General features: G+C 32.1%; 2 protein-coding genes and 1 long non-coding RNA gene across 3 annotated transcripts; 2 read left to right on the forward strand and 1 right to left on the reverse strand.

The window, feature by feature from the left end:
- Nucleotides 1–21,008: 21,008 nt before the first annotated feature.
- LOC105792035 (ethylene-responsive transcription factor 2) lies at nt 21,009–22,159 on the reverse strand. The gene has a single exon (XM_012620396.2). It carries the CDS (start codon nt 22,012–22,014, stop codon nt 21,187–21,189), a length of 828 nt encoding a protein of 275 aa, XP_012475850.1. The 5' UTR covers nt 22,015–22,159; the 3' UTR covers nt 21,009–21,186.
- A 12,808-nt stretch (nt 22,160–34,967) lies between these two features.
- Nucleotides 34,968–36,441, forward strand: LOC128042876 (uncharacterized). The gene is made up of 3 exons (XR_008198371.1): nt 34,968–35,060; nt 35,250–35,481; nt 35,835–36,441. It is a non-coding gene; the product is annotated as an uncharacterized LOC128042876 (long non-coding RNA).
- Nucleotides 36,442–58,246: 21,805 nt separating this feature from the next.
- LOC105792036 (ethylene-responsive transcription factor 5) lies at nt 58,247–59,497 on the forward strand. The gene has a single exon (XM_012620397.2). The coding sequence runs from the start codon at nt 58,376–58,378 to the stop codon at nt 59,351–59,353; it is 978 nt and encodes a 325-aa protein (XP_012475851.1). The 5' UTR covers nt 58,247–58,375; the 3' UTR covers nt 59,354–59,497.
- The last annotated feature ends 12,592 nt before the right edge of the window (nt 59,498–72,089 follow it).

The raw sequence follows: 72,089 nt of genomic DNA on the forward strand, positions 1-72,089 counted from the left end.
ACTTTATTAACTACCAATAAATACTTCTTACAACAGAAATCTTAAATTAAACAAAAACTTACTATCTCCAATTTCAAACTCTAAGGAAACTATTTAATTACAATATATTTGACCTTGAGGCGTAGCCTATGGAGGTACCTCATTCGATGTGCATGACACCTTACTGATGAAATTCCTTGGTTCCACACGGTCTGGCTTGGTCCCTCCTTAAGTTCCTTATCCAACGAATCATGCAATCATAGGCTAAAACTTCTAAAAGTTTAAATGAACTTAGTGAGTTTCCTTGTTACCACATATATGAATATGACTAACCCCTTTCTTGTTGGGGTATTAACTAAAATACTCTAACTCCCTGATTTTCTTGGACATTCACACTTTAACTAGAGTGTCGGACTCTTATCTGACTTCCACATTCCTTTATTGGTGGATTGATCGTTTAGTGATCATTACATGGTCGAGCTTATGACCCTTCAACTAATTTTAATGGGCTCTAGATGATTTATCATCCTTACTAATAAGTGCTAAAGGTAAGAAGCCTTAATCTTATTCTTAATGCATTTTTGGGTGATTATTCGATGTTAATTGTGAATTTTATGCTTCTAATCCTTTAAATTAATGGTTTTATGCTTAATATAGCATTTGAGAGCAAAATGAGAGAAAAACGAGCGAAAAAAAGAAAATCAGAACAAGCTACAAGAACCACACGGGCTGACCCATTCCACATGACTGTGTGTCCACAGGGCTATCACACGGCCATGTGGTAGGCCATGTCGATTTCACGAATTTTTATCCTAAACTGCAAGAAATCAAATTTTTAGGTTTTTCAGGCATTCTAAGACGTATAAGGGAGTTCAATTGGTTAACCGACCGGCTAATCAACCCGAACTATTATTAACCGAATTAACTGACCCTTTTAAACTATTAACCGTTAACCGAACCAAAATTTATAATTCGGTTAATTAACTAATTTCGAACCGAATTAACCATTAACCGAACATCTAAAAAATTATTAACCGACCCTTGACCGAATTAATTCAGTTAATCGACTGATTAATCAAATTCAGTTGTTTAACCGAATTAATTTGGTTTTACCTAAAATTTGCACACCCTTAAAGACGTATATATGAAAAAAAATAAGAAAATAGGAAGGGGTCATCATAGAAGACTCAAGAAAACAACTCGAAAAACACCATTAAAGCCGATTCTGAAGTAAATTTTCATCAAGATTGAAGATTCCCATTTGATTTTCGAGGAGATTATCACGAGTTTCTTTATTTCTTTCGTTATACTATATCTTGGATTTTTTTTTAAAAATTTAATCTTCCATTATGCATTAATTGGGGAAATTTGAGTCAAAATAAAAAATATATATATAACATTTTCTTAAGCAGCTACGAGGCTTCCTAAATCACGCCATTTATCCCTAAATTCATTACATCCTATAAGCGGTGCCTTGGGCAGTCAAATCCTACTCTCTAAATTGATGCCTAGACTTCACATGAATCGAAGCTCATCAATTCAAATCCGAATAAATAAAAGTAAATAAAAATAAAACAAGGGAAAACCTAAAATCAAAAGACCTTTCCCCTTCCCTTCTCATTTATAATTGCATTTGTTGAAGATTTTCTTCTATTTGGGAACTTGGAACCTAGAAGATTTTGTGCTAAAACAATTTTCATTCCCACAATTCCTTTTATTAACTGAGCTCCTCGGAGGCCTAGTTCTTTCTTCTCCGGACTCAGACCCTCAAAATCATCGCCGACTTGCATCCTCATTTTCCCTTTCTTTAGTCATTTGTCCTTCTTTTTTAGTTTTCTAAGTTTGGTGACTATAATTCTCATAAATGAGACATCAGTGCTCTTTTTTTTGCATTTTGTGTCCTCATTCCATACCCCTTTTATCCTTCAAAATGAATGGATCGACCCCCTTCGAAGTTTTTTCCATCCAGAAGGTTGGCAAATCTCTTCCTCTTCCCCACGCTGTCATCGCATATGCGTATCTTGGATGTTTCTATTTTCAAGCATGAACAAATTTTCTAGATACCTAAGGAGATGAACTCTATGATGGATTCTATCGTTTAATTTTTATTTTACACAGTAAATACTTAGATCTAGTTCTCAATTATGTGTGCTTAATTCTTGGTTTAATATTTCTAGATTATTGATCCTTGTTTGATGTGCTTAAATCAAGGGAGCAATAAACCATGTTTAAGAGTAGATCTTGCATAATTGAGTGGAGTTGCATGCAATCTTAGAAATAGGACGACATAAATCTACCAGATTATAGTCAAATCTAATAGGGGAGTCCATAGCACGAGTTAATGCGATAATAGATCTTTTAATTAGAAAAAAAATCTCAATTAATCAATTTAGAGTCAGTTGCTCTTATTCTTGAAAGAGATATTAACATAATTTAGGGATTTTTACGGATCAAGTTACTAAGTAAATAAATTGCATAATTTAGATTCATAATGATAGATGAAATCTAGGTGAATTCTTTCTTGGGTATTATTTCGCTTCTTGGTTATTACTCGATTTTTTTTAATGTTTCGTTTTTGTTGCATTCATAGTCAATTAATTTAGTTAATTTTAGTTTTAATCAATCACTCAAATTTATTAGTTAAATAATAGAAAGTCCGTAATTATTAATACTTTTAGTCTTCGTGGGAACAATATATTTGCTCACTGTAGCAATACTATTAATTGATAGGTGCACTTGCCTTTGTCAAAATTTTAGTTAGTTTCGTGAACATCACTTACAAATTCTCACTTTACCTTGCGCATAACACCTTCTATTTCTTTTTCTTTTCCTTACACTTTCCATCATGAACATCCATTTTACTTTCCTATCTCGGAAACACATCATAAGTCTAGTGTATAACTGACATTCTACTCATAAGGCCTACTAGAAAAGGGTCATGTCACACTAGTAGTCTTAACTTTATTTCATCATTTCTACTTCAACCCTACACTCGGGTTTAAATGTTGTTTGGCTTGCACTCTTGTAAACCATTCTAATTATGATCCATTGCTGTTAAGGCCCATCAAATCCGCATACATTAGACCATTTTGGCTTGCAGTTTACAACAAACTATTAATCGTTCGAGTTCACATTCTTCCTTGTATGATGGTTCCCTGTGAAACAAACTTTATAATGAATACTTTCACATTGGGCTTTCCTCAAAGATGAATAGTTTTGACAGATATATCTATCACTTGGATTAACCTTCTTAGTTCCTCTTCATGTCAATGGGTTCTAATTGACCACTCTTTATTAAATAGACTATCGAGGGTACTTGTGATCGAACCTCTTAGCTTACCAAGTTTCACTGAGCACTTTCTGGCGGTTCTAAATGGCGGATCATCATCTACGATCCTCGGATAAATCTTATTTCATTTGATTATACACCAAGCACTACTGAAACATCATTTCTCATGTTTGATTCTTGTTGGATTAACACTCAGATGTCTTACCAGCTTCCATGCTTACTGTTTTGGCGTGCCATTCCCATTTCTACTACATTTTCCTTGTTCGACGGATTCTTCTGAATCCGCTTGCTAACTATAGCTCGCTAACACTGTCAGTTTCTTCTATCCCTTTTTCCATATTCGTGGTTTTTTATAATTACCGTTTTGGCAGTTTACCATGTGTTAAATATCCCAAAAGACTACAGTCTTACTCATCAGACTTTATTTTTTAATGTTCTGATGGACTTCCTCATGGTTATTGTCTTGGTGGACTATCTTGTTTTTAATGTTTCAATGGACTCTTTATGCTGCAACAGCTGAGTTATGGTCTTAACATATACCCTATGTTTAACATCCTGACGAACTTTCTCGTTTCTAGTGTCTTAGTAGACCCTCTATATTTCCATGGCCAAGTCATGGTCCTACACAATATTCCCTATGTTTAATGTATTGGAGGACTTTATTGGTTGCCATAGCTGAGTTATTTTATTACACCTTAAACCTCTTTAAGGTGTCGCTTCGAAGAACCTTACCGTTGTCGCGGTGTCACCCCATAGAGCATGCTGGTGGTCATCGGGGTATTGCTCTATGGAACCTAATTACTGTTGTCACAGTGTTGCTCTAGAGATCCAATAGATATCATTCTCTTTCTAATTTAACCTTGATGCTCGAACATCGCAATGTCACCGCTACAAGGCCCGGAGCTTCATACATCTCGGTTCGCACTTAACACTATTGTATGACGAAATCTTAATGGAATTTCATTTCTCTATTTATTCGCCCACACCTCTTCCCTTTCTAACATTGGTGCTTGAACACTGCAGTGTCTCATCTGCAAGGCCCAAAACTTTGCATATAATGGTTTGCATCCAGTAATATCATATGATGATGGTAAACGGAACTTCATTTCATAAAACATCCTTCCAATCCTAACTTCATCTATCCCGTCAATATTTTTCCCTTTGTATTCCACAATTTATAAACACACAGGAATAGACATATGATCACATAAACATAATAGCATGGAGCACACCAAACTTAGATATGTATTATTACAACCATTCTATGCATATTGACACACTTGCGGATACTCATTACCTACTCAACCTTGTGCATACATAACATTCTCAAACAACAAAGATTATACATCATCATAGAACTCATCATGGACTCAATATAGTTTCATGTTAGCAACTAGCGTCCGGGAAACAAAGTATAGAAACTTACATGATGGCTCTTGCCTCCCAAGATTAGCTTTTCCAAACGCTAGAGCTTCCATTCTCTTGGCAATTAAGGAGAAACAAGTAGAACTCCTAAAACGGTTTTGAAAATTCTTAACTTCATTTTCTTAATCTTACATACACTGAAGGGCTTATAACCTTACCAGCTGACTAGATTCTCTACTTTTTCGACTCAAACCTCGTGATCTTCGCTCCATGCAAAGCTTCCCACAACTATCTTTTTTTCGGAGCAACCAAGGGAAAAAGATAAAGAAGAGGAGAAAGTGAAACAAATTTGAGAAGAATTCTCCACGGGAAGTCATTTCCTGGTTATTTATAGCCCCTCACGCTCAGTTATCAACCAATAGAAACCATCTGTTTGTAATCATTTTGTCTACCACTAAGGAACTACCTAGTTTTAATCCAACCGAACCAGAATTGGATCTCAACCATGTCCAATTCACTCACTAAATTTTTCTAATTTTTTAGTAGAGACCACCAACTTACAGCTTCTTTCAATTTAACCCCCACTTAATCCTATTTTTCAGGCTTAAATAAAATCGGGTGTGACAAAATCAATTAAACTAGGTAAAAACCATTTAAAAGAAACCATTCGTGGCTACTTATGTTTCTATTATTATTTATTTATATTTATTTTTTATAATTTTTACTTTTTTATTTTTTTATTTTAAATATTATAATGGTTGAACTAGCATTCAAATAATTCAACCAATAATCGGTGGTCTAATCAGTTCAACCACTAGTCTAATTCTTACAACATTAGTTTTAATGCATATTTTCTACAATAATATGCCTAATCCTTTCCAACTAAAGCATCATGAAATGTGGGCATCCAACTGCATATGGCAAGTTTGTGTAGTGTCACATAAAACATGTTGATATGTGAGCTTGAAGCATTAATCCTGTAACACCCCTAACCCTTGTCCATCGTCGGAACAGGGTTACAGAGTATTACCGGACTTTCCAGATCAAAAACGAACATTTCATATCATTTAACATGCATACCATAATATAATCATAAATCACTCATATTTTCCCTTGTATGAGCCCTCGAGACCCAAAAATACACACTAGAAACAAATCGGCACTAAACCGGAAACTCAAATAATTTTTCACAAAATTTATTTTTCCTATGTGCAGGGGACACACCCCCGTGTGGACGAAAATAGGCCATTCCAAGGTCACATTTCTCACCCATTTTGATATCAATCTAAACACAAGATTTTAACACATCAATATATCCCAACAAACAATCAAAACAAGTCAAAATCATGTTTTAAACATAACATAACATCATTTATATATACCCAAATACCTATACTTACCTATTTAATCCATCTAACTAGTCTACTAAAGTTAATCACAAATTGAATACAATAAACCTATATCATTCACATCAATATCACTAATATGTCTCATTTCCAACCCAACATATATATAAGCAAAATTATAATTATTAACATTTACAGAAGACAAACTTTAATTAAATCCATAGAAACCCTATATATGCCATATAAACCATATTGAACGTTTCAAAAACTACCGGAATAAGCTGGAAAGTGTGACTTGATGTGCTGATTCGATCTTCCAACCTCTTAAAAATCTACAAAGACATTAAACAACTCGAGTAAGCTTAATTAAGCTTAGTAAGTTCAATGGGTTAAACATAAATCTTATCTAACCTACAATAACACATCAATTAAATAAATTCATTCAATGTAAACTCCCTGCCAATCACAACTTCAATCGATGAATACAATTATTTCAGATCAATACCAATAACAAGCAATATGTTTTTCAATTTCAATTACATATTCACTTACTAAGTCTTCCCAAATCGATGAACGACTTATGGATAAGAGTACATCATTTTCAAAAGCACGAACACTGAACAGAAGCTCATGAGAGTTAAACAGAAACCCATAAGGGTTGAACGAAAGCTCATAAGAGCTGAACAGAAACCCATAAGGGTTGAACAAAATCTTGTAAGAGCTTAACAGAAACAAATAAAGGTTAAACAGAAGCTCAAAAGAGCTGAACGGAAACTCATATGAGTTAAACAGAAGCTTGTGAGAGCTAAACGGAAAATAAACACTAAAGTTCAAAAAAATGCTGAACCTCGGTTTACTTGGGTAATTTGCCACATTTTCCTCTAATGCTGTCAATTCACCGAGTGCCGAATGTACTCAAATCCTGTGTTCCAATCGTTTCGAACATTCAATTTAAATTCATAACTTTAACAAAATTTGACTTTAAAAAATAGATATGAATAAATACATAATACCATTCATCAATTCAATATATATTTATATATTAAAATTTAACCATACGAACTTACCTGGATTAAATTATAATATTTACAGAAGTTCAAGGACTGTTTCGCTAATTTTCCTTTTCACGAGTATCTACGTGTTCGGATCTAAAACATAAAATTAATCATAAATTAGTATATATTTCAGTTCCAATTCATTTCATAATTAATACCCTTCAATTCTTCAAATTTACACAATTACCCTAAAATTTTAGAACTTTTGCAATTTAATCCCTTAACTAGTTAATCTATCAAATGAACTAGTTTTTCTCAATTAATAATTTATTTAAATATTCTAGGCTATCATACAACCCTTGATAAAATAAAAATTTCATACCTAACCCTAATACTTTAACTTTTCACAATTTAGTCCTAAAATCAACATTTAACAAAATCACTTTATACAATCATCATATAACATAATTAAAGCTCTAAATCCATGTTTATTAATCAAAAAATCCTATATTCATCAATGGTAACTTCTAAATTTTTCAATAAAATAAAAACTAAAGCGGGACCTAATTGTAAAAGTCTTAAAAACATAAAAATTACAAGAAAAGGGAAAGAATTAAAATCACTTGAAGTAAAAATATAAAAACCAGTTTAATGAGCTCTCCTATGGTTTTTTTTGGCTAAGAATTGAAGAAGAATTTGTCTAGAAACCTTTAAAATTTCAATTTGTAGTTTTAATTTTGCTTTACTTACTATTTTGCCATTAAATGGCTATTTTTTATTATTTTTACCACTTATGCAGCCTTCGCCATTCCATTTTGATTATTTACTCTTTGAGTCCTCCTATTTACCATTTAATCCATTTAACCACTATTTCTTTTCATTAGTAAGTTTTGCACATTTTCAATTTAGTCCTTTTAATTAATTAACTATCAAAACATTAAAATTTTCTAACAAAACTTTAATACTACCTTAATGACACTCCATAAATATTTATGACTCAGTTTAAAGAATCGAGATCTCGATACCTCATTTTCTAAACCACTTGACCTAATAAATCCTTATAAAACACAAATTACTAATTCAAAAATCTTTCTAAAACCACATTTGACTCGTAAATACTAAGTATTAAAATTTACGAGCTTAATCATCAGATTTGTTAGTCTTGAACCACTATTTCTAACACCATTGAAAATTAGATTGTTACGAATCCTCTTATTCCAACTCTTTCTTACTTCACCCGTAAGCACTATTGTAGTTTTATTCCATTATAGAATAAATTCATCTTTCCAACTATAAACCTTAAAAAAATCATTAAGGATGGATGGATTAAACCTTCATGTAGTGCTTAAAGCTTAGCTCAATAATGTCCCTCCTTAAAAAAGTATCAAACTCTATCATAACAGCTATAAGATATGGTTCCCCAAATTTGGTAGTCTTGAGGAGTCTTATCTTCTATAAGGCTTGAACAACACTATCCTTAATATTCTTCTCTTAAATAAGATGTGACTGTTATAGCACAATCTGTTTCTGCAAGTTTTATTAAGGAACATTAGTGCTTTTTTTTTTTCAAAAATCATCTTTTTTTCATAACTTTTGTAGGTGGTGGTGGTGACTTGGCATGCCTTTTACCCTTGTTCGTTGTAGTAGTAGTCTTTTCCATAAGATTAGAGAATTGCATAATGTCTCCAAGATCATCTTCAAGCTCTGAATGGGAAGGCTAGTGGTATGCTCATTTCTTTGTGTTTGGCTTTGTAGTCACAACTGGTGGTGTTGGAAAAAATCCGGTTCGAAATCAATTTTCTTGAATAGCGAAAACATAAAAAAAAATTAAAAACCAATTTGGTTTGTGATATTTATAGCACAAAACTTTTTCCTGAAATAATACTTGTGCTTTGAGCGAGAAGGATGTTGGATGTTCTCGACTTTTAACCGAATGACCTCCCCTATTCTCATACAATAAATTGCTCCGAGTGTGAGCTTGAATAGTTTCAAATCAAACAAAAAATGAGAAATAATTTTCTTTACTTTCAGTAGGAATGTAAATCTCTCTTTCAATAGAAATCGTTAGAATTATTATTCTTAGAAAATAGAACTTATTCTTAGGAAAAAAATTTCCACTACTTTCTGGCAGAGATGTCCATGGAACTAACAAAAAATTTGACTAAGGCAAGTGCACCTATCAAATAATAGTATAGTTATGGTGAGCAAAGATATCGTTCCTATGAGGACTAAAAATACTAGTAATTATTGTCTTTCTATTATTTAACCGAATAATTCGAGTGATTCATTAAAACTAAAAATAACTAAATTAATTAACTAACAAACTCAAAAAAGAACAAATCAAAAAAATAATCGACTAACAACTAAGAAGTGAAACAATACCCAGGAAATAATCTACATAGATTTCATCTGTCACTATCAATCTAAATTACGCAATTTCTTTACTTAGCACCTTGATCCGTAGAAATCTTTAAATTATGCTAATATCTCTTTCAAGCATAAGAGTCTTTCGAGCATTAGAGCAATTGACTCAATGTGGATTAATTGAAATTTCTTTCTGATTAAAACTCATATTATCGCATTAACTCGTGCTATAGATTCCCCTTTTAGATTTGACTCTAATCTGATAGACTTATGTTGTCCTATTTCTAGGATTGCATGCAACACCACTCAATTAAGCAAGATCTACTCTTAAACAGGGTTTGATTTAAGTACATCAAAAATGGATTAATAATCTAGAAATATCAAACCAATAATTAAGCACACATAATTGATAAAAAGAAATTAAGTATTTATTGCATAAAATAAAAATCAAACGACAGAATCTATCATGGGGTTCATCACCTTAGGTATTTAGAAAATTAGTTCATGCTTGAGAATAAATGTAACAACCCGATTTTGACCCTAATCGGAATAGTGGTTTTGAGACTACAAATCTGAGTCAAAAAAATATTTTAATATAATTTTCTGTGTTAATTATGTGTGACTTTGCATGTGTGAAATTTTCGTGAATTAATTTTATTGTTTGTGTGCTTAATTTCAGAAAATGGCTTAATTGCGTAAAATGAAAATTTGAGGGTTAAATATGAAAGTGCTCAATTTTTATTGTCTTTATAAATTGGAGGTTTTATGTGGCAATTAAGCCATTTTCCAAGTTAGTGGACGGCATTAGGTATAATATATAGTTTTCTTATATTATTAATATAATATATAAATGTTATAATAAGTATAATATATTAATATGTTATAATAAACATTAAAAGAAAGCCATTATCATTATTATTTTTACTTCATCTTCTTCACGAAACAAAACAAAAGAAAATAAAGAAACAAAGCTAGGGTTCGGCCATTGTTAAGTTTGATTCAAGGTGAGTTCTAGCTCGGTTTTTGATAATCTTTATGTTTTTGAGATCATTGCTTTGTATACTTCAAAACCCATGTCTTAATTTTGTGAATTGTTGATGATTTTGAAATGTGCCATTGATGAATGTTTGAGTTTCATGGTGTTAGTTGATGAAATAAGAAATATATGTGTTAGATTAACATGTTTTGTCTTTGAATTTTTGGTGAATTTGAGTAATTAAGGCTAAATTGAGAAAATAAATTTTTGAGGGACTAAAATGCAAAATAAATTAAATGCATGGACTTTTATGAATACAAGGAAGATTCGGCCTAACTATGTTGTTGTGAGATTTTGTGTATTTTGTGTTTTATGCAATAGGGAATAAATTGTAAAAAGTGTAAAATATTAGGGGTAAAATGTCAATTTGCCTATTTATGTGTTTTTGGATTAAATTGAATGACTTAGTGAATAAAAGGGTTAAATTTAAATATGTTTAGATCGAGAACTGAAGAAAACGGAATTAGATCGAGAGAAGTCGAAAGTAGTCGATTAGTCAATTTAGTCCGTCAAAATCCGAGGTAAGTTGATAAGCATTTAAATTTTGTTAAATTCAAGAATATATAAACGATATGTGGTAAATTGAATTATTTGATTTGGTTTATGCTTTGGTCGAATGTGATTATTGAGATAGGGATTTTGTTTCGAGTTTGATTCGATCGATAATTAATGTCTGAAAGTCTCATACGAACCCTAGGAATAGATAGGATACTTATGTCATGACATAGGATTTTCGATATGTGTTTTCGTGTAAGACCACGTCTGGGACGTTGGCATCGATTTGTGTTTACGTGTAAGACCCTTTCTGGGACAGCGACATCGATCTGAGATTACATGTAAGACCACGTCTGGGACGTTGGCATTGTATGAGCTTTCCGACTATCCGCGTATCCTTTTTAATTCTGAATGGTTCAACGGGCAATGTTAGGTGTGAGACCGAATGTGAAAACGAAATAAAAGTTTCAGGTATGTATTTATACCATGCTATGAAATTTAGGTAAGTATGTTTGTATTACCAAGTGACTTGGCTTATTGAAGTAATTGTGATATAAGAAGATTTGGCTTATTATTATAATTGTAACTTACGAAATGATGAATAAACATGTATATGAGCATTTAGGCATCTAACTTATTAAAGTTAAATGCTTTGTTATAGTTGATTTAGTTGGCTTGGCAAATTGGTTTGAAATTAATGTTAATATGAATAATGTTTGCTTATGACTTACTAAGCTGCGAAAGCTTACTGTGTGTATATTTATTCTTTGTTTTATAGATTTTGGAAGTGGTTACGTGCTCGGGGATCATCAGCAACACTTATCACACTATCGACAGTTTATTTCGGTACTTTACTAAGTTGATTTTGAATATATGGCATATATAGCATAGTTGGAATGTTGATTTTGGAACAAGTGCCTGCAATGTAATTAAAAGCCATGCGAAAATGGCTTATCTTCTTTTGATCAAGTTTAGTGTTTATGCACATAGTTGTAATGGTCATTATAATGAAGTTATATGTATGCACATTTGGTTTTGGTATAGGTCTATGATAGGTAAGTAAGTGTGATGATTATAACTTAAATATATATTGTATTCGGTTAATTGTTTAGTATATGTATAATGGTATGCATAAAGTGATGGATTAACTTAGTTATGAGATGGACTAAGGGTCGAATGTGTGTCTTGATATAATGGCTGATGCTAAGCATAATGTGCCGAAACCACTTTTTGAAAACAAAAATTGTGTCGACTTAAAAAATGAAAATTTGAGTCGCCACCGATCTTTTATTGAGGTGTGATCGGATCACCTTAAAAATGATTTTGGTCTACGAGTTTTAGAAAAAAACGAGTTCGAGAGTCAGTAACGCCCAAAATTGGTACCGAGTTGATTATTTAATGTCTTAAAGTCGAATGTCAAGAATTCGAAGAGATTAAAAATGATTTCCCCTTTTTATTAATGCCATATTTTAAAACAATGCTTGGATAGATTTGAGCGAATGTAAAAGGATTTCTCATCCCGAGGCAACAAAATATCGTATCTCATAAGTTATGATGCAACTTTTGAATTCCCGAGCATAAGCTAACCTTTAAAAATCTTTATTGTGTATTCAAACTAAATATTTGGCCGTTTTAGTTCGAAAAGAAAATCGAAACCCCGTAAGTTAGGGCACGGTTTCTCGAAGTTCCAAAGACGACATATAACTTGCTTTTAATCTTATTAAAAAGAACCATATATTTTGAAAATTAAAAAAATGGTCATTTCGAATTAACAAGAAAATCGAAACCCTGTAAGTTAGGGTACGATTTCTCGAAGCTTCGAAACTTGAAATATGACTTTATTTTAAGAAGATTTCAAATAAGAGTGATTATAAAACCGCCTTAAAATACATTTATTTGGTTTGTTTGAAGAAAAAAGAAGCAACGACTAATATCGATTATCTACATTGGAATTTGATTCATGATACGATAAAATAATGTGAGATGTAAAATTAAATATATTTAAAACAGAATAATGAAAAAAAATTTTAAAAAAATCAAGCATATTAAAGAGGTAAGGATTAAATTAAATTAACAACAAAATTGAAGGAAAAAATGAAAATAAAATAAAGCAAAGGGGCCAAATGTAATGCGCGAATAACTACGGGACCAAGTGGGAAATAATCCCCGTCCCTCAAAAATGCAGCGTTTCTACCTGGGCCGAAATGAAACACAAACAAAATGCAGAGCAAAATTTAAGAAAATGAAAAAAACTGATTTGAACATGCCACAAAAGAGGGAGGACCAAATGCACAAATTAACCCTTGAGACAAAGCACGCGGATCCTTCCCTCGGGTTTGGTCACCGCGCGGATCAATGCCAAAACAACGTCGTTTTGAGGCCACTGAAACAAGCCCCAAACGACGTCATTCAGAGGACATATAAAAGAGAAAAAAAATTTAAACCTTCATTTTTGTTGTTTTGTTTAAAAAAACATAAAAGAGAGGGCTCTTTTCTCTGCTAGGCTTCTTTCTCTGGCCACAGATCCACTAATCGGATGGCCATCGTCCACCGCGAACGACAGCTGTGCGCGACGGTAAAACCCTTCCCAGGTTAGTTTTTCTTCTTTTACTCTATTTTAATGCATATATTAACAATAAAACAAATATCTTTATATATATATATATATAAGCAATTTCGAAGAGGAAAACAGAAAGAAAAATAAGAAAAAGAAAGAAACATTTGCTGATTTGCTCTCTGATTTTTTTTGTATTCTTTTGAATTTTTCGTATCATTTACAGATTTTGTAATTGGCTTTTATAGCTGAAAATGAAAAAAAAATAAAATAAAATCTATTTTTCCTCTCCTATTTTTTGTTATTCTCTTTTGCTGCATGGTTGCTTTTGTTGCTGCTCATTTGTTACATTTGTTTTGCAAGTACAGCCAGCTGGAGGCGGAGATGCACGCGCAGGAAAGCTCGGCACATCACACGCGAATCGTGAATCAGCTAAACCTTAGCTCTGCTACCAACAATTGTAACACCCCCTAACCTCGAACCGTCGTCGGAACAGGGTTACGAGACATTACCGAACATATCATACAACTTACGAATAATTCATAAATAAAATAACATTTGTAATATAATTGAATAACTAAGTCCCTGTAATGAACTTTTGAAGTCTAAAATATGTATTAAAAGTGAAATGGGACTCGTTCAAGTACTCTATTTAAAAAAAAAAATTCAACAGCATTTCTGCTTATTTTCACATAAAACCCCCTGCAATTAAAACCGTATCATTTCCAAACATAACCAATTCAACCAATTCATTTCACCTTCTCTTCTTCTATTCTAAATATCTTCTAATCAAACTCAATCAATATAATATCAATTTAAATTTATCAACGTACTAATTAAATTGAAATGGATAAACTTCTTTCATTATAATTCTTAGACTTATAATACTAACATTTTTAACCATTTATATTCAAAACATAATAATCTTTATACACATCCTATGTACATACCATATTACCAAAAGAAAATATACATCACCAAAATTTTGCTGAAGTCGGGTTTTGCTTTGGATGCTAGTTCAGTACTTGACTTCTACAACCTGCGCACGGAAACAACCGTATGCTGAGTATGCATATACTCAATGGTATCACTATAATTCAATTTTATAATTAAATACATTAAATCACACACATACTTTTACATTACAATTATCATCACTTAATGAACAATTCAATCTTTTTATATTGTTATTTGATTATATGTATACCATTCTTATTTCTTTATTTCAATTCTCACCTTTCACATATGCCATATCATTCAAATTTAGTTTTATCAGTAAATTTATTTCATTTGTCCCTATTAACTTGACTCGGACTCGGCGGATACACAGATTTTAACCCAAACACACCAGTTTGGCACATTGTGCCTAAAACGATACATAGTACCTGATCAGTAATCAGTAATGGTAGCAGTAACAGTAACAATATTCAACACACAATGTGCTGAGTCTGTAACAATAACGGTAACAGTATCCGACACACAAAGTGTCGAATCGGTAACAGTAACAGTAGTCGACACATAAGTGCCTGATTAGTAAGCCGACAAAAACCCATACTCTTCCATATCCTATGGCATGCCAACTATATCCGACTAGCACGACTAGTTAATAGGGTATTAATTCACTTTTCAGTACAATTTTCATCTTAGTTCAGTATCAATTATAATTCCTTATTTCAATCAGTTTCACAGTATTGCAGTAATTCATTACTTCAGTAATTTCATAGTTCAATGCAGTACACATAACAATATTCAGTAACTTCACAATTTAATTAATTGCTCAAAAACAATATTCAGTATTCCATAATTCAGTTCAGTATCAGTCTCATTTTCAATACCCAATCATAAATTTTCATTTTACTAAACACTTACCTTAAAATGCTTACCACACATAATTAGTAAATTAAACACATAATAATAATAAAGTTTGAATTGTAGTGATACAAACCGGAATTATCTTCGAATTTAATCCTCGATGATCTTTTCTTTTCCTTTTTGGGTCGATGCTTCAGGCTCGATATTAGCTTTAAAGCTTTAAAACCTTAAACCCTAGTTTTTCCTTTCTTTCTCTTTTTCTTTTTCTTTCTTTGTTTCTCCCCTGTTTCTTCTCTGTTTCATCCCTTGCCTATTCTGTTTCTTTCTTTTCTTTTGCTTTGTTTTTTATTATTTCTTTACTTTATATTATAATAATATAATTTATTAATAATCATTTAATTAATAAATATCTTTTAATTATAACACAAGTGTATATACATACTTTACTATATTTGTACAACTTTATCATCCTACATTTGGCACCATTTTATTTATTTATTTTATATTTAATTAATTAATATTTATAAATATCTTTATACTTAAATTTTAAGTAATTATATATTTATTTTACAAGTGTATAAATATATGCATGACACATGTATAATTTTTACACCTTACATTTATCTTTTCTTAATTTATTCCATAATATAATAATAATAATAATAATAATAATAATAATAATAATAATAATAATTGCAACAACAATTTAATATAATAATTTAATTAGTAAATATCTTTTACTTAAAATTTAAGAAAATATACAATTATATTACAAATGTACAAATACATATATTACACATGTATTTTATCATATCCATACAATTGGCATATTTTGATTTATTTAATAATATAATATCATTATAATTTAATTATCATAAATTCATTTAATATAAAATATATTTAAATATCATTAATTATATAATTAAAAAGCCTCAACTTTGCTAAATGGCTTAATTACCATTTTAGCCCTTCTTACTTTCTTTTAATCTATAATTAGACTTTCACTCTTTATTCAATTTGATCCTTTTTCCTAATTATTCTTAATTAGACTAAATTCACCTAATTAATATCTAATTAAGCACTCAAATAAACTCATAATTACTTCTAATAATTATTTATGACTCAGTTTACTAAGACGGAGTCCCGATAATGTACTTGTCCGGTGCCCACAGATTTTGGGTCGTTACATTTAAGTTAAATATTAAGCATGCAAATTTGGTTACTTGAATTGTTATATTTTAATTATGTTGTATTAATATATATAAGCATAGTGCATGATTCGTTTTTGGTTTTATCATTTGTTAACTAAAATTAGAAATAAGTTTTTGTTCGGTAATGCCTCGTAACCCCAATCCGGCGACGGGCACGGGTTAGGGGTGTTACAATAAAAACATCCAAAATACAGTATAACCAAAAGAAATACAGAAAACAATGATAACTTCCTAAGAAATCAGTTGCGAATCTTCAATCTTGATGAAAATGTGCTTCCAAGTTAGCTTCAATGGTGTTTTTCAAGTTTTTTTTCTTGAATATTCTATGACAGCTCACTTCTATCTTCTTATTTTTGTCATATATATGTCTTAGAATGTCCGAAAACCCCAAAAATTATGATTTTTTGCAATTTGGTGTGCAATTCCTTGAAATTGACACGATAATATGATCTAGCCGTATAGAATGGTTTAGCCCGTGTGGCTCCTATAGCTTGCTCCAACACTTTGATTTTTACTCATTTTTCACTCATTTTGCTCTCAAGTGCTCTATCAAGCATTAAAACATGAATTTAAAATATTAGGAGTATAAAGTTCACAATTAACATCAAATAATCACCCAAAAATGCATTAAAAATGAAGTTAAAACATGTTACTTTTAGCACTAATCAACAATATTGAAAACTTATGCGAAACTTGTGTTTCTCTTGTTGTGTCCTTAAAGCCCTTCTAGTGCCATCTATTTATAGGGGGAGATGAAATAATCCTAGTTTAGCTAGTAAAATACAAATAATATTTATTTAACAGAAAAACAAGTGTCCTACTACTACTAAGACAAAGGGGCAACAAACCCTAGCTAAAAATACTAAATTTGTTGTCCCCTATACGCATCATGAGGGGATTTGTGCCTCTCATGTATTGCCTCCAATTATTTGTGCTTCCTGGACTTTTAACCCAACATTTTATACTTCAATCAAACTCAATACATGTTTTTCTATTTCCAAAAATAAATATTATTTATTAAATTAATATTTTAATTAAATAATTTTCTCAACTCAATTCTAATTCCGCTAAAATTATGACAATTTTACCATAATATAATCTATAAGAAGATATATTTAATTTTACATTTTAAAGGATTCACAATGATCAATTAATTTAATTCCATTTTCGAACTTCATTAATTCAATAATAATTCAAAAAATTAAATTGATTCTTAGGTCATTTCTATACTTAGTGAGAAACCACATTCATTTTTGAATGTAACACATTTCTCTAATTTTATCATTTCTATCAATTTATGTTCATTTAATTCAACATGCAATTCATTTATGGTTTCAACGAGATAGCAATTGATTGGACATATGTAATTAAGGTTCAAATGAATTATAATTAAGTTCCAGATTTTCGCCTATTAATTAGAAACATATTTAACCATGAAGTCATTCCACTATAGTATCGCGACTGAGCTCTCCCCAATTACATACCATTATGAAAGCTACTCGATTAGTGCTCGTCTAATGACCTTATCATAAGTGTGTTACTCTTATAGGATATCTTTAATCTCTTTGGGATAAATCTATTCTCCCAATATGATCATATTTTATCTCATGGTAACCATTACATCTTTCTTCTTGAAAAGCCGATTACTATCAAATAGTAATTAAGTCATTCATCACAAAGACAAATGACCGGTAGCCATGTTTACTTTTCATTTATCATGTAATGCCAATGAGAAAATATATCATTTACCCATGTCTTGAACTATGTATTCCACTATTGTGAATGATGCTACATATTGCTAAAGTCATAAACCCAACACACCATCTTTTGGTTCCTTATCTATTTGAATTTAGACTTTTATTTACACTAAAGTATAAGAGTCACGCATTCATAGTCTATCATCCACTGAGGATTAAGGTATGCCACACTATAAACGTCGCAAGTGAATAAATACATAAACGAATTCAGGATCTATTCTACTTGGGTCATGTCCGATGTATTGTTAGTCCAGTCAGTCACATCTTGTCAATCCAGTCAGTCACATCTTGTCAATCCAGTCAGTCACATCTATGTCTCTATCTTCTTGGAGTTATCCGTTCCGATGCTCAAGATAAAGCATCTCCCCAATTAGACTTGATAGACGGCATATTAGTCTTTCAATTGGTTTGCTCATTTTCGATTTGTCTAAGGATATGTTTAGGTTCATCTACTAATATAAATTGTCTTTCCGTATTACTATTTAACCACGTAATACCGCTTAGTATTAGTTAAACATTAGATAATTGGTGAGCTAATATTTACTTCTATTTTTCTTTGCATGCAAAAATTATCGAGGATAATATACAAAGGTTATTAATGTAATTCATGAATAATTTTATTAAACCAAACTATTTGAAAAATTATAAATTTACAAACGAAAATACTACACTTAAGACACCAAATCTAACGGGTGGTACCTTAGCTAACTATTTTCTTTTCACTTTACTCAACCTATATATTTTAATTAAGAAAAGTTGGGGAAGAAAGATTCCTTACTTCTAAAGCAAAAAGATTAGAAAACAAATCACTAGTAATTTCGTCTATTAGTTTGTCCAAACCAATATTATTAGGCTCAACGTGTATAGTACCAATATTCTCAAAATTAGTATCTAAATTCTCACGCTCATCCTCATTCCAAGTTTCAAATTCATTAGTCATATTTGTAGTCATGTAATTAAGCAGACCCGAGCTAAATTCGAACACTACTAAGTTCAAACTCAACTCGAAATTCACTTAATTTGAGCTTGATCAAATATCTATAATCAAATTCGAGCTTAATTAAGTTTTTTTATTTATATTTATACTCAAACTCGAAATAAAATCAATATATTCGAACCCAAACTCGTTTGTGCATCAAGCTCGAGCTCGTAGCTCGATTAAAAAAATATTAATTTTAACAAAACAATCACAAAAAAATGTGAAAAGTTGCACGAATGAGAGATGAATAGTTCGACAACACAAATAAATCTAGTAGCGAAAATCATCAATTAGGAAGTTTCAATTTGTCAATAACCCAAAAGATGACAAGCAAATGGAGGTGTAAGCCTAAAACATTTTAACTCGTTAATTTATTCAACGGTATAAATTTGTTACTAAATATTTAAAAAATATTAAAGTTTTGTTCGCATAATAAAAATATATTTGATATACTTTTAATGGAGTTTTTAGATTTCAGCTAAATTAGTTATATATGCCAAAAAATTTATTGGTCAAATAGGTTGATTTTTTGAAAATTTAGGAAAATATGTCATTTTTTGAGAGAAAGTGGGAAAGAGCGCTCAACTGGACACGTTTTTCCTTTAAATTGCATTTTCTAAATTTTTTAATATAATTAGTTTTTATTGGTTAAATAGTTAAATATTAGTAGTTTGGTCCCAAGTTTGATTCCTCTCTCACTCACATTTATATTTTTTATTTCATTTTGTTTTAAGCTTTTTATATTTTTAATTAATGTTTTAATATATTAGTTCTTTTGGTTAAATGGTTAAATAATAATGATTAAATTTTTAAGACCTAGGTTCAATTCCTATTCTAAACACATTTGTAATTTTTATTTCGTGTTGTTTCAAACTTTTTTATTTTTAATTAATAAATATATAGTTTTCAGTTTTTATTTTAATTCATCTTTTTAATTAATAATTATTTTATTTATAAAATCAAATAATTATTAAAAATATGATTATTTTAGTAAATATAATTTTATATGTGTAATATTTATTTTTCAATCCATATCATGACAGTAGTAAATTTTAGTATTATATATTTTTGTATGTGTATTTAAAATATTTCACATATAAACATAATGATATTTGAAATATTTTACATATAAAAATTAATAATTATATTTGAAATAATTATTTCATTTTATATTATTAGAAATCACTATACCCACAATATATGTGGAGAAAATATATATTTGACATATAAAATATTATATATAAAGAAAAATATATCAAAAAATTAGTTGATGTTTATATTATATATAAAGGAGTTATTAATATCAAATATTTTAATATAATGATATATGTAAAATATGTATTTATTATATAGTTACATAATTATTTTTTAATTTTATGAATAAAAGAATTACTAATTAAAAGATGAATTCAAAATAAAAATTGAAAAAAATATATTTATTAAATTAAAAACTTGAAGCACAATGAAATAAAATTACAAATGTGTTTAAAAAAGAGAATTGAATTTGGGTCGTAAAGATAAAAATATTGTATATCAAATATTAATCTGCACATGATTGGGGTGGCTTGTAAAACGAGAACGTAGGTAATGGGTAGGTAGGAGTTTAACCTATTATAGGTTTTGTCCCACCTAATAGTTAAATATTTTTAAACAAAATCTCTCTAAAATTATAAAAAAATAATAATTTCTGCTCTCAAGTTTGAATACCAACTTTGTATTTAATCATGAAGTTGTGTACATTCTTAAATCTAAAATAAACAAATTTTAGCTCAATTGTCCAAATATGCTTATTTTTCTAATTTAAGAAATGGAGAGAAATATTGGTATTAAAATAAAAAAAAAAGTCACATTTTCCATTAAAATGTGCTTACTCCAACCAAAAACAAATAAAAATTTCCATGAAATAATGACAAATTCTTTGTAATGCTCATCATGATTTGAAACCTAAATTGGGGAGTCTACGTAACTTACAGGTGTTTACATTAATCAACCACCACGTCAGCATTAACTGAGTAACACCTGATTGCCATGTGTACACGATCCAATTTCATACTTAATTTCTACTCCTGATCCCATATCTAACCCGGCTTGGGCCACAACCGAAGCCGAGGGAGTCACCTTTCTCCTCCTTTTCGGCGATCCGTTCACTGAGCCGGAGGATGAAGAATTAGACGGCTCAGGTGATGTCCTCTTTGATGTTACCCTCACTGGATCAGGCTCTCCGGAATTGACCCTCAATGGAAAATTCAACAAAGCCTTGGACCCGCGCATCCTATAAGCTGCTTTATCATAAGCCAAAGCCGCATCCTCAGCTGTTTCAAATGTACCTAACCAAACCCGAGCCCCATTTTTAGCCGGGTCCCTTATCTCAGCTGCGAACTTCCCCCACGGCCTTTGCCTAACTCCTCTGTAATGCCTCGCTTTGGCGGGAACCGCCGCCGGAGCAACCGTGTTCACAGCCCTATCTACTTTCCTTACCGGTGCCTCAAATGAGATCTCTTGCGGCTCCGGTTTTATAGGCAGGAAATTCATGGAAGAGTTATCGGAGGGCGCCCATCCCACGGTTAAAGCATCTCGGAGGAACCCGAAAACAAGCATGTCTTCAGAATCGTTTTCTTTAAGAGGGAGGTCACCCCAGGTTTCAGTCAAACATGGGTACAAGCGGTTGAAGCTTGAGCTCCTACAAACCATGGGGGGAGCCGTGGTTGTGGTAGTAGTGGTACAATCAATGGATGCATCGAGTCGGAAGTCTGATGGGTCGCCGAGTAAGTGTCGCCGAATTGAGTCCAACATTGCTAAGTCGGAATCATTGCTACTGAGATACATCTCCATAACGAAACCTGTTAAATCTTGAGTAAGTTTGTGATCGTGGGATTTGGAGTACGTTTTGTTTTGTTTTAGGTAAAAGATTGAATGAAATAAGGGAAAAAAAAATAAAAAAGAGGAAATGTGAGAAATGAGGAGTCTGAATATTCGTACGGCGAGGAAGTGGGTTTATATACGGAAACCAGATGCATGAATTTGGGTTGGCGGATTTTTCCTTTTTGATTTTTGTTATTATTAATTATTATTTTATTACAATAATAATGGGGTTTTATTTCCTTCATTTGATAATGTTGGCTTTTATTATTATTTTTCAAAATTGTTTATTGATACCTTTAAGGGACGTACTTCCTTGAAAGTTCTTTTCATACACGTGATAAATAATTACCATTCATGTAATTAATGTAATTAGTAAATTTTTTTATAGTTACAATATGATTATTTAATTTTTAATTTTTTAAAAATTAGTATAATAGTAATTTTAATACTCAACATTTATAAATTATGTCAATTTAGTTTTAATTTTTTTAAAAACTAATCCTCAACATAACACATTGTGTACTTTTTTTTAGTTTTGTTTTTTATGACATTAAAGGTTATTTTTAAAAGAATGAGAAGAGATAAAATTATTACCTTGTATTTTTTGTTGTTTTATTTTTTGTATATTTTCAATTAAATTTAATTGATAAATTTATTTTTTAATCTTTTAGGTGAAAGTGTTACAAAGAAAAACAAAACTATAAAAAATTAAATTACATAGTGTGTAAATGTTGAGGATTGGATTTTTAAAATTAAGACTAAATTGACACACTATATAAATATTGAGGGTTAAAGTTGAAATGATGTCAATTTTAAAAGTTGCCACCGTTAGTTAATTGGTGACAAAAAAAAAACAAAATTGAATGAATAACTAGGTGATCATTTTACAACTTTTTTATAAACAGATGACCATTAACTAAATGATAAAAAAATTACTAAAAATTAGATGACTATTAACGTAATTTAATTAATAAATTTGAATTTGTTTGCTCACTTCCAAAAATCCATGACGTCATCCTTTTGATAGCAACAATTGTCCGTTGTCCATTGTCGTGCCTAATTGCCCACTTGCTCTTCCCTCTTCAAGTTGATCGGCTGATAATATCCGTGCGTTATAAAAATTAAAAAATATATATATTATTAAATACTAAATTACAAAACAAAAATCAATCAATTTTAATTCTGAAAAAATTTTGAAGATTGGGAAACTTCAAAGATTTTAAACCAAATAACTTACAAAGGATGCTAAAAATTGCACTTGTATTTTTTTTTTTAAAAGAACTAGTAAATGAAACATTGATTTTTATGAATAAATGGAACATAGAAGACAAGATTGAGAACTTAAAAATGACAAGACAAGATTGAGATTTGACTTTCCTTGTCCAAAACGGATACATTGGTGTTAGACAAAACATATGGTAAAATAACAGCAAATAATAATAAGATTGGATAAGTCAATAAGACGATATTAGAAACGGACCCACTATTCCTCAATTTGCACTCCTTCTTATGTTCCTTCTAGGAAGGTGAGTTTATACTGTGGCTACACTTAATTAAGCATTCTCTCTTAATTAATCTCCACTTTAGTTAAAATTTTCATTTTCTTTTTGAGCTACTTTTGATTGCCCATTGGCTGCTGATGTATTGATGATTAATGGGATTAGCATCATGTTATATAGATTTATTGTGCACTAATGGATCTAAAATGTGATTGCCTTTTTACTAATGCCAACTAGTACTACCCAAGAATCTAAGACAACCCCATCTTTTATCCCTTTATGCTTGGCTATGAGTTTAGACAACTCTATTGCTGGTGTGAGTGAGAAGGATCTAAATTACTCATTACCTGCTCAAACTCGAAAATTTATTCAAAAAATAGTAGGATTTAAGAAGAAATATAGACCCAAAAATGAGCTTAAACAAAAATTAAAATCTGTTTTCTAAATGAGTCGGGTTTCGGGTAAGGTTTTTTTAACTTGGACTCGACTCGTCCTGAATCTGCCTAATTTTTTTCCTTGTTAATGTTTGTTGTTGTTTTGTTGTCATTTTGCTATTATATTGCTACTATCTTGTTTTTATTGTTTTATTGTTAATTTTGCTTCTATTTTAGAGGTATGTGTCTACTAACATGTAACTATCTTAGTGTTATTTAAGTATAAAGATTTTTTAAATGTACTTTCAATTTGTTGGGAAACATTTATTTTAATATTTCTAGTGTATTTGATGTATTATATTTTTTTTAAATTTGGTTTTATATAAAAATAATAATAATCTAAAAAAATTTATTACGGGCGAGTTGGGTGGACTCGAGTTTAGCATTTTTTATCTTGGCTGAGCTTAGATAAAATTTTAGGCCCACTTTTCGAGTCCAATCCAGGCTCAAAAAACAAGCTTAAATTTTAACATCGACCTAACCCGACCTATGATAAGATCTAATGTAGACTTCAATCGAATAGAATTTACTCGAATTATGAACTTAAATATAAATACTGATAATGGTTCAAAACATATTCAAGTTTGAAACGTTAGATTCATCTCATATTGCTAAGAAATATACAATATAAAAGAAATTAGATAATAAAATCTTTATAACATAAGATATACTTTAATGTGTTGATATAAGACTTAGATTGGTTTGCGATTACCACATTAGTAATTTTTATGTTGATAATAAAATTTCCATTCCAAATTTGTATTTTTTGGTTAAAATAAATAATTAAAATAGTTGAAGTGAAGTAGAAAGAAGAAAGGGATTTCACTGTATCATTCATTACAAAGTAGTGTAAAGATATTTGTATATGGGAATTGAGGGTTTTTACAAAATTATTATAAAAATAAAAATAACCAAAATATTATAATTTTTTTTATTTACAAAAATATTATAATTTTTTTATTTACCAAAATATACCAAAAAAAATTGTAAAAAGCCTGCACCGAATTGACAGCACCTTGGTCAGGCCAAAGCCATTGGCGGCACCAAAGGTGCCAAAGCCATTGGCGGCACCAATGGTGCCATACTGATTGGCGGCACTACTCGTGTTATAAACACGAGCTCTGTCTAGCTGAAGGGAGAAAAATCAGAAGAAAAAGAAGAAGAAGAAGAAGAAGAAGAGGTGCTGCGTAAAAGAAAAGAAAAAGAGAGAAAGAGAAGAGAAAAAGAAAGTACTTTTTTTTAAAAATAATTGATTATATTGTTGTTATTGTTTTGTATATTTTGTAATATTTTTTGTTTTAGTTTAGTTATTAAGATTAATAAAACTCAAATTGATAGTTTTAGTTAGTATTATTATTATTATTATTATTATTATTATTATTATTATTATTATTATTATTATTGTTCTTTGTTGTTGTTGTTGTTGTTGTTGTTGTTAGTATTAAGATGTTATTAATGTATTAAGATGTAACTTAGTAGTATTATTGTTAGTAAAAAACTAGTATTATTATTATAGTTAGTTAGTTATTATTTTAGTACAACCCTAATTAATAATTTTAGTGTGTATTATTTTGAGTATAAAATTATTAATATTATTATTGTGTTAGTTATTAGGATTAGTGGTTAAACAGTTTTCATGTACAAAATTGCATATTGAAACATTAATTTTTTTAAGTAATTTATTTACCGTTCGAGAATTTTTATGAGATTTTTTTTTGACAGATTAAATATTGAAGATGGATGCTAAGTTTCTTGTATGCGTTTATTTCGATGGAGTCATCTTGACAACAAGTGTTGGATGTGTATTTGAATGTCGGTAACAAATAGCAATGAGATTTAATAGAAATGTATCGTTCGATGAAATGAAGGCAATGATTAATGCAAAAATTCTTAGACGTTGTGGGAGAAGGATATCAAAATTTTTTTACAAGTTTCCAGTTTCGACAAATCCGGTCAAATTCGTCGAAATGGAACTTGTAGACGACGAAGACGTGGAGACAATGGTCGATCTCTACTGTGGGAATGAGAGTGAGAAGAATGCACTGATTCACTTATTTGCTGAGTTAGTTGGTATGGAGCAAAATGAAGATGTTAATGCATCTGATGGAGAAGACGGGGCTAAAGAACCGTGGATGGTGGCTCCAATATCATACGTTGATAGCGAATCAACTATGGGTGGGATTAGTATCGACCTGAATATTACACCCGATGTTGATATGGTTGGTGGTGAAGAAGAAGGTGTTGGCGAAGAAGAAGGTGGTGGCGATCATTGGGATGAAGAAGCCGATAGTGATGGTGATCCCGATGTAGACGATGTACCTGATGATATTGACGATGAAGATGTCAACAACGATGAAAGCATTAACGCTTCTTCGGTCGGGGAGCAGATGCGGGGTATTTTGATACACAATAATCCTGGGCCACACATGTTGCTCATAGACCCCGACGCAGTGTATGTAGCTGAGTTTCCGGAGTACCCTAAAATAGTTCATTCTCATGGGCTAGCCGTAACATCTGATGATGAAGAGTTATTCATAGGCCAGAGATTCAGGTGTAAAGAAGAGTACATATATGTCATTAAACGGTACAGCATGAAGATATCGGTGGATTATAAAGTCTCCGTGTCTACTTCGACAATATATGTTGGGGAGTGTTGGAAGGCAGCGGAAGGCTACAATTGGCGGGTAGGAGCTGCATTCATTAGAAGTTCTTAGATGTGGGAGATACGAAAATTTGTTGGTCCTCATACATGCACATCAACACGTATGACAGAAGATCATGGAAAACTTGATTCAAAAACTATTTGTACGTGTATTATGCCAATGGTGAACGACATGCCGACCATTAAAGTTTTGGTATTGATTGTCGAAATGCAAGCACGATTCTAGTATCGAGTCTCATATCGGAAGGCATGGATAGCTAAACAGATGGCGATGGAGCAACTGTATGGGGATTACGATTCATCATATAACGAGCTTCAAGGTTGGATAGCTAATATGCGGGAGTACGTACCAAGGACTGTGATTGAGTTGCAGACAAGGCCATTTTACGGCTCGGATGAACAGTTACGCCGGTAAAAAGGATTTTCTATCAGATGTTCTGGACGTTCGATCCATGTGTACGGGCATTTCCCCACTGCAAGCCACTTGTGCAGGTGGATGAGACCTGGCTGTATGGAAAATATACACAGATCCTACTTCTTGCAGTTGCTCAAGACGGTAACAGAAACGTGCTCCCGATAACATTTGCATCATCTCCGATAGAGGGAAGGGTTTAATTGTAGCTATTAGGCGTTCTAGTGTGCTGTGGAGATCCGTTTACTGCATTCATCACATTGCGTCTAACTTCCATAAAGATTATAAGAATGCAGACTGGAAGAGACAAGTCGTGGCAATGGGTAAATGATAACCTTATCTTTTCAATATAAATTGTAATGTTTGATGTTATCGACTTACTAGAACTTATTTTTCCTTAATACGTATGCAGCGTACGAGTTAGAGCCACATATTTTCCGGCAAAGAATGATCCGACTTGAGAGTGACATGGAGGGGCAGACAAACACATCTTTCCGACAATGGTTAGGCACAATGGAGCCGTGGCAGTGGGCTCAAAGTTTTGACGAGGGCTTTCGTTATGGCCATATGACCACAAACTTAGTCGAGGGGATCAACGCTGTCTTGTTGAAAACACGTCATCTTCCGATTGCATCGGTATTTTCTGCTACTTTCTACAGGCTGGCTACTTTGATGCCAAGAATGGGTCAGCAGCAAGTCGACTAGATTCAGGCGGGACACGTGTTTGTCGAACATGTCAAGGATGCAATAGTCACAAACCATCGGTTGGCGAGGTCAACGAACATGGAAATATATTCACGACGACTGGAAACATTTCGAGTTACTGAGACCATCAGTCGTCGACCTGGTATACCAACTAGGTCGTACGGAGTTGATCTCTGGAACAGACGGTGCGAGTGCAGGAGGTTCGAAACACATCATTATCCCTGCGCGCATGTCGTGGCAGTGTGTGCTAAAGTCAACCTTGATGTTGAATAATATGTCGATGATGTGTACACGCTGGAGTGCACATTGCGTGTCTGGGAGAATGAGTTCCCCGTCCTGCCTGACCTATCTACGTGGGAGGTGCCGCCAATGACTTTCGAGCTTCTCTCGCATGAGGCTACGGAGGAATTCAAGGGTCGTCCATGATCAAGCGAAATCAGAATGAGATGGAAATTAGGGAGAAATCTGACGGAAAACGTTGTGGAATATGCAGGTTAAGTGGTCATAGTCGGAATAAATGCCCTAACCGAAACTTTAATGTTGGACAGTCATCCGGATCGGGTCGGAATTGACCTAATGCTGTAAAATTTTTATGTATATTGTTATAAAAAGTATAATTCATTTAAAATAATTTTTATTATTTGGCTTATGCTTATGCTTAAATTGTATCCAAATCGTATCCAAATTAAGTTATAAAATACCATGTACGCATTTGGAATTATTAAAATTATATCGACAATAGAGGCATTTATAATTGGATTCACCTTTAATATAATGTAAAAATAGAATAATTAAATATATACAAAAAAATTCAGAAGTAAGCAAATATTAAATTAGATATATTAAATTTATACAAAAAGTATATTAAACCCCTAAAATTGATGGTTCGATGGTGTTGTCCTAGGGGTATACCTATTCGGAGGTCGACGATCACGTTCTGGGCGACGACCAACTTCATCATTCGACGCAGGTGGGGGTGTGCCAAACATAGAGGAAAAATCATGTGGCTCGTTCGCCACCGACGAACTGGATCCGGAATGAGTCCTATGATGCTGCGGATACGGGTCAGATGGGTCGGGCATGCCGTACTGCAACGGGTAGGATCCAAACAATTCAAAGTCGTAGGCGTATTCATCCCCTGCGAAGCTTGGAAAATAGTCACCGCCCACCAAATCTGGACGATAGCTATGTGAATCCACATTTTCCTGTGATTGTTCGGGATCTGGCTGGGGCTCCTACTCGGGCTCTGCTGGTTGCGGACAATAATATGCCACTGGATCCATCGGGCTCGCTGCGTTCGACCCCCCAAGTTGCTGTATGTGCGAGGGGATTACAGTCGACTGGCCTCTAAGTATATATGGCTTCCCGCAACTATAATACCATTGTATATACGATAATGATGGTTGCGGGTCGGTAGCCATAACCATCTGAGGTATTCAACGCAATCGATCGTTCCACAGTGCCACAAATTTTTGGTGCTTAATTTCTCAATCCAATTGAAATCTTCCTCTCTTAGTCATGCCGTGAACTTCCCCCACCAGGCACGGTGGATCCGGGATAGGTTGGATGCAGCGAAACTATCGTAGCACCTGATCTCGGTGATACCACTCGACTACGTTGAAATTGATAATTGGTGCGTTAGTGCACCATATGTGGGAATCAACGTATGCGGACGAGGGTACAACATTCGTAATTTTCGGCCTACGGTATGGCATCCATATAAACTGCATGATTAATAACATTGTAACGAGTTAGAGCCATAACATGTGAGTAAGATATAGAAATAGAATAGATGTCATGAATATTAGAATAGCAGCTTACCCCTTCCCGGGCATGCTGTTCAATCATGAGGCGGTATATCGGGACATCATACGACTTCCCGATGCCTGGACGAACAGTCCACCTACAAAAAATAATATAAGGTTTAGGGTTGGTAACATTAGTCAATATATTATGACTACAAATAATGACAATTTATATTTTATCACCTGAGTGGCAGTGGATACACATACGGTTGGTGACTAACGGATGCCAAAAACGGCAGCCGATAAAGTGCCCAGGACTGCAGCAGTATGAGGCATCCGCCGATGTCGAAAACATTCGGGTTTGTCGCTCGACAAAGCTCCCGGTACAACATTGCTAGAACGGCGGAACCCCAGCTATACGACCTAGCAGTGGACAAATCAGCTAACAGGGGCAAGTACATCAAATGCACATTGTCGCCGTTTGCATCAGGCATCAGTACTGCCCCTACCATATGCATGATGTACGCTCGAGCAACGCACATCAACTCACATTCAGTGGCATTCGCTGATAATTGTCCAATTTTGGCTTTTAACCATGTAAATTTTATGCCGGAAAAATATGACTCACCGTCACTTAACGAGTCTCCTAGGAGCTGATAACAAAGTGCAGTCAGATTGGTAAATGAAAATACTCCCGTTACGGGACTCACGTCAATTGGGAGCCCAAGCTGCAATGCAACATCCTCCAAGGTCACCGTGCACTCCCTGCACGGAAAATGAAAAGTGTGGGTCTCCGGGCGCCACCGCTCCACTAGCGCAGATAATAAATCAAAGCGCAAGTCAGAGGACCGGATCAATGCTACTGACCCAAATCCGGCTAGCTCCAAGCACGACATCAATCGTGCATCCGGAGCTTTCTTTAAAACACTCACACGGCCCCTTAATACTCGGAACGAGTCCTGATAGTGTTAAATTAAAGAAAATATATTACAATAACATAATTTATTTGTATATACTGTGTATATCCTTTTTAAATAAATAGAACTCGTGATTAACAAATAATAAATCATACCGCGTTATTAGCCGCATCAGATATGTGTTCATCGTTTCCAATCAATTGAGCCATTGCGATGCCTGCAAGTTGAAAAAAAGTTAGTAAAAAAATCTTACTTCGGCCATTTATTCGTATTTTTTTCTCCGCATTTTATTCCTTTAAAAAATATCATAATTTCTAATTTTATAATTTTACATTATTTCAGTGCATAATGTTTGAAATTTATTAATTTATTGTGTTATTTAAATTAATTTGGTGTAAGAAAATAACCCTTACCCCTGCCCTTTGCTCGTATTATTTTCTCGATTTTTATTACTTTCAATAAAAATATATTATTTTCGTATTTTATTATTTTATATTATTTCAGACATTTTCTTTGAAATATTTTGTATTAATTATTTCTAAATTTAAAAAAGTTAATAATACACTCTTACTTTCGTCATTTGTTCGTATTTTTTCTCCGCATTTTATTATTTTAAAAAGATCATAAACTTAGTCTTTTATAATTTTACATTATTTCAGTGCATAATGTTTGAAATTTATTAATTTAGTGTGTTGAAGGGAATAAAAGAAAATAATAAATAAGGAGGGCTTAAAAGGTAATTAGCCACATATTGGTGCCGCCTTTTTATTCCCTCCATCACACTCTTTTTTTTTCCTCTATTATTTTGGTAAATAAAAAATTTTAAAATATTTTTTATTTTTTTATTTTTTGTAATATTTTCGTAAAAACCCAAAATACCCTTTTCCCTACCCTTTGCTCGTATTATTATTTTCCGATTTTATTACTTTCAATAAAAATATATTATTTTCGTATTTTATTATTTTATATTATTTCAGTACATTTTGTTTCAATTATTTTTATTAATTATTTCTAAATTTTTAAAAAATTTACTAATACACTCTTATTTCGCCATTTGTTCGTATTTTTTATCTGCATTTTATTATTTTAAAAATATCGTACTTTTTAATTTTATAATTTTACATTATTTCAATGCATTATGTTTGAAATTTATTACATATACAATTTTTTCGCATTTTATTATTTTCGTGAATATACAATTTCTTTTTTCTTTTCGTATTTTATGTTTTCTTAAACATATTTCTTTATCATTTTACTTTTAATGTTATTTTCCTAAAATAACTAATTTCAACTTACTAAGTAAATTTCATAAAAAATCCCTAATCACAAATAATGACAATGTACATATCATGAATTTTTTCATTATAAATATATTTCATAAAATATATATGCTAAATAAAATAATAAAATACGATAATGTACATAACATAAATTTTAACACACAAATATTACAAAAAATTAATTTATAAAAATTACCTTTTTTTTCTTTTCTTTTTTCCTTTCTTCCCTCTTCTTTTTTTTTTCCCTCTTCTCCTTTTCTTTTCTTTCCTTCTTTTTCTTTCGTTTTTCTTCTCCTTTCATCTTCTTCTTCTTTGTTTTTTTTTCTCTTCTCCTTTCATTTTCTTTCCTCTCCTTCCTTTCTTTCTTTCTTTCCCTCTCCTTCTCCCCCCCACCACCGGCTGGTCCCTTATTACACCATTGGTGCCGCCAATGACATTGGCCTGACCAGGGTCTTGTCATTTTCGGTGCAGGCTTTTTGCAGGTTTTTTTTTCTGCTTTTTGTTTTTTTTGGTAAATAAAAAAAATATATTTTGGTAAATAAAAAAAATTATAATATTTTGATATTTTTTATTTTTTTATAATAATTTTGTAAAAAACCCGGGAATTGAGACTTATTACTATTATTCACAGTGGCAACGCCCACCTCGTCTACCAAACTACAAGTATAACCTTTGAAATTGACCAAACTTTGTTCGGTCATAACATTGACCATTGACAACAAGAAAAGTTCGCTTTCCATTATATCTGAACCTTTGAAGCATTGAATGTGGCCACCACGTGCCAGACATCCCCACGTGCGGGTTTCTACATTCCACACCGCAATGTTTGAGTCTACTATTTATGTTATGTCACGACAAAAACAGCATCCTCCTTTGTCTTTGAAATTCGACATTAATAATGGAGTTCTTTTTGCACGCATGCATTCTATTTATTATTTTGAATACAATTCTAATCCATTTTTTATTTATTTAATCATCAAGTTGTCCATCTTCTTTAATTTTTTTTTAAACTAAGTTGCATTTCTTTTTTTCTATTTAGGTTGCATTTTTTGAATAGCAAATGCAGAATGAACTTTTTTTTTATGGATTTTAATTTGATTAAATTATTATAATATAATAAATTTCAGGTGTGAACCATTTAATGAAGCCGTTAATCTTGAAATGAAGTAAAAAAAAAAAAAAAAAGAGGGAGCGATTAACAGCTGCATTACGTTTCTATTAACATGATTAAGGCTTAAAGCAACAACCTGGTAATCCATGCTCTCAAAAATAGCGGCCTAGACTCAACTTTTTGAAAGGATTAAACAACACAGAATCCATGACCAACTAATGCAAAAGATATGTAGTTAAATAAAACTAAAGAATTTGTCTGCTAATTGTTTCATGTCAATCTATTGCTACTTAAATGCACCCGTAAGGAATCTCTCTCTCTTTTTTATTCATTATTTTGACTGTTTTTCAAAACTTCAACTTTCAAACCTTGACGATAATTGATGAGATCTGTACCCACAATTACATAATATCAATACCGAACCCATACGTAAGGCCATTTTTTAAAAACCTTATAACCATTAAAATACAATCTTTTAAAAGAGTAACGGTATTTTTATTCTTTCTTAAGATATATTCAAAAGGCTACGGTAGGGTTGTTACTTATTGAAAGAGAAATTGCAGGTTTTCTTTTTAATATAAAAAAAATTGATATGATAAATGTATTTTCTATATTCGTTTTATGTTAAATGAAAATTAATTTATTCGGGGTTTGTAGTTATATTTTTTAACAATATCATTTTCAGTATTTCAACTTGAATTCTTTTTATGTGAGTGTAATGTGTCTTTATTCTACACGCAATACTTACACCATGTTTAGTTGGTTATAATGGCCTATTACGGCCTACATTGAATCCATTCCTATTCAGGGAAGAGGTTGCATAGCCATTCTCTTCCCTCACCACTGAATAGGCATTGAATATGAGTTTTTTCCCTTTTCAATTTTTGCCCTCACCTCAACACTATAGCCCTTCTCACCTAGCCTCCCTTATTTGCTTCGCCTCCAGCCACTTTCGTTCCTCTGCTCTTTCACGTCAGTCGATTGAAGTTATCATCCTCCGTTCTTTCTTCTTTTTCTTTTCCTCAGTCGATATTACCTTAAAGCCATTAGTTCCTCCTAGACGGTTGGAAATGAAACTGTGGAGGTTGCCAAGACAGTTCTCGAAGTCGCCGACATCGCTTGGAGCACCATGGAATGTTGCACCACTTCCACCACCTTCACAACCTCGACGATAATTCTCCTAAAAATCATGACGCTTTCAATTTTGAAAAAGAATTGATGTAACAACCCATTTTTAGTGGTGTCAGAAATAGTGGTTTCAAGACCACGATTCCGACGAGTGAGTAAGTATTTTAATATTTATTTAAGGTCTATGGGGTTATATTAGAGTCACATTAAAGTTTCATTAAGAAATTTTGAAGTTTAAATAGTTAATTAGGTAAAAAGTACTAAATTGTAATAGAAGCAAAAGTTGAATTCTATTAGTTTTATGGGTTATTTGGCTATGGAAAGGAAAGCTAATGAACTTAGATGGTAATTATACCATAGATGTTGATAGAGGACAATTATGGACATGTTTATGCTAATATTTAAGTTATAACATAAGAGCAAAAGAGTAAATAATTAAATAAGAATGAAATAAATAAAACAAAGCCTATCATCATCTTCTTTTTTCTTGTTCAACCAAAAACACCATTGAAGGGGGGAGAAAAGCTTCGTTTTTTGTTAATTCACTTGCATGGTATGCATTCAAGTCCCGTTTTTAATAATTTTTATGTTTTTGAGCTCGTTTTAGCTTAAACTACTTAGCCCAGGGGTTAAATTGCAAAACTATTTAAGGTTGAGGGATATTCCATGAATGAAATTGATGTGGTTGTGATATTAATTGATAGTTTATTAATTTTGATTGTTAAATGACCATGATTTGTTAAGTGGATTTTTATGAATGTAAGGTTTAGGGATTAAATTGCTTAATTGAAGATTTTTATGTATATTGTATGAAATAATGGAAAATGTAGATTTTGTAAGCTTAGGGAAGAATTGGTTATCATGAGTTTAAGTTAAAATGGTTAAATTTCAAGTTACGAGCTTAAGGACTAACTTGTGAAAAAGTTAAAATTGGAGGGTAATTTTGTAATTTCATGATAATATGAATTATAGATTGAATTGAATACTTTAGGTTATTTGAAGTACTTAATTGAATAAAATTATCTATTTAGATCAAGATAAACAACAATCAGACTTAAATCGGGGAAAAACAAAAGCTTTGGAATAGTCTTCAACTCTACTTTTGGCGACTATAGTTATCGAGGTAAGTTCGTATTAATTATAATCTTATTAATGATAGTTTGATTGATTATCAGTTTTATTGTGTGAGTTATAAATTGACTTGAATATATATATATCGTTGTTTTGAATAATTTACGGTTAAATAATCTTATTTGAACCTTAAGAATTCTTAGGATACGAATGGTATGTCATTAGGGATTTCATGATTCAGGTGCTAGTCTTGAATGTCCTACCGATGACTGAAGTCCTGAATTTTTTGCGGATTCTCCATAGCTCGGGTAAGCAGCATCGTGTAGCTAACATTTCGACCCACAACTCGTGTGGCAGACCCATTTCATAACTCGTGTAATCGCTATTGAAAAGGAAAGGTTACAGCTATATGGAAAGGCACAGTATATGTGAGCATTCCCGAATATCCAATGAAATTCTAGATGGTTCAACGGGTAAGTAAGGGTTAATGGCAAGGTATGTATACAATTGGATAATTGATAATAATATTATAAAAAGGTAAATTTGATGAATGCAAATGATTAGAATGGAACAAAATAAGTATGTGATGAATGATATGTACATGGCGATTCACTTATGATATGGTTGATTTTCTATATGTGTTATGCATGAGCTTACTAACTTGTGAATTTGGTGGTGTATATAGGATTTTATTAAGCTTATGAGTATGGTAATGATGTTATGCATATTTCATTAAATAAGTTTAAGAAGGGTAAGTTTATGTTTGAGTTTATACGAGCTTACTAAGTACTGGTTGCTTACGTAGTTATTTTCCTCTATTTCGTAGATTGTTGGAAGTTTGATCAATTAGAAGCTTGTCGGAGTTCTATCACACTATCCAGCAATCACTTCGGTAGTTTTTGAGTTATTTTGGCTAAGGTTATAAATGGCATGTATGGGATTTTATATAATGATAGCTTTTGAATATGCTAATGATCAATTTGGTATGAATATGACTTTTATGTATACATTTTGTTTGTGTGGACTTATGGTATTTTGGAAAGTTTATGTCCTTTTGTCACTTTTAAATACTTTGTAATATTTGGTGTAGTTGGTTTGTTTATATATTAAAAGCCATATGAATATGGTTATTTTGGTATGTTTTTTATGAAAGGTGACTGGTTTGACAATTGATGTCATTAGGTAGCTAAATTGACTATGTTTTGTGCTTGAGTTGTGGCATTATAGATTTGTTTTCATTGAAGTTGTTTTGGTATAAATGAGGTGCCTTTGAATGGCATATTGGCTAGGAGAATTAGATTAAATGAATTGAGGAGAGTCAAATTGAATGAATTGGTATGTTTATATGTGTTTGAAATGTGTTTAGGTCTGTTGAATGTATGCACAAATGGAGTAGATGGATGGGAAAGTTTTGGACTTAAAATGGTTTGTTTATAGGGTTAAATTATGGAGCACACGGCTTGGAACACGGGCTATCACACAGCTATGTGACACACACGGCTTGGTTACACGACCGTGTGTCACTTTTTATTTCAAGTATAGTTATCACCTGGTTTAAGACATGGCCGTGTGTATCAAGTCAGAGAGTTACACGAGTTATGACACGGTCGTGTGATCTAAGTCAGTGAGTTACACGGTTTAAGACACGAGCTGGGACACGGCCGAGTGTCTCATTGTTTGAACACTACACGGTTTGGGCTATGTCACACGGCCGTGTGACCCCTATTTCCTAAATTTTCAACTTTTCCTTAGATTTTCTAAATTGTTTCAAATTAGTCTCATTTTGATTCTGAACTGTTTATAATGCCTCGAAAGTTTAATTTAAGGCCTAAATGTGTATGTTTGTTGGATTTGTTAAGATTTAAATAAATAATATTAAATAGCATTATTAAACTGTTAAGATGTTAATTGTTATGATTTTTATGGTAATGCTCCGTAACCCTAGATCGACAACAGAAACAGGTTTAGGGTGTTACAATTGAAAACCCTAAAATTTGAAAATCAACATCTCAAGAATCTTCTGGATCAGAACCTTAAACTCTTCAACATCTCTATGAATCTCCTGTTTATTTAGATGATTATCCTCCTAATGTACATAAATTTCATAACCCTTTATTCATGTTTGATTTTCTTTTTCTTTTTAATTTCTAGACCTAATTATTTAATTAATTGCAGCTCTATGCTCAATTGATATCTACCATGGAATCTAAAGGCTTTTTGCTCGACTCAAATCTCTTAATGGATCCAATACTAAAATCAATTTCCATTCAAGGAAGCTATAGGTTCTTATATTATTATTTTTGTATCAATTATTTGCACTTTTGATATCTTATATAACTTTTTCCATGAATGAAAGTAATGCAACAAGAATTTCTTAATTGAACTGATAAATTATCATTGCATCAAGTTGGATTAATAACTCGACAATAATGTTGATGCAATTTTTTGTCCTTTTCCTTTTATTTATTGTTAAAAATGTTGATATTAATTGATTAGTTACCATGGATTTTTTTAATTTGATTTTAAATAAGGGGATAATAAGCATTCTATTGAAATTTTGATTAATGTTAACCGAAATGAATCAAGTTGGTGGGTATGGGTAACTGATGAAATGGTTTCGAGCAATGTTGAAGAGTGGAGTGGAATCGATGATGAGAGTTATACTGTTATTAATGAAGAGCATGTTGTGGATGCGGTTGCTAACTTTATAGCCAAATGCAAGCTCAGGTTTTTGGCTGCCGAATCTGATTTTTATCCTTTAATTTCAAGATATATGACATGTTATATACGACTTTCTCATGTTTGTTTGTGTTCCCAGTGTTTCAGGCTTTGACACCAGAAGAACTGTAGAAAAGTAAGTTTTCTACTTACTTCACCTGCCTTTATGCCTTTACTACGTTAATAAACTTATTTTTTTCCTTGCAAAATGGTTATTGTACTAGATAAATGCTTCATGATAATTGACGGTGAATCATGCAGTTTCATTCTTTTAAGAAATCGTAAATTTATGTTAGAGGATAATTAAATTATTTGTTTTGTTAATGATATTCTAGTATATTAAATATGCATTGCAATTTAAAAATAATAATGTAGGCTATATATTATTTTAATAATAATTATATTAGGAATGTTATTAAATTATATATTTTTATTTTATTAAATTATATTTAATAATAATCCTATTAAAATTTAATAACAACAACAATAATTATCTACCTAAAAATATTTTGCTAAAGGTATTCTAATCATTTCAGTTTTTTTCCTTATGCTATTACAATATCTATTTCATTCAGCCAAATACAAGAATACTATTAATAGTTCTATTCCATTATAAACATATTTGATTCCCCAAAATATATATTTTTGGTCCATTAAAATTACTAAATGTTGGATACAATACACTTGCAAATAAGGAAATTAAACAACTAGGAATAGTCCTACATAAATAAAATATATTATGGGTTGTAATGTCTTTACCTGTTGAAAGATCAGGTTGAGAAATGCTTCCAAGACATGCTAATTAAAGCATCCTTATACTTATTGCCTTATCAGAATACGTTCTTCAATAACCTAGAAGTCATACTATGGAGGAGTATTCAACTATCAATGATCAAAGAAGATAAATGGAGGTTAGAAACCGTATCAATAGTCATAAAATGTATAATGGTTCTATCACTAATTGAGTAATGTTTAGATCCCTAGTCAAATTTAGTCCATTTTTCAGAATAATCTTTTAGGACAGTCCTAACACTTACTCTACCAATGTGTTCTAAAGAGATCCCTCAAATAATTGGATTTGCAAAACAGTCTATTTGCTATTAAAGAGATAGTAATACAAAATTACAGCTAGACAAAATCCATAATGTTGTTACAAAAAACAAAATATGAGTGAAAATCCAATAAATTCCGTTTATCAAATTAATTCTTATATTATTATTTTATTATATCACAATTAAAAAGTTAAAAATTTAAAACTTTTAGGTTAGAAATGATTTCTTTTTTACATGCGGTAGGAAAATAATTTAAAAAATAAAAGATCAAAACATCATGGCAGACGATGGTTCCCCCAAAATGTGACATACCAAAACTCCACCGGGGAAAGTTGCATCTTTTTCTCCCTTTGTCACAACATTTTTTTTTTTTTTTTTTGATTTTCAATGTCACATATAAATAGTTGATCTTTTAGCTTTTGGAAGTGATATATTTTACAAATACATTAAAATTGGTTATATATTTGTAAGTAATCTTTCATCTATATCTATAAAAGGAGTGGGCGTAATAAGATTAACAATATAATCATTTGAAAGTGACAATTTGTATATTTTCATTTCAGAAAGCCATCCATTTAATCCAGAAAAATGTACAAAGAATTGGAAATTATTTCAATTCTTTATTTCTTTAATTTAACAAATAATAATATGAGGGAGACTTAATTTTATATTAATTTTGCCCTTTTCCCACTTCATCTTGATTTCATTGCGATTAAGACTTCTCAACCATTGGCTGACCCTAAAAGGAAATAGACAAATCAACCAACGGCAATCATAAAAATGAAATCCAAATAATTACCAATAAAACATTGATTTAATAGTAAAGACTAATTACGATAGTGTCTTCAATTTTTTATTGTCTAACTTTTAAGTTTATTATACGTATTTACAGGCGGTGATTTTAAGTTTAAATTTTATTTTAGATTTAAGTCGTGTACAATCTATTTAAATTTATTTTGATTATTAAATTATTTTTTGTAATAGTTAGAGTTAATGATTAGTATAACGGCAATATACTTTTTTTTATTTGTTGCTAAATATTTACTTTTAATCTTTTATTATTACTTTACAGGCCCTATTTGTGAAATTTAAAAATATAAAATGTTTTCCTTTGATGTATCATGAAGTGTAATTGTACCTAAAAATGATAAGATTTAGGTTTTAGATATTTATAAATTTTGATTTAAATCTCATCATATATAAATCATATGCCGGTTTTAATCCATTCCTCGATTATAATGATTTTGACATATGTTATGCATGATTAAACTTATAATTATAATTGCACTTACCAATTTTTTATAAAATTAAAATACAAAAATGAAATTAAAGCCACCCATAAGAAAAGCACGTGTTTCTTTTCTATCTAATTTAATGCAGTATTGTTTGGTAAGGAGCTCAAATCATATGAATCATCACCGTATATTTAATGTCCACATTTTAATTTAATAAAAAATAAAATAGAATCAATAGCAGACATCAGGTTTTGCGGTTTAATTAGATGGCGTATTGCTGGAGATTTCATTTAATTATTGAGAAAGGTGTTTGTGATTTAACAACAAATGAAGAGCTTTCTATGTCAAAATCAATTCAACTATCTATATATATATAATGTTTTTTGGTTAATTACCTGGACGTCCCAAATCGTATATAAAATTCTGAATTGTTCAAAACTTTAAAACCTTATAATTAATTGCAATTAAAATTTTGCTTTATAAAATAAAAAATCAATTAAATTTATAATGAAATTTTACTCAATTCAATTCTTAAACTTTATAAGGTTTGATGTAAAAATGGAATGTCGATAATGACAAGAAAAGAGAGAAAAATAGAACACATAGATTTTACGTGGAAACCCTTTTGGAAAAAAACCACAATAGAGAAGAGAAAATTCACTCTATCAAATTCAAATGATTACAATGAGTATAGACTATGTCTATTTATAGGTTTAGAAAACATTATTCTAATCAACATCTAATAGAAGTAATGAAGTAAGGTTGAAACACCTTATTTAAATCAATATCAAACAGAGTAAGTAAATTTCTATACGGACTTTTCTTGTGCAGTCTGTACCATACCTCGTGGATCCCCCTATCTTGCCACTTGTATTTTATTTTAATAAGAATTTGGGTCACAACTCTAACATTTGATCAAGTTTTACTGTTACATTCTGCTAACATGATTAATGGAGGAAATAGATGGTAGCACATGGTGTGATGTGTCACGTGTACATAATGCTACCATGACACTTTGTCACATCAACAAAAGTTTTTTCTTTAAACCTCCATAAATAAATAAAATTTAGAAGTCATGAATGACTTGGACAACCATTTGTTCATGTACATTTTAGGAAGTCCTTTTCTAAATTAGAAAAAATTATTAAGAACCATAATAAATTGTAAAAAAAGTATTTGTTCATGTATGATTAAATAATATTGTAATTAATAGGAATCAAAAAGAACAATTGATTCAATGGACTATTATGTTGTTTATCAAGTCCAATGGGGGAGATGCATTGTTCTAGAGACTAGTATGTTGTTTATAAAGACTTAAGTGTGATTATCTAGGTTGACAATACATCAGGCATGATCCAAGTTGAATTTATCTTGAATTCATAGGGTGACTTACCTCAATCCTAAATAAGTGTCTGACCATGTGTATGTAATTCATATACTTTGATATATTGAAAGCCTATGCTAAGTTGGCATTAGAGTCGAAAACTAGTATATTGAGTATATTACTTGTGTATGGCATGAATCCACCTACAATAATGAAATTCATAGCTCGTTTAAAAATTAAATGGTATCATCTCATCCATATTGCATGAATTATGAAAAAGGAACGTCGACATGAGTCATTCGTGAGAGACAAATGATTGTTATTACTATTTGTTAGTAATAATCTTTTTCATTGTGGAATGTGCAATGGTGATAATGAGATAACATAAGATCATATTGGATGAACCAATTTAAACCAATGAAATTAAGGATATCCTATGAGAATAACACACTAATGACAATGTTATCGGACAAAACATAAATCTAAGCTGCTTTCATAAAGGTATATGATAGGGAGTCTAGTCTAGCACTTTTAGTGAATTGACTCCATAATTAAATAATTTTGTAATTAATAGAAGAAAACTTGGAACTTAATTAAAAATTATTTAAGCCCTAATCATATATGTTTCATTGATCCCTTCGTTAGCTCAAACATCCTTCTATGAATTGCAATTAGAAGCGATACGATAAATGAATTAAAACGACGAGAGAAAATTAAATTGCATGAATTACTATCCGCAATAAATGCAATTTCTAAAAAAAAAGAAGAAAAGAGATGACTTAGAACTTAATTGAATGTAATTAAATAATTGAGTTCAAAGTAGAAATTAAGTTAATTAGTCATCATAGTTTTATTGAATATAATAATAAAATTTGTTTACTCATAGATTCTAATGCATAAAGTCATCATAGTCATCATGACATTGACGAAATTAGAATTAGGTTGAGAAAATAAATTAATTGAAATAATTGATTTTTAATTAATTAATTATTATTTTGGGAATAGAAAATTTGAATATTGGGTTGAATAATTATATGAGCTTATTTTGATTAAAATTGAACTACACATATAATTGTACCTAATATATGAAAGACCCGATGAGCTCATTTAATATAGGGGTGGGTGGAACATTAGGAATCCCAGTGTGTGAGCCGCCCACCACACTGAGTCCTAGAAGGGCTCTGGATTTTCTATTAAAATATTATTTTTCTCTTTTCCTATTCTAATAGAATTCTTATGTTTTTTCTATACAAGTCTATGAGATAATTGAATAAACACACAGTTGATATGTGGATAATTTGTCGAAATTTAGAGAAATTCATTTAGATACAAAATAATTTCTACTGTTCATGAGTACTCATATGAATTTCAGTTTTGATTTCTTATAGAGAAAGTGAACTTTCCTCACTGAAAATTTTTAGTTTTCATTCTATGTTTAGTTCGTGATAAGAGTCCACTCTTTTAGCAAACGAGACTTGAGGATATTGGAGAAGATTGTCTGGTAAAAAGCCAAGATCAAGGAAGTCTTGCTAGTCCAGAAACATAGGTACTAAATTTAGTAAATTTTATTGTCATAGATAAAACAAATAATGTTAAGGTTTTATATTTTTTTTTAAATTCCATTAGGTAATAAAATGCTTTTCATAAATAATTTTTCTGACAAAAATAATATATATCAATTCATAATCAATGCCAATATTTTTTGAAATCCGTTATATTACAAGTTGTGCTTTATATCTTAAAGCTTCATTCTTATTTCATTGTTATAAAAATACTCATTTGTACCCGATTGGCTTAACACCTTTGACTAATGGTCCAAAAACATCACATCTTAGAAGTGAATTAGACTATGCTTGAATTGTGTCTTTCTATTTTGACTAGTTATTTCTAAGCTCCTCTCGTTCATTATTTCAACAATAATAATATACGTAAAATTGTTGTTGGCAGATTTTTTTCATTTCTGTTCTATATTTTCTCGTAGTGACATAACTTATCAAGGTCTATTTATTTTCATTTTTTATTTTTAGGTACCTAAATATATTTTGAAATTTATAATTAGTTATATATGGGTCTCTTTTGGAGCACCCACCTCAACCATATGACCATCTTGATTATTTACAATTTTCCATTTATGTGAATTTTTATCTTTGAAACCAATTGACTTGACATACTCTAGGCATGTCTTACTTTTATTTTCTCTAACAAGTTGCCCTATTAGGACATTTATTCAAATTTAAGCATTTGCAACTGGTATATGAGACAAACTTATTCCTATTAGATCTATAAATACATCTAGCAGTTCATTTCCAATAAAAATGAATTATCATTTGAATTTCTAGTTCACGTTGCTTTCTAACTAGCAATTTACTCATGTTGTTTATTTTCTCTCCCTAATGTTGGGAAATGTTTATTTTCTCTCCCTAATGTTGGGAAAATTATTAGCAATTTTGTGTGTTGTGGTTTAACAATTTTAACAAATATCACAGATCCAAAAATTTTAAAATGTAGAATATTATTAGCTCTTGACCAAAAACTCTTATAATGAGAAGTACTTATTATTATTTATTGGATGATGCGCGCAAGTATTGTTGCATGTAAAATTCATATCTCCATACAAGTGTCATAGGGCTAAAACTTTCGTCTCATAGTCAGTGCGACCTTAGATGATTTTATGGGTTCAAATTCACCTAAGTCAGCCTTACTCTTACAAAGTGAGAATTCTCGATAAAAATTCTCCAATGCATCGAAAATAAAGCAAAAGCAACTCAAAACGAATGAGCAACGAAAGAACAAAAAAACCATAAGAAAGCAAAACACACTAAGTGCTTGATTAAATGCTCTCAAAGTATTTTAATACTCCAAAAAGAATACAAAGAATGAAATGATTACAAATAAGAGGAATGCCCTATTTATAGTTGAGCAGCACCAAAACTAACGGTACAAATTGAGTTACATCGACGATCAAGATTAAAGCCTATCTACAATTGAGATTCTTATGGGATTGACTCAATCCTTTAAGATTACAAAATCAAATTTTATCATATTACCATTTTTTTAAGATTACTTTCCATATTTATCAAGGTAGCCCTAATTTTCCTTAAGTGCTTCACTAGGCCACCAAGACTTCAAGTAGACGAGCTTCTCCACATGTACCACAAATCTTACCAGCTCAAGTCGGTCGAATGAGCCTTATTTAATCGATTGACCTCCATGAGACGCTCTTTGCGCAATCATCATGAGCTTTGATCCGTGACCCGTAACACATGCACAAGAAATTGTATTATTATAAATTCATATTTTTGTACAACCATTTTGTGTATAAACAATAATGTTTACAATAGTTATTTTAACTGAAATACAATACTCATTAAAAATATGAGATAAAACCTCATTAGAAGAACCATGATGAATCTTCTTAATTGCATAATCTAAAAATCTATTTATAATCAACTTATATAATATCTTGTAGATACATCTATCAAAATTATATAATATCAAAATATTCAAAATAGTGAATAAATGAACCTATATTCATTTAAAAATGCAATGCATTCAACCTCAATTTTAGCTAGTGAGGTTAACATAATCATTTTCTTTTAAGGACAACACATGAAAATTAATGAAGAATCATCGATTTTTTAATAAATATACATATAAATTCTCTCTTTTTTCGCATCATTATTTAACCAATCATATCAACTAATTAAAGTACCTGGACTAGTAAACTTTTAGTTTATAATTGCATATGATTCAACTATACTAATATATGCATACAACAAACTAAACGAAAATGTGGATAAAATTTCAATACATAAATCTTAGAACAAAAATTTTCTACCCCTTTTGCTTGCCCTTCCCCTACCCGTGCCTATCCAATGTTATTAGCCTAAATGTACGATTAAATTTTACATTTTGCGTTCTGCTAACATTTAGTTCTTTTTTCTCTAGCTCAAGTTTCATTCTTTTCCCAAACTTTTCAAGTTTTAGTCTTAATAAAGATTGGTAGGCAAGGAGGATAACAATAGTAACAAACAGAATATGACGATTTCATGGTGGGTTATAATAATTATAGTGGAAGTTTAAACATTGTTAAAAGTGAAAGGGTAGTGCCGGTGTGGCGAAGATTACCAAGCGAAAATGTGGTAGGAGCTTGTTAAGTGCTAAGTAGAAAACATAACAAGACTACAGAGTGATACTTCCAATCAATCTTTCTTACTTCCTTTCTTTGAATACATTGGCTATGTTTATACACTCATACCAGAGTGAATATTCTTGATTAACTACATACCAAACTGATTACCAGATTCTATAACAAACTAACAACTATAACAGTCTTTATATTACTGTTAACATTCACCCAACTTCTCAAGAGGTAAAACCCAAAGCAAATTTTGAAACTGAGCAAACAACAAAACAGACAAAAGCCGGGACTTCACCGACAATAAGAGACTCAGCAGCCACATTTTCGCAAATAAAAAACAAATCAAGCTCAGCATGTTTGAATTTAGAGTGTAACACTGGATTAGTTGTAACAACTACAACACTTGAATTGTCACACCAAACTGTTGGAGGATCAGAAGAACTAATTTGTAACTCTTTCAATAAAGAAACTAACTATGTAACATCACTAGACGCTGTAGCAAGACTTCGATATTCAGCCTTTGCTGTAGATCAGGACACAAGTTGTTATTTCTTGGAACACCACAAAACTGGCATATGACCGAAGTATATACAAAACTCTGTAGTAGACCGACGATCATCAAAATCAAGTCCCCAATTGGCATCAGCATATCCAACTAAAGATAATCGATCAGATGGATGAAAAACCAGCCCATGAGTGATGGTACCATGTAAATACCTCAGGATACGTTTCAATGCTACCAGGTGAACCGTAGTAGGTGCATGCATAAACTGACATACACGATTTACAGCATAAGCAATATCGGGCCGAGTCAGAAAAACATATTAAAGTGCACCAGCGATGCTTCTGTATTCAGTAGGATCTACAAGTCGATCACCTTCATCTTTAGACAACGTTCGTGAACTAAATATTGGCATATGAACACTCTTGGCATTAGTCAAAGAACTCTGGTCAAGAAGATCTCGAATGTACTTGCGTTGACATAAGTGCAGACTACCACTGGAAGTCCTATTGACTTCAATTCCTAATAAATAATGAAGCTCACCCATATCCTTTAGAGAAAACTTGAGATGTAGTTGCTGAGCAAAATAACTAATTTCATTAGTCGAACTCCCAGTAATAATAATATCATCCACATATACCAAGATATAAATGGTGGACTTGTTTGAAACTTTAACAAACAAGGAAGCATCAGCTTTAGACATGACAAAACCAAACAAAAGAAGAAACTGTTTCAACTTTTCAAACAACGCACGAGGAGCTTGTCGTAAACCATACTAAGCCTTAGTCAGACGACATTCTAAAGGCTCACCATTTGGTCCACATTGAACATATCTAGGAGGCTACTACATGAATACTTCATCAGTTAGATCTCCATTTAAAAAAAAACATTATTTACATCAACCTGACGAAGGCTCCAACCATTAGACACATCAATAGATAAAATGGTTTGGATTGTCGCAGGTTTGACCACTGGGCTAAATGTTTCTTTGAAGTCACATCTAGGAACTTGAGAACATCCCTTTGCTACCAACCGTGCTTTTTGACGATTAATTGACCCGTCAGGATTCTTTTTGATTTTGAAAAGTCATTTGCACCTAATTACTTTTCGACCAGGAGATAGAGAAACTAGTTCCCATGTAGTGTTTTCCATTAAAGCATAAAATTCAGCTTGAACATCACTTTTCCATTCCGTATGAGCAAAAGCTTTTTCAACAGACTGCAGCTCAAAATCAACAATATCCACTAACAACGCCTTTGGCTTAAAAATTCCTTCCTTAGATCGAGTAAACATAGCATGAGTATTTCATGTAGAAAGAGAAGGGATAATTTGAGATACACTAGATTGATTCTCTGGACGAGCTTCTGTGGATAAGCTTAAAACACACCGTTCCCTGAGACTATTTCCAAATTCAATCGATAATTTTACTGAGACTACTGACGAGGAGGACACAGATCTGGTAACTCAGTCGGAACAGGTTGACCAGACTGATAGTTTGAAGTAGAAGACAAATGAGCAGTCGTTGGTGACCAAGCATTGGTGTGACTGGGTTCTGTAGACGACCGATCAAAAGAAGTGCTAAGAACAGGAACATATGTGGATGAACTGGAAGATGACTGAATAGTAGATGAAGTAGACAAGCGAAACAGAAATCGACATTCATCAAACACAACATTACGAGACATAATAATCTTACCCTCCGGTGTGAGACAATAATAGCCCTTATATTGAGAACTATACCCCAGAAACGTACATGATTGAGAACGAAAATCCAGTTTGTGTGATGAAAAATGACATAGATACAAAAAACAACAACAACCAAACACTCTTAAGTGATCATATGCAGGTTCATGACCATACAGACTCTGATACGGAGACTGACCTTTTAGTACCGAAGTAGGTAGACGACTGATAAGATGAATAGCACTGCAGAATGCATACCCCCAATACTCTATAGGTAGATTAGCTTGAGTTAAAAGTGTAAGATCAGTTCTACAATATGCCTGTGTTTAAGCTCAGTTACCCCATTTTGTTCTGAAGTATGTGGACAGGAAACCCGATGAAGAATCTCATGACTAGCAAGAACTGATGTAAACGCACGAAACTCACCACCCCAGTCACTTTGAAACTTTTTAATTTTTTTTCAAACTGTGAAACAATCATTTTTTCAAACTGAAGAAAACAGTCAAGTGCTTGAGATTTACGTTTAATCAAATAAACTCAGGTAAATCTATTAAACATGTCTACAAACGAGATATAATACAGATTTCCCCCACAAGCAACAGAAGCTGGTCCCCACAAATCGAAAACAACCAATTCAAACAATTCCATATATTCAGTAGTAGAATGCAAAAATAGCAATTTGTGTGCTTTTCCTTTTTGAGAGGCAATACACATATTATCACGACATTTTTTATTTGAAGCAATTCGAAACTTATCAAGAACATGTCTAACAACTGTAGCTGAAGGATGACCAAGTCTGTTATACCACAGAGTAACAACATCATCAGTAGACGAACAGTCTTGAACCCCGATGTTGTGAACAATAGAACTGGAATCAGATGAAGCTGTCGTAGCGGTCGAAAACTGATATAGACCATCACATGCTTGGCCCCGCAACAAAACTTCTCGAGTCTAAATGTCCTTAATGACATTATAAGATGGATGAAATTCAAAAAACACATTTTTGTCTGTAGCAAACTGAGACGCAGACATAATATTCTTCCGTATACTGGGAACACAACACTAGACAGATGAAATAACTTCTTTGTTGTAGGCAAAATTGTATTACCAATAGATGAAATTGTAGTAGGGGCTCAATTCCCCATAATCAGAGAAGAAATACCTGAATATGATGTTGTCGTATTTAATCTCGAGGCATCCTGACAAACATGATGAGTGGCTCCTGAATCTGGATACCAAGACGAGGTCCCTACTGGCACAAAAATATACGAATTAGTGTTATCAAAATTAGAATCATACTGTGTAGCAGGTGAAAAATCAGACGCACGAAATTTAGCAATTCGAGGCAGCCCAACACCCTATAATGAGTCAAAATCAAATACTCGAGCACGAGGTATAATACGCCACTAACCATTATGTTGTCAAGAATTGTCAAAACCCACATAATTAGCATTAGGCTCAGATGAATTTTGTGCAAAATGTCGGCCAACATTAACCTGTCCATCACGTGGCCCATTAGAATTATGTAGCCCAAACGACTGACTTGAAACCGTTTGCCTGAACACCACAGCATTGGGGTCAAACTGCTGCTGACCCAAATTATGCCCAAATTCATGCTGTTCGTCATGCCCAAAATAAGGCCCAAAACCATCCTGGACATTATGCCCAAACACAGACCCAAAACCATGCTCCATATCATGCCCAAAACCACGACCCAATTTGCTCACATAAGCACGCCCACTATACAACTGAACATACGGGCCACCCATCATTTGCGGGTCAGTTGGAGACCAAATAATGATTAGTAGTAAAATAATTAGGGTTTTTCTAATTGGAAACCCTATATCCAACACCCGACAGTACCCATGAAGACGACTCACCTTCTAGACGATGTATCTGATCAGAGTGACCAAAACGGAAACGCGTCGGAGTGAACTCGCTCGGGCCACCATAGTCGCGGTTGAAGCGATAGAAACACCTTTGAGCGAGATGGCCATAGCGACTACAAATTTGGCACTGCACTCGAGAACGAAACCTGCGCCCACTCAAGCCAGAAAATGAACGACCATCACGCCTAGAACGTAGAGCCGACTCAATCACCGCCACGGCCGGAGAGGCTTCAACCACGTTAGCATGCATCGGCGCATCGTGCACAGCTTGCATCTGACGAGTTTCAAACTCGAGCAATACATCAACCAGTTGCTAAAACGGAAGCATTTTCGACGAGAAAGACACAAGATTTAATATCGCATCAATATCAGATGGAAGACCGACAATGATTACTTCTACTTTTTCGGCTTCTGAAACAACAGAACCAGAGGCCTCAAGCAAGGCACAAGTGTTCTGAATTTTGGCAATGAACTCGGTAACAGTCAATGCACCTTTCTTTAGAGAGTGCAGTTCATGCTTGATTTTTGAAATCTTAGCACCGATAAAGGCAGTAAATAACCAATTTGCAGTAATCCAGATATCACATGTCGTTTTAGCGGCAGTAAACAAAGACAATAGAGACACATTAATAGTATATAGTAGCCAAGATGTTAAAAGCTTATCTTGTTGAAGAAATGCAGCCGCATCTGGATTTGGAGTCAACAAGCCATCCGATGAGGCCACGAACTTAGGTGGAACAGGTAAAGTTCCATCTAAAAAACCTTGTAGCTCATACCCTTCTGTAATTAATATGATATGTTGCTGCCACTGCACAATTTTTTTTGCATCTAACTTCACTGTATCATGACGAGGAAACACTTAGATCAAACGTGAATTGGAAAACGATGATGGAGGATGATCAACAGACGTGGAGTTCTGTGAATTGGCCATAAACAACAAAGAAAACAGCAGCAGACATCGACACCTGGAGGAACTAGGCGACTGATACCATGTTAAGTGCTAAGTAGAAAACATAACAAGACTACAGAGTAATACTTTCAATCAATCTTTCTTACTTCTTTTCTTTGAATACATTGGCTATGTTTATACACACATACCAGAGCGACTATTCTTGATTAACTGCATATCAAACTAATTACGAGATTCTATAACAAACTAACAAGTATAACAGTCTTTATATTACTGTTAACAAAGCTCACTGTGTATGGACTTGGAGGAAATGAAGGTGCGTAGGGACCTAGATATTGAGTTAGAACATTAATGTTGGAGATGCCTAGTGCTATTTGTGTTTCACTTCAAGTTCTACTCTTGATTCCACCAACACTGGTGGCAATTCTCCTATCACCAATTGGTGTATCTCAAGCTTTGGTTATTCAAAACATGCCCGCTCCCTTTGGATTACTTTTAATTTGAACCATTTTTTCACTAATTTTGGTAATTGCTTGATTAATATAAAACATCAACATTTTCAAATTTTCAATCCATCGGATAGGACATTCAATATGTAACTTTTTAAAGATTTCAATCTGTAATTTTAAATAACAATCTTAAGGATGTCAAGGCTCGAGCTCAACAAAATATGTAACTTCTTTAAAGATTTCAATCTATAATTTTAGATAACAATCTTAAGGATATCAAGGCTCGAGCTTAACTAAAAGTGCAAGCACGTAAAGGAAAAAGGCGAAATAGGTTGGGTTTAAAATTGAAAGTTGAACCATAATTTTAAATCTCAAGAAACTAACAGTAACATATGAAACTTGAGATGATAAGGGAAGAAATTTTCACCACGTCAGCGTGAAGCCAAAACATGGAATTAATTTTACATGTGGACGAATTAAATTAACGGGGCATAACTAGGGGCAAATAAAAGAGGTGAAGGATTTTTATCCTAAGAATAAATAAATTTTATATAAAAATATAGAAATTATTATTTTTCTTTCATTTACAATTTTAATATTTGAATATCTTTTAAAACTTAATAAATCCTTTGATATTAATTAGAATATAATGCATTAAGTATCACAAGTTTTATTATTTCAAATATTGATACACTAGTAAATATTGGATTTAAAGTGCTCTGCACTCTGTCCTTTAATCGTTTGAGGTTTAATAATGGCAACCAAATTCAATAACTACTAAAACTTATTATGAGCAACTTCGTTGTTATAATAATGTCATTTGCGTCAACAAATATTGCTATCTGTTTTAGCCCTCAAATTATTGTTAAAATAATTGCCTTCTAACACTTCATCTTGAAATAGACATTACAAAATATTAAAATTTTGATATCGAATGTGACCATATCACCCACGAAAGTAATTGAAATTCAGCTGCCATGTTCAAGCACCATAGATTTCTGTAGTGCCCACAACGGACGCTCACAGTCACAAACAGCCTGCTTTCACCACTGAAGGCAGAAAAACACAAGAACAAAGAAGAAAACTGAAGAAGAGAGCAAAAAGAATCGATCTACTTCTTTTATTTCATACACTCTAATATCCCAAAAATAGGGACGAGCCTCGTATTTATACAAGAAGATTAGAGTGTTGCAGCATGATCAGCTAATCTTCTTCAACTGACCTCTAACTGAAAAAACTAATTACAACAGATTATAACAGAAAACTAACAGCACAAACTAATCAGTACACTAACAGTTCTTATAAGTTATAACAGAAAACTACCATTCTTAGCTAACTCAACCACTAGCTATAAAGGACGGTCAAGGATACAAACAGTTCGTTAAACTTCAGGCCCAGTTCAAAAGAAATAACTTTTTTTAAGTAAACAATCATAATTAATTACGAATTAATCTAGTTATTAAAAATCAAAATTTGTCATTTTGTAAATGTTGATGGCTAAATTTATTAATTTTTTTAGAATTTGAACTAAAATAACAAATTTTGTAAACATTGAAGGCTACATTTGTTAATTTTTTTTATATTTAGGATCAAATTGATAGAATATGTAAACATTAGATAGCTAAATTTGTTATTAAACCAATAAAAAGACCCACGTTAGCTTCCCATCACTCGACTAACGGGAAACGGGGAAGGTGAATAAAATATTTAATTTCGAAAAGTTTAGTCACTAAATTAAAAATATAATAATTAAGTGACCAAAATAGAACGAAATCAATAGTCTATTAACCATTTTCATAATTTACCCTAATAAATTTATATCAGCTTATCCATATTCAATATTAATTTGTAGTATGTTTATGCACTTTGAGACAAAATGATCTCTTATAGTGAGTTGAGTAACTGATGCTCAAATCCTTTGTATTGCTTTGTTTTTATCACATACATTACCAAATAAAATTGAAGCATCACACATAATGCAGCATTAGTTATCAATTACTTTACATGCAATCCACACCACTATTCAACAATATTTCAAAACCAATTTGAGTCGACCAACATAACCAATTATCTTGGCCGAATCAATTTTAAAAAAAAAATCGATATATTTTCGATTAAATAAATTGATTCGGTTCACTTTAGTTTTATCGATAATCAAGTGAGTTTTACTTTTTCATTAATGATAAGATCTTCTATTTTAAGAAAAGAAAATCCCACAATAAACTGTGAGATACTGTGACCAAATTTTGTGCCATGATAAGGATTTGTATAAAATCAATGACCTTTGATAGCAACAGCAAAAGATTAGTGTGAGGAGTAAGTAGATAGGAAGCTGATCTTAGGCCTTGCAACTGGGGAGCAATTTTCCTTTTTCAATAGCATCTAACAATTGAAGCTTGTCCTCGGAAGAAAATTGCTCCTACAATCGCAAGGCCCAATCTCAGCCTTCGCATTATGGAGATCTGGACGCACCAAATCATAGTCCATAAGGAAGGTCAGTGGTACTTGTACCATCCTTTTTAAACTGCAATCTTTTTCATTTCTATCGATCTAATTATGCATATTACACAAAGATTGAACGCGAAAACAGACATCATAACTTGAAACCAGGTGGATTTCTGCTTATACAGCTGAAAAATGCCCATGTTATCACTTACTGGAGAAAAATTTGGTATAATTGATATCATAAGCTGCAAATGCCGAGGTTACACATTATAATACGAGAATTTATTATATAAGCTACCATGATGTATATCCAACCCAACGAAAATTATGGTTTAATGTGATGGCAGAAAGGTGGGAAATGGTGATAAGTTGGCGAGGTCGACCTTAGACCTATAATTATGGAGGGACATACTTAACTGCTGGTTCGGCATCGTGCCTCAGTCATGAGCATAATATAGAGAACCATTGACTCGATGAGGCTTTTGTCACCCCCAAGATACTATTGTTTGATTTTATATTTTCTTCATTTTATAGCCTTGGAAATATTGATAGATTTCTAGATGTTCCGATTTTATATGATTAATTTGAAAAAATAAAATTATCATGTTGTCCTTAACTTTTTAATGTAGTTTATTTAAGCTATTTTTTCATTTTTAAAAAACAATCATTTTATTTTAACCACATTTGCATCTAAATATACTTTCTTTTCATCCATCATATCGTAGGAGTTAGAATATTTTTGAGAGGGCTGGAATAAAGTCGTATATTTTTATGATAGCAAAAGTAAAGTTTCATCATTTTAATAACCTATATCTTTATAATTTTAAAAGATTAAATCGATTTTTTTCTCATTTTGAAGTGCCAAAGTGTAATTTTACCATATACTAATTTAATTTTTTTTAAATCATAAAAGGACTAAAGGTGAAATTTTTTATTTTAGGGGAGGGTTGGTAGGGGTGTGCAAATTTCAGGTAAAACCGAATTAATTCAGTTAACTGACCGAATTCGATTAATCGGTCGGTTAACCGAATTAATTCGGTCAATGGTCGGTTAATAATTTTTTGAAAGTTCGGTTAACGGTTAATTCGGTTAGAAATCTGTCAGTTAACCGAATTAACCGAATTTAATAAATAATATTATAATATATAAGTATTCGGTCGGTTCGGTTAATTTTTTGGAAATATAAATTAATCGGTCGATTAAGTCAGTTAATTTTTTTATATGTTTTATACTTGTTTTAACCAAAAATAAAATATATATAAATTTTGGTTAATTCGGTTAACCAACCGAATTAACTGAAAAAGTTCAGTTCGGTTAAATTTTTTTTGAAAAAATTTCAGTTCGGTTAACGATTAAGGGTTTAAAAGGGTCGGTTAATGGTAGTTCAGGTCGGTTAACCGATTGAACACCCCTAAGGGCCGGGCCCCTGCCAGCCCCCTTGGCTCCGCCCCTACATCATATTAAGATAAATATGTTTCCTTTTAAATATTAAAAGAAATTTTTGTATGGAAAAGTTTTCAATGAAAATGAAATGTTTACAAGGATATCATGATAAGTTATACATCTTTATTTTCTTTTATTTTCATTTTTACCACTTCTTTTATTTTTCTTCAAATTTCTATATATCCAAATATTGTTCCACCTTACCCATGGTGTGTTCACTTGACTGCATGAAAAAGTGGTTGGACGAAGAAAAAAAAGTACAAAAGTTGAAAAAGGAAAAAACAAAGTGCTTTGATAGTAAGTACAAATAAAAGCAAAGAAAATAGGAAGGATAGTTATTTAACATCTTGATGTATAAAAATAAATTATATCAAAGTTAGAATAATAGGAAGAGATTTATTTTCATTTTTCAACTTCACCAAGTAATAGATGGTCAGAATTTTTTTTCCCTTTTTTCATCTTTCCTGCCAAGCAAACTAATGAAAAAGAAAAAAAAAATCTGTCTTTTATTTTTCTTCCCCTTCAAATTTTCATTTTCCTAATTTGATTCCCATTTTAACAAAACCTTAAGGACAAACAGCTGCTTCTGAATATCCAAAGTTCAACTATTAATACGAGATCATAAAACTGGAAAAGGTATCTCCTTTTTCTCCAATGATTTGCCTAATTAATAATTTTGATTATGGTTCCGGGAAAGTTTCCATTAGTAAGTAGACCTTTCTAGGGTGGAAAGGAAGCTAATATGAAAAGCTGAGCCATGAGCCCCTTCCTTCTCCAATCTCCATATCCATACAAGACATGGAGATGATGAAGGGGGCTTCTTCCTAATTCCTAATAAAGAATATTAAGGATAAAAGCTTACAATAACCCAGGAAAACTATCACCAAATCTCTCATTTAAGTTGACACTGAGCACAAGCTCATCACAATGCAATGATATATATTTTTTCTTTTCTATCTTTGATTCTTGAACATATTATCATCAACCCTACTTTCTTCAAACAACATCAAAACCGTCCCATTTCTACCTAGATGATTCCAACAGTTCTCTGCAGTCTTGCAGTTCTTATAGCCTACTATCTGCTTCCATTACTTGACCAAAATCCACCTAGTGCTCATTTGTGTGCTCGTCTTATTCATAAATTTCATAGTACTAAATAGGCTAAATTCGCAGAAAATGCTTACACAAGTTGGGTTCAGTTAGCAAAATTAAGCTATTCATGATTTAGTTATACCATTAAGACTAAAGTGGCTCTCTGAATAGTAGTTACTGCAATCATGCTTGATGAAGAATTTAAAGTCTCGAGTATTCATGAACTCTTCACAACCAACTCAGACAAACTTTAACTCAAGTAGGCTATGAATAAATGGAAATTTGAATCCAACACAATAACTCAAGTAGGCTATGAGTAAATGGAAATTTGAATCCAACACAATCACTCAAGTAGGCTATGAGTAAATGGAAATTTGAATCCAACACAATTTGACATTAGCACGTATCAAAGGGGATCTAGAGGAAAGAGATCTAGATTAAGATCTAAGATGTTAAAACAGTGTATGACCTAGTAAAAATTAGGCTTTAAAATCAATGAGTTAACAGAGGAATAATAATGAAAGGAACTTCCCTAAACTAGGTCAAAGAAGGCAGAGAATACACGTTTGATTAGTTTAGATCTTGTCAAAACTTTAAGTAAATTTCCCAGTTAAACAAATAAAATAACTCAAAGCATATCAAATTAAAAGAAGATAATATACCATTGGGTCAGCTGCATGATTGCTAAATCCAATTCTCCATGAACAATTTCCCCATTGTTGTGGTTTTTTTAAGGCTTAATGAACTTGTGCAACTTGATCCTGTTGGATCCTCGTGTTCTTAACGTTTGAAGTTCAAACCTGAGTCCATGCAAAATTACCAACTTTTTTTAGCACCAAAGGGGATAAGAAATGTATAATAATGAACAGTTACATCTAAAATTGATAACATAAAATTAAAAGGAGTATACTTTTATGATTGACAAAAACAAATCCTTGTAAAAAACAATGGAAAAAAAAGCATCTTTCATATATACTTGTCCAACTACGACTCGATAAATACTTCTAGATTTTATGAATCAATGCATTTCCCAAGTCTTTAAGCAATGACTTTATCCATAACGATAATTACAACTCGGTGATTTCGCTACAACTTAAGAATTGGCAATAATACGCTTAGATTCGGTTTAAGCTTTCATCAATCCACTTGGTTAGGTTAGGTTTGAAAATGAGCTCTCAGGCACTTTACATGCATTTATCATATAAAACAATCGGAGTGGTTGAGTTTGAGACCAAGTGGATACTCAAGACATGGAATCAGTAATACAACACCGCAGATTGACCACTTCTCACCTAAACATCTATTCATTGGCCATGCTACTCCATCAAAGCTTTAATTATATCATTCTTCAGAAGAGGTTTCACAACACAAGCATTGATGTATGGATATATATATATATATAGACTTAGCCAAAAGCCCAAAATAAAACTAATAAAAAAAACCAAATAAGGAAATAGAAAATTATTTCATTGCAGACCTAGTAATGATAAAAGAAAGATGAAAGAACAAAGCAAACCCATCTGTCTTTTGTGATTTAATTAATTGTTTATTATTACATCAGTGCTTATGATTGTCTCTATTCTCAATATGTTATTACTCCTAGGGTTGTCCGGCCATCGTATTTGATCCTTGTACACTGCTCCTGGATGAAATTTAATTAAGCTTAGAAAATAGTCCCCCACCCCACCATAGAACTAGGGTTTGAATTTGAACATATCAGCATTTAACATGAGAATAGGTAAATAAACTTAAGTTCACACACCATTTGTATTTACCCAAATGTAAATTGGATTTGTATAACCTGTAAAGCCTTCTTCTTTGCTTGCAAGTTAAATAGTAATAATCAAATAAAACATTCTAGAAAGATTAAAGTTCAATATTGTATTATTAGCTTCCATCTTAATCCATGTTTACCGCTACATCAGTTGACCAAACCATCATCCAAGAAAATTTTGTCTTTTACTTAATAACGCTTTAACGTAATCATTAAAACAGTTGTTTTATGAAACTTTGTCAAATATTTTTATGCAAAGGAGAACCTTTTTTAGAACCAGCCAAGAAATGCAAGCAACAAGAAAGCAACAAAGGAGATACAAACATAAATTATTCTAATAATAATATGGAACTTAGCAAATTAGATTACCTCAAGCACTAGCCGTCTGATCCTCGATTTGACCCACTTTTTCAAGGAATCAGATGGTGAAATATTCAACCTGGTACAAACCCCTTTTGCACAGTGAAAAAAAAACAAAAGTTTGTAGCTTCCTTGAACCTTCATACATCGTCGAAGCCCCGTTGAAAAGTTTGACAAGTCTTCAAATTCAACCTTCCTCATGCGTTATAAATACCTTTCCACTCTCCCCTTCTACTCGCAGGCAAAAAACCTGAAAATCTTTTCTTAATTTAAACCCGCAACAACAATCCTTTGTTTCTTTCCTTTTTCTGTTCTCTAAAATTTCTCAAACTTTTTTCAATTTGTTGGTTATGGAAACAAGCAGTGAAATATCAACCGCGCTTCAATATATCCAACACTATTTACTTGATGAACTTTCTCCTGTGGGATTGGGAAATTTTTCCAATGAAAATCGATGGATAAATGAGGTAAAAGCGGAAGTTTCTACCTCTCAACCTGAATCTCTTTACTCACAAACTTCGAGCTCTGGTTCCTCTCTCACAGAGGCTAACTTTAATTGCCTTGAAAATGATGATTTCTTCAAATTTTCTCCCAATTTCCGTGGATTCCAGCCAAACGGAAGTGATGTTTTCGAATACGAGTCGAAACCTCAAATTATAGATCTCATAACACCTAAGTCCTTCCCATCCAATGCCAGTTCCTTAGAATTTGAAACCAAACCTAAAATCACTGAACTTTCAACGGCAAAGCCTCAAGTTTCCTCGGGTTGTAACTCTAAGATTCGAAAGCCGTCGCTAAAAATCTCGTTACCCCATAAGGTGGAGTGGATTCAATTTGACAAACCGGATTTAACTCGGCCCAAACCGAAGAAATCAAATTCTGAAGACAATAGGCACTATAGAGGAGTCCGACAAAGGCCGTGGGGGAAATTCGCGGCGGAGATCCGAGATCCGACGCGAAGAGGTTCTAGGATATGGTTAGGGACCTTTGACACAGCCATCGAAGCCGCTAAGGCTTACGACCGAGCCGCTTTTAAGCTACGTGGCTCAAAAGCCATCCTTAATTTCCCTCTCGAAGCCGGGAAGCTGGAGTCAGGTGCCAGTGACGGAGAGAGGAAACGGAGCAGAGATAACAGCGAAGGAGAAGAAAAACGGGCAAAGGTGGTGAAGAGAGAAAGCGAAAACGTGACGAAAGCGAGAGACAACGGTGATGCGCCTTTGACGCCGTCAAATTGGACAGCGTTTTGGGATTTGGACAATGAAATTAAGGAGATTTTTAACGTGCCACTATTATCGCCGTTAGGGTTTTCTCATGTTATGGTTGTATGATGATGCTAGTGTTTGAAATGGAGAGCAGTGACGTGGATATTTTATGAAAGACGTGGAATTCTTTTTGGGTTGTATATTTTGGTTGTATACTTGGATTTACTTTCTATTACGTCAATAAATTATTTTTATTATATTTGTTAAAAATATTATTATTTTAATAAAAAATTCATTTTAGATGCATAAAAAATTTACCTCCATTATCATAATATAAAATTATTTGTAAAACCATCATTCTTATAATAGTTTACTTTGTTGTAGAACCAATTTTTATATTTTATTTTTATTCTCTAATACAATAAGAGAAGTTCACTCTTATCTAAACTAATTCCTATAATCTTTTGTCTCCAATTTTAGTAAAATTAGGAATATTCTTGAATGAATTAATCCAATAAATTGTAGTTAACATATGATTTTGTTATAAAATACTGATAATAATACAAAGAACACAAAAATAATAGATGAGAATAATAGTATACTCCTATATAGACTCCTCATTTTCTAATATATAAATAGGATAAGGGTTATAAGAAGATGAAAGATTGATTTAGATTTCAATAAAATGTTTAAATTTTATATAAAAATCTTAACAATATTTTATTAAATGAAAATAATCTCTAATAAATAAAATTGCATTTGTAAATTTTATTAAATATGTTATCTAAATTAAACTTATAAATATATTATAGTTTTTAATTTAAAAATATAAAAAGAATTTGAATATTATTTAAATCTCAAATGTTTTCATAGGTTTCTTAGATGTTGTTATAGGTGCATAACAACCACCTATTTGTCACATACAAAATTTTAACAGAGAAATGAAACTGTTAACTACACCTTATTTGGTTCATTTAACTCGAATATAAGAATGTTTATGAAAATAATATTACCTAAAAGTATATTTTATTAAATTTATTTTTCACTATACATGTTGAAACTCAAAATATTCTATTTTAGTTATAAACGAATGCAATATATTCTTAAATAAATGAACTGAAATTGAAGAGGAGAAGCTTCTCTTTCAATGAAATTAATAGTATTATTTTATTAAAATACATGATTTGTTATGATTAACATCAAATTGAATCAATCCTATAATGCAAACCCATCTCATCACTAATGTAAAATTGAATATTCCCTGGTTTAATATTTGTAGCAGATATAGCAGAGTTAGGTTTTTCCATAAAAATAAGTGGATGGAAGGATAGAAAGAAGGAGAGATATGGTTTTGACAACAATTAACAGGATGAAATGATAGGATTTGAGTACTGGTGAAGCATGCAGGTTGACAATTAACGTTGAATACTAGCTTCACTTTGCCAACCTGAAGCGGTAAAAGTCAGCTCTCAGATTTTCACTATTTTCATTCTATTTTTATAAAATTGAAAATGTATCACTCACCAGCGATGCACAATGGAAGGATTTCCGGCGTGATCTTTGGGAGGAAAAAGAACCCATTGTTCATCAACAATTAATAATGTAATCTGACAAACTCCTAATTAATTAAACTATAATTTACCCTATTATAATCAATTTATAGGACTTGGCATCATCTTTGCTTTGAACGCTATTTTGGCCATTCAATCCTGACCGTTGGATGCCGTCAGATCTTTACTCCTGTACCAGGCCTGCTTATCGGTTTGTATATTATATTAATATCGGTTGACGCAAAATGCATCTTTTGTTTTGAATTTCACCTTGTCAACTTTTATATGCAACTATCAAATCAAGCTTCCAAAATACGTAAATGGTCAATTACACATGTGGGGTTAAAAAATAAAAGTTAACTTATACTCGGTAGAAATTTCAAACTTTGAATGTAAAAACCATTTATTTCCCTTAAGAATGAGACGCTTTCAATGTGATAATATATAATTTTGGATACTAAATTAATTTCACTCTTTATTTTCAAACTCATTTGATGGTAATTTTCAATTTTTAAAAAAGTAATGGAGCATAAGTGAGGTTGTCAAAGTCTCATAAAGTTAGATTCCTTTCACAAGGATGGCCAAGTGACAGCAAGTTAAAAAGGCACTTCCTCGGACAAATAATTAGTTCAGTTAAATATTGGTGGAACGGTTAAGGTGGACTCTAGTAATGTTGTTTCAAGAAGAGTCTTGCGAGATCAGGGAGGAAAGTGGATTGCTTGGAAAATTGTTTAGTTTTTGAAGCTGAATTATGGGAAATTATGGATAGTTTGAATATTATGTTGAGTAGGAATTTTGAGAAAATATTGATATAGACTGACAGACAGCATGGAAGCAACGAAGGCTATATGGGATTGTTTCAAGACACCCTCAAACTCTACATTAAGACGACGAATTCATCAACTTTTTAAAAAAGGTTGAAAATTGACTTTTACAGTATGTTCTCAGAGAAAATAATAAGAATGCTGATTGCATAACTAAAATGAACTTTGATAGAGATAAAGGCTTGATGGTTATTGAGAAATCTTCCTTTTATTGAGTTAAAGAAATTTTCTCTTTTTTTTTTAAAAGTAAAAAAAAACATATTAGTTATTTCTTTTAATGAATTCAACGATTATAGACACCATACATCGAAAAAAAACCCTCGATTACGTTTTAGTAATTATATTTTATATAATTTTAAGGGGTGAACTCAAGAAAAGAGAAGGGCAACTTTTGAACAAATATGGTAATTGATATGGTAAAAAGCATTGAAATTTGCCACCAAAAGGTGAAAAAAAAAAAAGACCAAGTATGTCTGATTTGGTTTGCTCAAAAAAAGAAGTGAATGTTGACTATTGGGCTGACCTTAACTTCTTCATGCATTTGTCAATATCATGTATTTGGGCTTTACCCAATTCTTCCAAAACCATTGAAAACGAAGGAAAAATTATTTGGTTCACCTTCAATATAAATGTATTAAAAATGTCATAACTATAATTATAATCAATCCATCAAAATAGCTACAAGCTCAATTCAACTAATAATCGAATATAAATAAATAAAAACAATTCGAACAAGATATATATAACACGATTTAAACCAAATTTAATATGAATTGAAAATCCGTAGATAATAAAATTAAAATAAAACATCTTAAAATTTTCGATGTCTTAAAATTACCATTACATCAAGAATTCATTTGCAGGTTAAATAAAATTTCACGCTCCATTAAAAAAGTGACTTATGTGCTCAAGGTTTGGTAAATATAATTTATTAGCTTCATTTGTTAAATTAAAAAAGTATGACAAACTTGAAGATTAATAGCGATGGAGGCCTCATGAAAAACTTGAGCATGGCTACTTGTGGGGGAGTAATGCGTGACCATTATGGTAAGTGAGTTGCCGGTTTTTGCAAGAAGAGTTGGGACTACTACGGTGATTAAAGCAGAGCTTTGTGGGGGGGGGGGGGGGTTGATGGTTTAAATACAGCACGGTTGATTGAAGCGCAAAAGGTAATTCTCTTGGTTAGTAGGGCGGCAATTCAGCTAATTGGCAGGACATATACCGAAGCTTCGTCCAGTGCGTGCGTTAGGGCAATCCAGCAGATGTTGAAGCGGAATGGGGAAGTGAAGGTTGTGCATACTTAAAGAGAAGGCAATCGGCTAGCGGATACGATAGAGAATTTAGCACAAACAAGAAGCTTGGGATTTCATTTCTTTAGGGACCCTCCAGCTGAAGTTTACTCGTTACAAGCTGATAACGCATGCAGGAATAGTTCTAGGGTGGTGTTTCTCTAATCTGTTTGTTGATATATATAAAAATTATGATGTTGAAATTTGTTTAGAAAAAAAAAATCTATGACGTTAAACGAAGTTCTTGTTTCTTCATTTAATATTCTCATTTCCTTTCATGGAATATCCTATTTTGATTATTAGTATAATAATATAAGATCAGAAGTTTTGATGTCCTATATTCCTTACGCATTTGTCAATACCATCTCCCTTCCTCTATTATTCTCTCCTTTTCTTTTTTATCTTTAATTTTCAAAATCGTCATTCTTTTTCCCTTTTTTGTCTTTTATCAGTGAAAACATTGGTGACATTGACCCAAGATGAGAAGATAAATTTATCACAACGAGAAAGATGACACAGATTAGAAAAGGCAAAACTCCTATATATGTTCAAGAAAGAAGAAATATTCCAATATTGAAAATTACCAAATATTCATATTACTAGTTTGGTTGGGTCTCAATTAACAGACCCTAAAAGCAAAAAAAAAAAAAAAAAAAAATCATATTCTAAAAGTAGAATTAAAATGTTATGGAAGAAAATCTAGCATCAGCTGAGCAAGTATCTTTATAATTATGTTATTTTTAGTTATTTTAATTGTTGTAAAAATGTTGCGTTTTAAGTCTTTTCATTTTAAGAATACAATGCATTTTTTGTTTAAAATGGGTCGGTATAAAACGACTCATTTTTTATGGTCAATAACTGCTTAAGTGAAACGGTGCGGTTTGGAGAACACCTGGACTAATAAGTGCTAGGTTGTTTTGAAGCTGTTATTCTGACACCTTTAAGGCACCAATCAAGGAAAGGAGGGTGGTTAAGTAATTTTGTTGACAGAATTCTCAGTCTCTTTCTCTCTAATTCTCTCCATCTCTCTCTTTGTTGACAGAATTCTCAGTCTCTTTCTCTCTAATTCTCTCTATCTCTCTCTTTGTTTCTTCTACAAATTTTCTGTTCTTTTCGTTACAAGGTATCAAAGCCACTCTTTCCTCCTAACCAACGAAGGCGTCATCACCAAACTTCAGACGGAAATGGGACAGATACAACAGGAGCTACCTCAGTTGCAGTTGGAGGTTTCTCAAATTAACACCAAGATTGACCCGCATTTGAAGGACTTCCATGAAAATATCAAAGGTGAGATTCGTTCAGAACTTCATTCACTATGTGAACAACATTTTGGCCTGTCACCACCAGCTAGTGCTGTGGGAGCTAAGGTAGACAAGGGAAAATGCATTTTGGGAGGTCATCCCTCAAGGGCATTTAAGGAGCATCTAGCTATATCTCTTATGACATATATCAAATATATAAATACATCTACTTGAGTAGGTAGAACTAAGCCAGCAAACAAACTTTTAGGGTTGGATTGTCCACGTTTTAATGGGGTAGACTTTAGGAGTTGATGTTTAAGCTTGAGCAATTTTTTAAAGTTGAATGTGTGGGAGACCTAGCTAAGGTGAGAATGGTGATGCTTCACTTAGATGAGAAGGCTTTGGATTGGCACCACTTCTTTGTGTAGAGACAAGGGGGTTTGCATCAACTAACTTAGGAGACTTATGCTCGAAGATTACAGGAAAGATTTGGATCTGACACTTTCTTAGATCCTATTCTGGGTTGGTTACATTCAAACAACACGACTCCATGGATCTTTTTCATGATCGCTTTGTAAACTTACTGAATTAGCTGTAGCTGCTAAAGATCTATGCCCTGAGTATTTTTATCAACAACCTGAAACCCGAGGTCGGTCAATATTGAAGGTTTTTAAACCTCAAAACTTGGTAAAGGGGTACTTACTGGTTAGACAAGTGGAAGGCATATTGATGGACCATCAAAAAAGAGTGTTGCTATAAGTAGTAGTATAGGAACGTTTAAACCATTGCTACCTAGTGCTAAGGTGTATCAATATTCAAGTGGGGAAACATGATCTGGAGGATTGTCTACTCATCCTGTGAGTTAAAGAGCCTTGTCAAATCTCTATCACAAGTTGTAATAGATGAGAGGAGGAAAAAATGACTTCGTTTCTAGTGTGCTTCCAAATACACACCAAGCCACAAATGTGCCAAGTCACATTTATTCCAACTGGTAATCGAGACTCTACAAGATAGTGAAGATGATACTAAGAGTCCAACTGCTGAAAAGTTCTAGGATTGCAAGGAGCAGTTGGAACCAAGTGATCAAGACACAGAACCTACTTCACCGATTCTATCCTTACATGCTCTTTAAGGGTCTCAAGGGCACAACACAATGAGATTCTCAACTCATATTAGCCAAGTTTAGGTGATTGTTTTGGTGGACTTTGGAAGCACACACAACTTTCTGAACTCTAGGGTGGCTAGAAGGTTGAATATTCCAATAGAACAATATACTCCACAGACTGTTAGACTCTCTACACAAGAACTTTGTCGAGATGTCCAATGGGAAGCACAAGGCTCTAGCGTCAATACTGATTTTTTGATACCTCTAGTGAAGGGATGTGACCTTATGTTAGGTATCCAGTGGCTCCTGTCCTTAGGTTCCGCCATTTGGAATTTTGCTTTGTTAAGGATGCAGTTTGGCTATGGTGGCCAGACTCATGTTCTTCGAGAAATGTTCCTGGAAGCTTACAACTGATGTCGAAGGGTTAATTGTCCAAGTTTTTTAGTTTGGCAGGTTTGGGTCCTTTCCCTATGTTGCTTGCTTCCTGCCAGTAAATGTCTTTATCCTTACCTCATTCATAGCTAACGCCAAACTTGCAAGCACTCATTACTGAATTTGATGACGTGTTTCAATCACCCTCAGACTTACCTCCTATTAGACTACACGATCATCGAATTCCCTTGGTTGATGAGAGCCAAGTGGTGAAGGTCAAGCCCTCTAGGTATCCAGCAATCCGGAAAACTGAGATAGAAAAGCTTTTCCAAGAAATGCTATAGGCTGAATTGATTAGGGACAGGAATAGTCCATTTGCTTCACCTGTTGTGATGGTGAAAAAGAAGGATGGCAGTTGGCAGTTGTGCATTGATTACAAACAACTCAACTAACTGACCATCAAGTACAAGTTCCTTATACCTGTTATTGAGCAGCTAAAATGGTGAAGGTTGCCTATAAATTGAAGCTGCCTAAGGGAGTCAGAATCTACTCCACCTTCCATGTTTCTCAATTGAAGAAACATGTAGGAACAACAATTAGCTCACTTGCATTACCCCCTGTAGGTCTAGATGGGGCCTTTCTGAAAGAACAAGTAAGGGTTTTAGAAAGAAGGATGACAAATAAAGGGAACTAGACCATTACTAAAGTGTCAGTTGAATAGAGGGATACGTTTCTAGAGGATGCAACTTGGGAGAATTGGAATGAACTTCATCAGAAATATCCTTCTTTTGATCTTTGAGGACAAAGATCATCTCTATGAGAGGAGTATTTGTTATGGAAGAAAAGTCTATCAACAGTCAATCACCAGCTGATCATCACAAATGTCTTTATAATTATATTAATTTTAGTTATTTTAATTGTTGTAAAAACTTTGCATTTTGAGTCTTTTTATTTTAAGAATATGATGCGTTTTTTATTTAGAATAGGTTGGTATAAAACGACTCGTTTTGATGGTTAGTAACCGTTTAAGGAAAACGGTACAATTTGGAGAACACTTGGACGAATAAGTGTGAGGTTATTTTGAAGCCGTTATTCTGACACTTTTAAAGCATCAATCAGGGAAAGAAAGGTGGTTAAGGAATTTCATTGACAAAATTCTCAGTATCTTTCTCTCTAATTCTTTTAACTCTCTTTCTCTCTCTCTCTGTTTTTTCTGCAAATTTTCTATTCTTTTCGTTACATAAAAATAATATCATGTTACACATCATTCATTAGAAAAAGATTTTGATGAATTACAAGAGAAGGATAGGAAGAAGAAAGAACCTACAACTAGAGGGATGAGAGTGATGAACTCTTAAAATATAATTTTTCAAGAAAAGAAAAACAACATAAAAACAAAACCCTAAAACAAACATTGAAGAAAAAAAAGAAACTATGATAGTTGAATTCAAGAAATTAGTCATTAATGAGAGAGAAAAATATAAGGCCTGAAAATATAAACACAATTTTTTTACTTAAGTTAGTGTAAAAAGTTGTAATTGGTGATTTATTAATATGTGTATTAATTTTTTTTATAACTAAATTGTTCGTGTTAGTTGCACATCTCTGATGCATCACCAATTGTAGCTCACTTTGTAACTGAACTTGTCATATATGTTGGCATACTTTTGACTGAAAAATCTTGGTTTGATTCTTACATCATTTTGAGAGTCTTAAGAGAATATAATAGATAGGATCACATTGAATATTAGTTAAGTAATGACTCTTTTTGAATATTTCATGTGTGATGGTATTACCTTAAGTGAAGAGGTCTAATTTTTTTTTATATAAAAGTTCAATCTTTAAAGACCTTTGTTTATTTTATGTAATATAAAATTCTTATTAAAGCACAATTTAGGGCATATCACGTTCACAATAGCCGAAGATTTGCAAGCCTATAATGTCTATCTAATGAAGGCTTTCTTACTTGATTTTGTATGAATTAAAGAGCACCTATTTGTTCATTGTAAAGAACTTGTTTTTAATGCAATTACTTTGTAAACAAACTATTTTCATAATCAGTTTGTAACTAAACTTTTAAAGAAAAGTTTTAAGGAGGAGAGTGATTATATAGGAATGAGATTACAACATAGTGAATGAGTTGAACCTAAACCACATCTTATACTGTTAATACATAGTGGATTACTCTCAAAGCAATGCCTTGTAGATGTAGGAAAAAGTTTTCGATTTACATAACCAACTATTGTGTCCATTTCTATTTTTATTTTTTAGTTGTTCATCTAGTTGCAACTTAACTAACAATTGTTAAAGAACTTAACGTTTTACAATTGGTATCGATGCTAGACAATTGGTGTACTATGTGAAGATCTTAATATTAAAGAACTTAGGACCTTTTACGCACACTAGAAGGCCGAGATGGGGCGTTTATCAAGTCAATGGACAAGATATCTTAGAAATCTATACTAACTAGTTGAGAGCCTTCTACAATTGATATTAGTGGTGTAAAAACTCCCAAGCCAGAATTTATTTGGACTTTTGAGGAAGATAAGTTGGTTAATGCAAATTGAAAAACACTTAATGCCAAATTCAATGGCGTAAACCCTCAAGGGTTTAGGAGAATCTCCAACGATCAACTTCAAAAGAAGTTTGGGCAATCCAGCAAACAACACATGAAGGAATCAATTCTATCAAACAATCCAAACTCCAAATGTTAAAAAAACCAGGTGTAAGACTCTCATAATACTTGATAATGAATAATCATCAAATTTCTATACAAAACTCTGTGATATATGTTGGATCTGGTGCATTGAGTGTAGTATATTCGTTTGTAAACTTGTACTTTTTTTGAACAGATTGGTTAATAAAATAATTCATAGATTACATTAATATACTTTGTATAATTTTCCTCATGTGGTTTTTTCAAGCAAAGCAAAATATAAGAAAATATTGGCTCACTGGTTGTCTAATGAGTAAACTAATACTAAGCGGTATTAAGTGGTCGGATTGTAATACAAAAAGACAAATTATATTAGTAGGCAAACCTAAACATGTCTTTAGTCTAATCGAAAATGAGAAAATCAATTGAAATATTAATATGTCATCTATCAAGTCCAATCGAGGAAATGCATTGTCTTAGGCATCAGAGCAGATGACTCCCAGAAGATAGAGACATAGATGTGACTGACTGGACTGACAATACATCGGATTGGACCCAAGAAGAATAGATTTTTAATACGTTTATGAATTTATTCACTTGTGATGTTTATAGTATAGCATACCTAAATCTGAAGTGGATGTTGGACTATATATGTGTGACTCGTATACTTTGATGTAAGCAAAACCTGAGTTCAAATAGACAAAAATTCATTGTCTAAAGACATTCAAACATAGAAGCAAAAATAGGAAAATAGGGGAGATTGGTCTCGAGACATAAATGAGTTTGCCTTGAGACACAACATATAGTGTCTCGAGACATGTTAAATTCAAAGCTAAAAATCTCAAAATTATTTATGACCTGTCTCAAGACATGGAGACCCCTGTCAGGGGTCTCGAGACATAAATTTGAAATTTAACATTGGAGTTTGGATTTCAATCCTAACTCTGAAATTAACCTGTATAATCCCCGTAATGTGATGAAATGAAATCAATGAGTGTTTAAATGTATGCATATGAATTATTTTGATGATTGGATTGAATGTATTTGTGTTATAGTAGCTTGAGTTGCTTTGGCGACTTAATGTGACATTGCACATTCGGGTTCGACGATTAGGTTTGATTTGGGGTGTTACATCACCTATCCTTAAAGGCTACTACTATGCATATATAGTACTTTAGTAGTGAGTATTCCATGCACATGATTGGGAATCGAAGCTGCCTCAAGGAATTTCAAGAAAAACATAAAAGGAAAGTGACATTTGGTGATGGTAAAAAGGGAAGAACCTTTGGCAATGGGGATCCTCAATGTTGAAGGAATGTCACAATGCTAAAATGTGTTTTTAGTGGAAGGTTTCAAAGCTAACCTGATTAGTATCAACCAATTATGTGACCAAGGTATGTTGGTGAGCTTTACAAAGGAAAGGTACAAGGTAACTGGTAAATTATATAAGTACGTTATGGAAAGGGTTAGGACATTTGATAATTGTTATGGTAACTTGTAAAACTGTAGAAGAGATTGGTCAAATTCTTGAAGAACCATCATAGCCTAACAAAGACGTAGTATTTCATCATTTGTTGATGTAGTAATCCAGCAACAACCATCTAATGTTTATCCTAGTATTCCATAGTTTTTTGAAAAAAGTTATTGAAGTAGAAGAAAAATTAGAACAAATTATTGGTGGTGAGGCCATTTCTAAAGACTTGAGGTAGTTGTAACCTCAGTTACTACAACACCTACAACTCAAAAAAGAACCAAGGCTACAGTGACCAAGCCAATTGAGTCAAAATATGCCAAGGTGAAAGTTCTTGGTAAGAGAAAGAAACCACTCATTCTTGAAAAGTTCCTGGTAAGAGAAAGAAACCATTCATTCCTAAGGTTCCTAAGAAGAAGTGAGTTTAAAAGAAGAGAAAAGCCCTTGTTATGGCAGAAGATGGTGTGCCACTTGTTGAATTGACACCACAAGTAACAAAACATTGATCCAAGAGACCTAGTACCCTTCCTTGTAAAGAAAAGAAATAAAAAGCTCAAATTGCTAATGTACAAAACATTCTAAAAGAAACTATTGAAGCTGCAAAACTTGCACTTGAACCAAAAAAACTAAGATTCCTTATTTTAGTTTACGCAATAAAGAATGAAGCTAATGGCTCAAAAAGGCTTTATCAATGAAAAGAATGTTTAGGAAGATGAGATTTTTTTTAGCATGGAATTGAAATCATTCTGGAGGGGAATGATCTAATGTTCTCATTGGCCTATGCCAAGCCCTATGTCAAGAATGTGGTGCTTGAATTCTATGTAAATATCCACAAGGTGATCATTGATAAATATTATAAGCACTTTATATAGGCTTATGTGTGCGAACACTACTTCACTTTTAGCTTTACAACCATCAACAAGTTTCTACCCTATACAAGAGAATATGCTGATAAGTTTCTCCTTGACTATGATCACTTTGCATCACAACTTACCAACAAAGTCAAATCCATTTGGCCCAAAAGTTAAGATTTCAAGGATTGGCTACGATCACAACTATACAAGAGAAGATGCAGATAAGTTTCTTCACTACAAGCTATTGCAACCAAGAATTGGCTACCATCCAAACAAAACATGATTGTCAAAGGTTTTAAATCTTACATCACTTTGAGGATTTTAAGCAACAATTTAGTGGATTAGATCACGTTGAATACCAATCAAGCAATGACTCTTTTTGAAGACTTTATGTGTGACCGTGTTATTTTAAATGAGGAGATCTAGTTTCTATAGAAGTTCAATATTTGAATTTCTCTGATTATTTTATACCATATAGAAGTTTTATTGAAGCACGATTTCAGGGCCTATCATGTTCATACTAATTGAAGATTAATTGCAAGCCTATAACGCCTATTTAAAGAAGGTTTGCTTACTTGATTTTGCAAAAATTAAAAAGAACACTTATTTGTTCATTGTAAATAACTTGTTTTTAGTGCAATTGCTTTGTAAACAAATTGTTTTGATGACAGTTTATAATTAAGCTTTGAAGGAAAAATTTTCACTAAATAGTGATCTTATAGAAGTGAAATTACAACTCAATGAATAAATTAAACTTAAATAACATCTTGAATTATTTTTAGATATCACCCTACATACGTATCCATTTCTACTTTCATTCTTTTAATTGTTGATCTCATTACGATTTAACTAGTTGAACAATAACTCACCATTTTTTTTTGTAAAGAACTCATTATTTTAAACCGATTAGTTAAAAGATATTATAATTTGTAATATTTCTACCAAATGAGACATGATTGTCACAATTTAGAGTTGTTGATATCATTATGTTGGCTGACAAAAATGGGTAGATAATACTGTGGATGACTGTTAGAACGGTAGCCCCCAAAACACAAAAACCAAGAACATGTGATTATAAACACAATTGTTTGTTTGGTGGCTTACATATATAATTCTCCAATAGATAAATGATGGTGTTTCCTTAGTAACTCAAGGTTGCCGAAATTATTTTATCTCTAATGAAATCCCCGTAAGCTTTTGTTTTGTGATAAAGAAATTCACAGCCTTTTGGATCCTATACATCCTCATTCCTCAACAATAAATTACATGGTTACTAAATTATTAGTAAATTTATGTTTCAATTACTTAACTTTAAAAGGTTATAAAATTGTTTGAAAGTTTTCATTTAAACCATTTGGTGTTAAAATTGCTCTTATATGGCCTTCTTAGTTCCCATTACCTGTACCAATCAAAAGTTCTTCTTCCATTTCTCTTTTACAGTTCAATTTTTTTTCATAAAACAATTTTAAACGCTATGAATCAATGAATCAAAACTCAAAT

Source organism: Gossypium raimondii, chromosome 8, assembly GCF_025698545.1.
Source record: "Gossypium raimondii isolate GPD5lz chromosome 8, ASM2569854v1, whole genome shotgun sequence".
Classification (NCBI taxonomy): Eukaryota; Viridiplantae; Streptophyta; class Magnoliopsida; order Malvales; family Malvaceae; genus Gossypium; species Gossypium raimondii.

Excerpts from the sequence above, each read along its gene's own strand:
- LOC105792035 (XM_012620396.2), bottom strand. The coding sequence starts at position 22,014 with ATGGAGATGTATCTCAGTAGCAATGATTCCGACTTAGCAATGTTGGAC.
- LOC105792036 (XM_012620397.2), top strand. The coding sequence starts at position 58,376 with ATGGAAACAAGCAGTGAAATATCAACCGCGCTTCAATATATCCAACAC.